This window comes from Cherax quadricarinatus, chromosome 30, assembly GCF_038502225.1.
Source record: "Cherax quadricarinatus isolate ZL_2023a chromosome 30, ASM3850222v1, whole genome shotgun sequence".
NCBI lineage: Eukaryota > Metazoa > Arthropoda > Malacostraca > Decapoda > Parastacidae > Cherax > Cherax quadricarinatus.
The window spans coordinates 122,330-194,418 of record NC_091321.1 but is presented as its reverse complement, the minus strand read 5'-3'; the positions used below and the strand labels follow the sequence as shown (position 1 = coordinate 194,418).

The 72,089-nt window shown below is 40.6% G+C and overlaps 3 protein-coding genes across 3 annotated transcripts in view; 2 read left to right on the top strand and 1 right to left on the bottom strand.

The window, feature by feature from the left end:
• Rpe (ribulose-phosphate 3-epimerase) overlaps window positions 1–5,854 on the bottom strand; it is a 22,806-nt gene extending 16,952 nt beyond the window's left edge. The window contains exons 1-3 of the mRNA XM_053781741.2: window positions 5,778–5,854; window positions 1,157–1,254; window positions 69–224 (exon numbers count right to left, since the gene is read on the bottom strand). Coding sequence (XP_053637716.1) covers window positions 69–224; window positions 1,157–1,246 — 246 coding nt within the window. The 5' untranslated portion in view covers window positions 1,247–1,254; window positions 5,778–5,854. The remainder of the gene's footprint in view (window positions 1–68; window positions 225–1,156; window positions 1,255–5,777) is intronic.
• A 6,839-nt stretch (window positions 5,855–12,693) lies between these two features.
• On the top strand, window positions 12,694–43,196 carry LOC128697161 (3-hydroxyacyl-CoA dehydrogenase type-2). The gene is made up of 6 exons (XM_070089821.1): window positions 12,694–12,829; window positions 24,251–24,415; window positions 25,213–25,377; window positions 36,125–36,362; window positions 38,031–38,251; window positions 43,078–43,196. The coding sequence occupies exons 1-5, from the start codon at window positions 12,821–12,823 to the stop codon at window positions 38,219–38,221; spliced, it is 768 nt and encodes a 255-aa protein (XP_069945922.1). The 5' UTR covers window positions 12,694–12,820; the 3' UTR covers window positions 38,222–38,251; window positions 43,078–43,196.
• Window positions 43,197–46,642: 3,446 nt separating this feature from the next.
• LOC128697141 (3-hydroxyacyl-CoA dehydrogenase type-2-like) lies at window positions 46,643–71,558 on the top strand. The gene is made up of 5 exons (XM_070089820.1): window positions 46,643–46,771; window positions 52,129–52,293; window positions 59,143–59,307; window positions 70,580–70,817; window positions 71,148–71,558. The coding sequence occupies exons 1-5, from the start codon at window positions 46,763–46,765 to the stop codon at window positions 71,336–71,338; spliced, it is 768 nt and encodes a 255-aa protein (XP_069945921.1). The 5' UTR covers window positions 46,643–46,762; the 3' UTR covers window positions 71,339–71,558.
• Window positions 71,559–72,089: the final 531 nt, after the last annotated feature.

Genomic DNA, 72,089 nt, shown 5'->3' with positions numbered 1-72,089 from the left:
GCCTCGATGGGAGATGGCCGCATGTTAAAAAAAAATATTGTGTAACTGACATTATTCAATCACTTTACCTTCTCAGGATTTGCCACCATCATATGCATATCAAAAAATGCCTTAGGAACTTTTGACCGTAGGCATTTAACCAAAGGATGGCCAAAGGTGAGGTTTGGGACAAAGTGTCCATCCATCACATCCAGATGAAGATAGTCAGCCCCAGAGTCCATCATCTGCCATTACAAAATATTTAATTATTCAACCTGTCTTCCTAAAGCCTAAGCTGATTTCTTACAAAACATTTTAAGAAAACTCCTTTATTTACATTATTTAAGTTAGGTTAGGCCATGAATAGTTAGGTTACATTGTCATCTAGTAACTAATTATAACATACCACAACAACAATAAATACAATAATACATAAGAGACAATAAAAACTTTTGAAGCAGGAACAGAAGGCAGGGGCCCACCAAGTGGACCCGACAACATAGTTAACTTAGTAATTTTTAAGTTTTGTGTAAAAGTCACACATCTGACTATCTTAGTCTCAGTGAGATACTGACTTTGATTAGGAGCTCATGGAACTGGAATGATTTATACTTGTGGAAAGTTAATCCTAAAAATAGCAAGGCAGTGATAGTTTTAGGACTGGCTTGCCATAAGAGTGAATGCAACCTGTTCCGAGAGTTATTTATGAATGCATAATTAAGATTTCACGAGTATCTAATTAAGTGGATGTTGAAGTATGTCACACATTAAAGGTAAGTGCTTTTCATAATCAAATATTCATTATAAAATTCATTATTCATTAGTGCATTTAAAAATTCATACTGAAATAAAAATCAATGTTTATAGCGATCTACAAAGAATCTGCTTTTGAAAAACCAAAAACACTCAGCAAAGAAGAAAGTACTATATCATAATTTATATACACTGTGTTAGGATCAAAAACATCATTCAGCCCTGTATATAATAAAAGATTCTATGCTCAACACCAGCCACTCACACAAACTGAAATGAACATCTTCATATACCCTGATATAAACTCTAACACAATAGATGCAATCACTATAAGTTAAAATATTCTGCCCAACCATTTCTCAGCAATCTGCCTGTTGTTTTTTATATATTTCTGCACTGATGTGTATGAATTCAGGTACCATACCTTAATACAGGCCTCATGTAAGTTTGACAGGTCAGCATTTAAGATTGAGGGGCCAATCTTACACTCCACGTGCTTCTGATCTCCAGCCATGGTTAAGTCTGGAAGTACACAAGACATACATAACCTTTACACAGAGGTGAGGTCACTCACTATAAATATAAGCAGGAAAGTTATGGTGACATAACTTATTGGTTACCAGTTCTAGTTTCATATCATGGCCTGAGGTCACACTTGTTTGATTCTATTGGGTGATTCTAGATTAATTTGTATATAAAGTATTCTGTAAGATCACTGTAAAAATTTATACTTACATACAAAACATAAATAAAAACTTACCAACACATGTAAGAAATAGGTCTATGAGATAATACTGATACTACTACTACCTAAGACAAAGTGTTTCCCTCCAGCTGGTTTGTAATAAATACATCCTAATTTTATTAAATCCAACTTATCATAATAAAAAAATCCATGTATAAAATTAATTACTCATAAGTGTATTTAAAAATTCATGTTGAAATAAAAGCTGGTTTGTAATAAATACACCCTAATTTTATAACCACTTAAAACACCACTCACCTAGATGAGTGCTTATATAACAACTGTGACACCAAATAAACCATTAGACAATAGTTTGTTTGTAGGCATTTATCTTTCACACCTGTCAAAACCAAATCAATCACTTCAAAACTGCCAAAAAATAAAATTCTAGTATAAAAAACCAAAGCTGATGCAAACTAAATCGCAGAATCCCAGCAAAATGAAGCTGTTTCAGTTCATAAACCAGTTACCATATGCAATGCCTAGAAAAAATATTCAAGGGGAGGTGGTATCAGTGTATACCCATGACCTGGTCCATGACCAGGCCTTGTAGTGGATCAGGGCCTGATCAACAAGACAGTTACTCCCAGCTTCACACAAACTGATGTATGAAATACACCCCGGCTGGTCAGGCACTAACTTTAGGTAAATGTCCAGCTCCTTCTTGAAGACAGCTAGGGGTCTATTGGTAATCCCCTTTATATATGCTAGGAGGAAGTTGAACAGTCTTGGGCCCATGACACTTAGTGTTTTAGTGTACTCATGACAACCTTCTTTACACTGGGGAGATGTTGCACTGCCTGCTAAGTCTTTTGCTTTTATAGGTAGTGATTCCCATGTGCAGATTTGGGGCTGGTCCCTCTAGGATTTTCCAAGTGTATATTATCATGTACATTTCTCAACTGTATTCCAAGGAATACAGGTCAAGGGGCTTCAACCATTCCCAGTAATTTAGGTGCTTTATTGTATTTATACATACAATGAAAGTTCTCTGCATATTCTCCAGGTCTGCAATATTGCCTGCCTTGAAAGGGTCCATTAGTGTACAGCAGTACTCCAGCCTCAAGACAGCAAGCAGTTTGAAAAGAATCATCATTGGCTTGGTATTCCTAGTTCTGAAGATTCTCATTATCCATTTTCCTAGCAGATGTGGTAAGACACATTGTTGTGATCTTTGAAAGTGAGATTCTATGACATTATCACTCTCATGTCCTTCACATTAGTTTTTCACTCTGTTGTGTGGTTGGAATTCGTTTTATACTCCAACCCAGTTTTCATTTCCACGAATTTTCCATAGTGAAGTAATTGAAACTTGTCCTCGTTGAACTTCATATTGTTTTCCGAGGCCCTTTGAAAGACTTGGTTAATGTCCGCTCGTAGTATCCTCAACGGATGACACTTTCATGCAAATTCTGATAGTGTCAGCAAAGGAGGACACAGTGCTGTGGCTTACATCTCTGTCTAGAATTATATGATTATGAAAGGACATACGTAGAGATTATTACAGACAGTAGTATAAATCAGTACAATGTTTCTTAAGCAAATTGATATTTTAGACATACAACAATGTACATTATGCAGAGTTCACCTAACACAACCCAATAAGGTCAATCAGTATGGCTTACTTCCATTGGGATCTTCTCTCACCTAACACCTACTGCCACTGCTACCTAACAGTAAATAAATACCTGGAAGTTAGTAAACTATTGCAGGTTGCATCCTGGGAAGGACCTAATACAGGTTGGCCATCACTAATCTGGCATCATTGGCACCTTTAGTATGCTGGATTAGTGAGTTTGCTGGATTACAGAGTGATTAGGTTAGAATACACTTAATTAACCTATCAGTAGAGACTTTCTGCTCCATCTTCCTCATTTTCATCACTGCTTTCTCCTCCACTGGCTTGCTGCTGTGGATTTACAACCATCTGCACAATTTCTGAGTCAGTACAATGACAAAATCTGAGTCAGTATAATGATAAAATATGAAATTATGCAGGATGAAATTAGTGCCGGATTACTGATGGAACTGGATAACCGATTGCTGGATTAGTGATGGCCGACCTGTACTAGGACTACAGAGGAAATAAACCACACTGATTGACTTCATTGAATTATCCTGTGCTACTATCCCTCAGGGAATAATAATTTGAATAAGACCGCAGGAGATGTAACATTCCCTCGATGAAAAGCAGGGGCGCCACGAGTACACTGGGAGACAACACAATAAGTGTCTGGGGCCCAAGACTGTTCAACTGCCTCCCAGCATACATAAGGGGAATTACCAATAGACCCCTGGCTGTCTTTAAGAAGGCATGGGACAGGCACCTAAAGTCGGTACCTGACCAACCGGGCTGTGGTTCGTGCATCAGCTTGCGTGTGGGCAGCAGTAACAGCTTGGTTGATCAGACCCTGATCCACCATGAGGCCTGGTCTCAGACTGAGCCACGGGGGCATTGACCCCCAAAACCCACTCCAGGTAAACTCCAGGTAAGGTGCTACATGACCCCTATGAATTAAGCATGTTTCCCATGATAATTTTAAGTGATAATTCCCATAATAATTTTAAATGATAATTTTAAGTGCTTTGACTACCAGTCATTGCTACTGGTCTTTGGTTAAAGTGATTACCATCAATCAAGAACTTTAATATCTAAAATGGTACCTAAAGTAAACCTCTAATGTACGTATATACTGTACAACAATAAAACTGGAATGGACTGCCTGCACATGTCAAAGCCTGTCATAGCAAAAACCAGTTAAAAGGTAACTAATGAATGAAGTTACAGAAAGGGATGAGAGTGATTTCTTGTACAGTTAATATACATGTACCTATTACTGTCACATTCATGTACCTATTACTGTGATCTCATCTCCTCTGAATAATGTTAATGTAAATAAACTCAATTTACCTTATTCTGTATATCCTTTTATTGTAACTGCTTTACACACAGTTGAGTTACTTTGCTGTTTTAACTTTTAAGGTTAAAATATTACAAATGCCCCAATGGAAATAAGCCACTCTGACTTATTTTTGGGTTAACCTGGGTAATCTAAACATATGCTGCCATGTATAATAATTTATGTAACTGTATTTATGTGTACCTGTACATGAATAAACTTAAACAAATTTTATTTCTTTACATAAATTACTTCCTTACTTATATACTGATTATTATTATAATCAAATAAAGCGCTATACGGTGTATAGATGAGTGAGGTTTAGTTTAGTTTAGTTTAGTAGCAGGTTTATTGTACACCTCCATGTTCATCCTATAAGAGGTAGTGCAAGTAACAGGATTACAGAAACCAAAATGGCAACTCTATCAACCTATTTTCCATAGTAAGTTTATTTAGGTACAGGTACACGTAAATATAGTCACATAAATTATCATACCTAGCATATGTGTATTATTATTATAAACACAGGGAAGCGCTAAACCCGTAGGATTATACAGCACCTAAAGTCAGTTCCTGATCAGCCGGGCTGTGGCTCGTACGTTGGTTTGCGTGCAGCCAGCAGCAACAGCCTGGTTGATCAGGCACTGATCCACCAGGAGGCCTGGTCACAGACCGGGCCGCGGGGGCGTTGACCCCCGAAACTCTCTCCAGGTAAACTCCAGGCATATGGGAGAAAGTATTCAGTCTCAATTCAGGGAACTGGAGCACACATCCAATTCCCTAGAGCAAGAGCCCCTCGCCAGCATCAAAGAACCTCCCTTGAGGGGAGCATCTGTGTAATACATAAATTATCATACATAATAGCGTATATGTGAATTACCTAGGATTACCCTAAAGAAAAGTCAGTGACTTATGTCCAATATGGTCCTTGATATAGATCAGTCCCCGGTGGGAAATAAAGCAAGTTTATTTAGGTACAGGTACAGATAAGTACAATTATCATACATAATTTAACATTTGTAATTTACCTACATTGACCCAAGAAATGTCAGTGACTTATTTCCATTGGGGTCACAGTGGATATTTGGTTACTCATTATAATCATGGGGGAGCGCTAAACCCATAGAATTATACAGCGCATGTGGGGGAGGGGATGGAAAGTATTCAGGCTCGATTCAGGGAACCGAGCACAGATCCAATACCCTAGATCAAAAGCCCCTCACCAGCGTCAATGAACCTCCCTTGAGGGGTTTTGGTTACTCAGGTTGTCTACATGTTATGTGCACGTGCACATAACATTATTCCCTCAAGACTGTTGTGAAAAATATAATCGTGTTGTGTACAAAGCCTTAAAAAATATATATATACATATATAATAATTCTGCAGTAGGATACACCACCTGTCAATAAGTTTGAGTGGTGTAGGTGAGTGGATGTTCAGTGTTGGGTTGACGGGCTACACCCAACCCACCAACCGCATGTTGTAAGTTCATTGTAAATCGGTCTTTTGGTGTTATAATACAAAGGTTTATTAGAATCTATAACTATTTTCCACCTTAATTGTTGCTCTCTGAAGCTTGTGGAAACTACGACCGCACACAGTGTAGTTGTAACAGACTCTTTTCCTCATTATTTGCTCTACATAGCTTGAGACCTGAATGTATGATGCTTTTGCATGAAGCTAAGCACATTATATCCACAAGGCCTTCAAACATGACAGAGTTGACGAATTAGCTAAATAAGCATTAAATAAAGAAAATGGTGATTAGTATAATTTTGGGCTTTCTAAATAAAGCTTATAGAGCCTTGTCAGAAAGGAACTTCGAAATGAGACTCAAGATTTTTTATATTATTTTTGAGATTGTATTACTTACTGTACTGTGTACAAAAACCATATAAAGTAATTCTATGTTTGAAATTACTAATGTTTCTTTCTAGTGAAGTAACCATGCTCAGTATGGTCTGTGACTGTAATCTGAGGAAAGTAAATCAGTACATAAGTAAATAAGTAAGTTTATTCAAGTGTAGGTACACGTAAATAGTTACATAAATTATCATACACAGCAACACATGTGTAGATTACCTAGGATAACCCAGAAAAGTCAAAATTACTTATTTCCATTGGAAACAAGGAACTAGAAGCACTAGAATATCCATTATAATGAAATGTGTCAAGTTAAACATATCTATGGATTTTTTTTTTTTTAGATTTTGCCACCGAAGTGGCTAGTTTATTGTGCACCCCATATCCATCCTGTGGACGGTAGCGCGAGAGCATATGGATACACAAAAGGCCTAAGAACTAGGCCCCAAAGGGTTAACAGGAATACATATGGATTTATATCTACATATCTATAGTTCACTTATCTGTTACAAGCAAATTTAGGAAATTTGCTTAGTATATCTGGTATCTTATTTTCATTAATAAGATATCTTGACATGTCACATAGGTTATTATACTGTATGTCTCTGTATTCCTCAATAAGTGGACAATTAAGCACATAGTGTTCAAGACAGTGACCATATGCCTGATCGCATAATTTACATTTAGTTTGATCATCATCTGTGTGTCTCCCAAACTGCCAGAAGTACTTGTAACCAAGCCTAAGCCTGGCCACTACAACATCAGTCAGTCTGTTCACATTGCAAGTTGCTCCATAAACATACTTATCTACGTTCATGTTATCATAGTGGGTTATAGATCTACTCAGGCTTCTAACTGCATTCCTATAACAATCATTTTCATTATTTTCTTCTCTCCTAATATTATTCCTAATGCTAGACACAGTTATACCAAAGTTATATTCTACATTCTCCTTCTCGATACTCTTCTTGGCTAACATATCAACTTTATCATGAAGGAGTAATCCAATGTGTGATGGGATCCATAGCAATTGTACATTAATTCCTTTGTCCCTAATTTTTGAGTATCTATACCTGGCTTCTCCAATGAGCATGTTGTTGGAGTCATTATATGAGCCAAGAGCCTTCAATGATGACATAGAATCAGTAATGATGATAGAGTCAAGCTCAGTGTCATAGGTTAGCTTTAGCGCCATTAGGATTGCAAACAATTCAGTTTGCAGTGTAGACGCCCAGTTGTTAATTCTTATGCCTAACTCAACAAATTTATTATCGTTCTTAACTAGGGAGGTGGCAACAAGAGCAGATGCAGCCCTGCCAGAAGACTCCTGTTTAGATCCATCAGTGTATATAACTTGTGATAACTTGTTACTACCAGCTAGGTGAGAAATTTCTTCTTGAGCAGTTGCTCTAACAAGAGATTTAAGGAAGGGATTACTAGCAATGAGCTTCTTGGGAGGAACTTGTAGGTATGTGATATTAAATGAACACATCTTCCATGGAGGGGTGAAATGCTCTTGTTGCCTACAGTGATACAGTTCATGCAGGTTATAAAACTTAATGCAATTGCACGTTTTCACAATCCATTTAGATCTGTGTGTATTTACCTCTAGACACTTAGTAAGATTCACTGTGACAGTGTCTGGTTCGTTTCTCAACATTCTAATACCGAGTACAGTGTTAATTTCAACAATCCTATCACTGATACTAGAAATACCAAGCTCCTTCCTCATGTTAAGAACTTTTGTAGATCTGGGACAGCCAAGAATAATCCTGAGAGCTTCATTTTGCATTAACTCCAAGGGTCGGAGAGAACTTTCTCTAGCTAATATCAACATGGGAGCAGCATAATCAATTAAGGACCTAACATAGGCTATGTACATCATTCTCACGATTCTCACATTTGCACCATAGTTGGGATTGTAGCCAGTAATAAAGACAGTAATAAAGTTAGTAGATTGCAAGATGTTGTTATTGCTAGACTAAAGCTAGTCTATAAGTATTTCTAGCATTACGGTTTGTATGGAGATGTCAGTGACATACAATGCAGTGTATGGACAGAGACAGGACCATACACTGGAGCAATATATCTTAGTGTCCAAGCATTCAACCTTTCAGAGATACATACACGATTATGACAACGGATGGAAAACATTAGGATGTGTTACTATAAGATACCTGCTGTCCCTGTTCACTCATCAGTAAAATGGGTACCTGGGTGTTAGTCGACAAGTGTTTACCGGGAGAGGATTTCGGGGGTCAACGCCCCCGCGACCCGGTCTGAAACCAAGTCTCATGGTGGATCAGGGTCTGATCAAATAGGCTGTTACTGCCGGCCGCACGCAAACTGGCGTACGAGCCACAGCCCGGTTGGTCAGGTACTGACCTTAGGTGCCTGTCCAGTGCCTTCTTGACGACAGCCAGGGGTCTATTGGTAATCCCCCTTATGTATGCTGGGAGGTAGTTGAACAGTCTTGGGCCCCGGACACTTATTGTGTTGTCTCTCAATGTACTCGTGGCACCTCTGCTTTTCATTGGGGGAATGTTGCATCTCCTGCCGAGTCTTTTGTTTTCATATGGAGTGATTTTCGTGTGCAGGTTTGATGCCAATCCCTCCAGGACCTTCTAAGTGTATGTTATCATGTATCTCTCTCGCCTGCGTTCTAGGGAATATAGATCAAGGACCTTCAACCGTTCCCAGTAATTTACCTGGAGCATCGTACTTATGTGTGCTGTGAAAGTTCTTTGTACACTCGCCAGGTCTGCAATGTCGCCAGCCTTGAAGGGGGCCGTTAGAGTACAGCAGTATTCCAGCCTAGAGAGAACAAGCGATTTGAAGAGTGTCATCTTGGGATTGGCGTCCCTAGTTTTGAAGGTTCTCATTATCCATTCTCTCATTTTTCCTAGCCGATGAGGTAGATACATTGTTGTGGTCTTTGAAGGCGAGATATTCTGATATTATCACTCCCAGGTCCTCCACATTTCTTTTTTCGCTTTATTGTATGGTTAGAATTTGTCATATGCATTTTTAATTTCCTCAAGTTTTCCATATCTGAGTAGTTGAAATTTCTCCTCGTTGAACTGCATATTGTTTTGAGTGGCCCATTCGAAGATTTGGTTGATGTCTGCTTGGAGACTTGCGGTGTCCTCGATGGAGGTCACTGCTATGGCAATCCGGGTGTCATCCACAAAGGAAGACACGGAGCTATGGCTTACATCTCTGTCTATGTCAGAAATGAGGATGAGGAACAGAATGGGAGCCAGTACTTTGCCCTGCGGAACAGAGCTTTTCACCGTGGCTACCTGGGGCTTTACTCTGTTTACTATTACTCTTTGTGTTCTATTTGTCAGGAAGTCATAGATCCATCTACCAACTTTTCCTGTTATTCCTTTATCACGCATCTTGTGTGCTATTACTCCATGGTCACACTTGTCGAAAGCTTTTGCAAAGTCTGTGTATATTACATCTGTATTTTGCTTTATCCTCAACTGCATCCAGGACCTTGTCATAGTGATCCAGGAGCTGGGACAGGCAGGAGCGACCTGCTCTAAACCCGTGTTGCCCTGGGTTGTGTAATTGATGGGTATCTAAGTGGTTGGCGATCTTGCTTCTTAGAACCCTCTCAAAGATTTTTTATGGTATGGGATATTAGTGCTATCGGTCCGTACTTCTTTGAACATAAGAACGATGGAACACTGCAGAAGGCCTACTGGCCCATGCGAGGCAGGTCCAAGTCTCCTACCGGCTTAAGCCAATGCACCCAACCTAGTCAGGTCAGGTCACATTGACTTAAGGGAGGAACACGGCAACCGACCTGGTAGCACAAGCTATCAGGTCTAACTCACACCCACCCACATCTACTCATGTATTTATCCAACCTATTTTTAAAGCTACACAACGTTCTGGCCTCTATAACGGTACTTGGGAGTTTGTTCCACTCATCCACAACTCTATTACCAAACCAGTACTTTCCTATATCCTTCCTGAATCTGATTTTTTCCAACTTAAAACCATTGCTGCGAGTCCTGTCTAGGCTAGATATTTTCAGCACACTATTTACATCCCCTTTATTTATTCCTGTCTTCCATTTATACACCTCAATCATATCCCCTCTAATTCTACGTCTTTCTAGAGAGTGCAGATTCAGGGCCCTCAGTCTATCCTCATAGGGAAGGTTTCTGATACATGGGATCAACTTTGTCATCCTCCTTTGTACATTTTCCAGAGAATTTACATCCATTCTGTAATACGGTGACCAAAACTGTGCAGCATAATCTAAATGAGGCCTAACCAAGGATGTATAGAGTTGAAGAACAACCTGAGGACTCCTATTAATTATGCTTCTTGATGGGTGTGGGTCGCATCCTGGGACAAAATTGACCTAATTTGTCCGAAATGCGATTCACCTGGCTTAACTAGGAATTTTAAGTTTCTGCTTCTATTTACAAAGGAAATTCCCGTTGCCTCTCCTTTCATTGCTCAGCTATGAGCAATACACCTTTCTCGTGTATCAGGAAGCAGTGCTCAGTACAGCGTAAAATATCAGTGGGTGGCACTTAATACCCCCCACCAAGTAGTACAACCTGTCGGTATTGTATACCATTTTGATGTTCAGTACGTTGGTAGGTAAGACACATAGGCAACAGTTAGGCAACTTTATTCCGAAACGTTTCGCCTACACATTAGGCTTCTTCAGTCGAATACACTGTCGCTTGATCTTCAGATAGTTCCTGACTATGGAACTGAACTTCTCCAGGTCGAGGGACTGACAACCTCAAATTCTACGACTTCAAGGGTGATGGACTGATTACATCGTTTTCACATCTCTACTGTTCCTGCCTACTTTCTGTATTCGACTGAAGAAGCCTACTGTGTAGGCGAAACGTTTCGGAATAAAGTTGCCTAACTGTTGCCTATGTGTCTTACCTACCAACCTGTCGGTATTGTATACCGTTTTGATGTTCATCAAGTAGTACGTTGCTTCACCAGCGACGTTGATGGTTCATACCTGCTTACTCAGGGAGTAACATGCATGGCTCTGACGGCATTTAGGCCTGAGACCACTTGATATAAGTTGGGAATATCGTGTTCCCGTTTCTATTTCCGGAGGAAACTTTGTTTCCTTTCTCTTTCCATCCCAGATTCAATACTGTAATAATAATAATATTCAACCCCCCTGGTCTCCCGGATCTTAGGGTTCAATAAAGCTTTAGCTTTATTATTATTAACCCCTCAAGGGAGGTTCCTTGACGCTGGTGAGCTGTATAGCCCTTGTGGCTTAGCGCTTCTTTTTTATTATAATAATAATTGACGCTGGTAAAGGGCTCTTGATCTAGGGAAGTGGATCTGTGCTCCAGTTCCCTGAATTAAGCCTGAATACCTTCCATCCCCCCACAGGCGCTGTATAATCCTACGGGTTAAGCGCTCCCCATGATTATAATAATTTATTAAAAAAAGAAGCGCTAAACCCACCAGGGTCATAGAGCGCTGCAGATTAGATTTTGCCACCGAAGTGGCTAGTTTATTGTGCACCCCATATCCATCCTGTGGACGGTAGCGCGAGAGCATATGGATACACAAAAGGCCTAGGAACTAGTCCCCAAAGGGTTAACAGGAATACATATGGATTTATATCTACATATCTACAGTTCACTTATCTGTTACAAGCAAATTTAGAAAATTTGCTTAGTATATATGGTATCTTATTTTCATTAATAAGATATCTTGACATGTCACATGGTTATTATGCTGTCTGTCTCTGTATTCCTCAATAAGTGGACAATTAAGCACATAGTGTTCAAGAGAGTGACCATATGCCTGATCACATAATTTACATTTAGTTTGATCATCATCTGTGTGTCTTCCAAACTGCCAGAAGTACTTGTAACCAAGCCTAAGCCTGGCCGCTACAACATCAGTCAGTCTGTTCACATTGCAAGTTGCTCCATAAACATACTTATCTATGTTCATGTTATCATAGTGGGTTATAGATCTACTCAGGCTTCTAACTGCATTCCTATAACAATATATTTCATTATTTACTTCTCTCCTAATATTATTCCTAATCCTAGACACAGTTATACCAAAGTTATATTCTACATTCTCCTTCTGGGTACTCTTCTTGGCTAACATATCAACTTTATCATGAAGGAGTAATCCAATGTGTGATGGGATCTATAGCAATTGTACATTAATTCCTTTGTTCCTGATTTTTGAGTATCTATACCTGGCTTCTCCAATGAGCATGTTGTTGGAGTCATTATATGAGCCAAGAGCCTTCAATGATGACATAGAATCAGTAATGATGATAGAGTCAAGCTCAGTGTCATAGGTTAGCTTTAGCGCCATTAGGATTGCAAACAGTTCAGTTTGCAGTGTAGACGCCCAGTTGTTAATTCTTATGCCTAACTCAACAAATGCAGGGCAAGTGGGGTGTTTTAGATTTAGATCATAGAGTAGCCAAGGTGGAGAGGATAAGTGACGTAGTTAGAGAGGGCTTTAGTAACCCTGAATAACCTCAACAACAAACCGGTTGGTGCTCACTTGGCTTTATCTCCACTGGTGAATCAATCTATTATCATGCTGAAAGTAAGTAACATGATCATTATTGCACCTAAAAAAACACAGAAATGACGTTGTTTATAGATGATCTCATAGTAAAACTAATATAGTGAGTTGGTTCGAACTACGGTAGGTATCTCCCAAAATATATTCATAGCTTAATTGTTGAAAAGATTGCTAATTGTCTACCAAAAATGCACATAACATTTTAATTATGTATTGAAAATCTGTAATATACATTATATGACAGGGAGGGAAACTAGGCCTCTTATTAAGTATTTAAGTTTTGTATGCCCTACATAACCTGGAGTTTACCTGTAGAGTGTTCCGGGGGTCAACGCCCCCGCGACCCGGTCTGTGACCAGGCCTCCTGGTGGATCAGAGCCTGATCAACCAGGCTGTTACTGTTGGCTGCATGCAAACCAACGTACGAGCCACAGCCCGGCTGGTCAGGAACCGACTTTAGGTGCTTGTCCAGTGCCAGCTTGAAGACTGCCAGGGGTCTGTTGGTAATCCCCCTTATGTATGCTGGGAGGCAGTTGAACAGTCTCGGGCCCCTGACACTTATTGTATGGTCTCTTAACGTGCTAGCGACACCCCTGCTTTTCATTGGGGGGATGTTGCATCGTCTGCCAAGTCTTTTGCTTTCGTAGTGAGTGATTTTCGTGTGCAAGTTCGGTACTAGTCCCTCTAGGATTTTCCAGGTGTATATAATCATGTATCTCTCCCTCCTGCATTCCAGGGAATACAGTTTTAGGAACCTCAAGCGCTCCCAGTAATTGAGGTGTTTTATCTCCGTTATGCACGCCGTGAAGGTTCTCTGTACATTTTCTAGGTCAGCAATTTCACCTGCCTTGAAAGGTGCTGTTAGTGTGCAGCAGTATTCCAGCCTAGATAGAACAAGTGACCTGAAGAGTATCATCATGGGCTTGGCATCCCTAGTTTTGAAGGTTCTCATTATCCATCCTGTCATTTTTCTAGCAGATGTGATTGATACAATGTTATGGTCCTTGAAGGTGAGATCCTCCGACATGATCACTCCCAGGTCTTTGATGTTGGTGTTTCGCTCTATTTTGTGGCCAGAATTTGTCTTGTACTCTGATGACGATTTAATTTCCTCGTGTTTGCCATATCTGAGTAATTGAAATTTCTCATCGTTAAACTTCATATTGTTTTCTGCAGCCCACTGAAAGATTTGGTTGATGTCCACCTGGAGCCTTGCAGTGTCTGCAATGGAAGACACTGTCATGCAGATTCGGGTGTCATCTGCAAAGGAAGACACGGTGCTGTGGCTGACATCCTTGTCTATGTCAGATATGAGGATGAGGAACAAGATGGGAGCGAGTACTGTGCCTTGTGGAACAGAGCTTTTCACCATAGCTGCCTCGGACTTTACTCTGTTGACTACTACTCTCTGTGTTCTCTTAGTGAGGAAATTATAGATCCATCGACCGACTTTTCCTGTTATTCCTTTAGCACGCATTTTGTGCGTTATTACGCCATGGTCACACTTGTCGAAGGCTTTTGCAAAGTCTGTATATATTACATCTGCATTCTTTTTGTCTTCTAGTGCATCTAGGACCTTGTCGTAGTGATCCAATAGTTGAGACAGACAGGAGCAACCTGTTCTAAACCCATGTTGCCCTGGGTTGTGTAATTGATGGGTTTCTAGATGGGTGGTGATCTTGCTTCTTAGGACCCTTTCAAAGATTTTTATGATATGGGATGTTAGTGCTATTGGTCTGTAGTTCTTTGCTGTTGCTTTACTGCCCCCTTTGTGGAGTGGGGCTATGTCTGTTGTTTTTAGTAACTGTGGGACGACCCCCGTGTCCATGCTCCCTCTCCATAAGATGGTAAAGGCTCGTGATAGGAGCTTCTTGCAGTTCTTGATGAACACGGAGTTCCATGAGTCTGGCCCTGGGGCAGAGTGCATAGGCATGTCATTTATCGCCTGTTCGAAGTCATTTGGCGTCAGGATAACATCAGATAGGCTTGTGTTAACCAAATTCTGTGGCTCTCTCATAAAAAATTCATTTTGATCTTCGACTCTCAGTCTGGTTAGCGGCTTGCTAAAAACTGAGTCATATTGGGACTTGAGTAGCTCACTCATTTCCTTGCTGTCATCTGTGTAGGACCCATCTTGTTTAAGTAGGGGCCCAATACTGGACGTTGTTCTCGACTTTGATTTGGCATAGGAGAAGAAATACTTTGGGTTTCTTTCGATTTCATTTATGGCTTTTAGTTCTTCCCGTGATTCCTGACTCCTATAAGATTCCTTTAGCTTAAGTTCGATGCTTGCTATTTCTCTGACCAGTGTCTCCCTACGCCTTTCAGATATATTGACCTCTTTTAGCCGCTCTGTTATTCTTTTCCGTCGCCTGTAAAGGGAGTGCCTGTCCCTTTCTATTTTACATCTACTCCTCCTTTTTCTTAGAGGAATAAGCCTTGTGCATACATCGAGCGCCACCGAGTTAATCTGTTCTAGGCATAAGTTGGGGTCTGTGTTGCTTAGTATATCTTCCCAGCTTATATCAGTTAGGATTTGGTTTACTTGGTCCCACTTTATGTTTTTGTTATTGAAGTTGAATTTGGTGAATGCTCCCTCGTGACTAATCTCATTATGTCGGTCTGGGGCTCCGCGCATACATGTCTGAACCTCAATTATGTTGTGATCTGAGTATATTGTTTTTGATATGGTGACATTTTGTATCAGATCATCATTGTTAGTGAAGATGAGGTCTAGTGTATTCTCCAGTCTAGTAGGCTCTATTATTTGCTGGTTTAAATTGAATTTTGTGCAGAGATTTAAAAGCTCGTGTGAGTGTGAGTTTTCATCAGAGCTGCCTCCTGGTGTTATTACTGCAACAGTATTATTTGCTATATTCCTCCATTTTAGGTGCCTTAAGTTGAAATCCCCCAGGAGCAAGATGTTGGGTGCAGGAGCTGGCAGATTTTCCAGACAGTGGTTAATTTTTAACAGCTGTTCCTGGAATTGCTGGGATGTTGCATCCGGAGGCTTGTAGACTACCACAATGACTAAGTTTTGGTTCTCGATCTTTACTGCTAGAACTTCCACTACATCATTTGAGGCATTCAGCAGTTCTGTGCAAACAAGTGACTCTGCAATGTACAGGCGAACCCCCCCCGTTTGCCTGTTCACTCTGTCGCATCTGTATAGGTTGTAACCTGGGATCCATATTTCGTTGTCCAAGTGATCCTTTAGGTGGGTCTCAGTGAAAGCCGCGAACATTACCTTTGCCTCTGCAAGCAGTCCACGGATGAAAGGTATTTTGTTGTTTGTTGCTGGCTTTAGACCCTGTATATTTGCAAAGAAGAATGTCATCGGACTGGTGGTATTGTTGGTACTGATTTTTTTTTTTTTCCGGCATTAGTATCTGTATCTGTTGGTTTTTAGTGGAGGCCATCGACTGTGGTTCCACTCCAGGAATGACTGGATTTGGTGTACGATTTCTGCCATTTCCTGCCAGTTTTTTTTCTTTCTGGCACTAAAAAACCTCTCCCTCTTGAGTGGCTGTGGCTACCCAGGTTTTCCTATGGCCTGGATGTTTTGTATCTTTTTGTCCCCTTTAGATGGTGTGCCTGGCAATTTAAGTTATAGCACAGTCTTTCCTGTACTGAAGAGGGACACATTTCAGGGTGAAAAAGCTTACAGGAAGGGAGTTTGCCTTTTCCTGTTGTCATATGGGCATGGAATTTTCTAGGGTGGTCATAGTTGCACGTCCCATCTGTTTTTCCAGATTTCCCATGCCTGCAGATACCAAGTGCATAGTATGTGCACAGGCTTGGTTTCCGTTTGCCTTGGGTTTCTGTGACTGTATTCCCTGTTCGTGCATGTTTGCCTTAGGTTTCTGTGACTGTATTCCCTGTTGGTGCATGTTTACCTGTCTTATTCCTATCCTCCCTAGCACCAACAAAGGAACTCCCACCAGTTGTTTTTGGTAATATATCCTCACTATTGCTAGTGGAGTCCTCTTGTTTGCTATTTCCAGTGGTATTTCTAGTTTGCAATATTGGTTTTATCTTATCTTTGACTACACTTGATTCCCCACTACGGCTCCTGTCTCCCATGAGGTCATTTATATGCATTCCATCCTGCGTACAATTCCCAACTACCTGGACAAAATCTCCAGCTTCACCATTGCTGTCTCCCAGGACAGCACCTCCAGCTTCACCATTACTGTCTACCAGGACAGCACTATCAGCCCCAGATTTACTGACAACCAGGACATCACCTCGTGCCTTACAGTTTCTGTCTACATGACCAGCATCAAGGGCAGTACCATCCAGCCCAGACTTTTTATGTTCCCATCTGTTGTAGAAAGCTTCCAGGTTGTCTATGAAAGCAGCTTTGATGTTATCCTCTTTTAATACCAATGTGATATTAGTCCACAGATTTATCTCATTTGGACATACCCAAAAACACTTCCCTGTTTTAATACTTCTTGTAGCTAGTTCTTGGATATTTGCACAAGGGGTGTGACACCAATTTCCACAAAAATGACAATGTGTCCATGTGGAAGCCCGTTTGTTTGATTGATTGCAGACTACACAGGGCTTCATAATGATTTGAATGGTTGAATTACTGTAATTCTACTAGCAACCTCTTGAATACTCTATTAATAACCTCCTTAAAGTGAAGCTCTAGCTATTTGTATTTCTATTTCTAACTGTACTTGTATGTTAGGACAGCTTACCGGAGTACGCTCCTGTTTTTTATTTTGGCAGTGGTCTTCAGCGTAAATGTTATTGGCACACGAAAGTATTTAATATAGATTTAACCTAGGTGACATCCTTATGGGAGGCAACGTTCTCTCCATACGCTGAGGGTCTGTGGTTCGATTCCCGGCAATGGGAAAAATAGGTGGGCGTGTTTCCTTACTCCTGTTGTCTCTGTTCACCCATCAGTAAAATGGGTACCTGGTGTGGGTCGCATCCTGGGACAGAATTGACTTAATTTACCCAAAATACTCTGCATAACAAGGGGCTTTCTATATAGCAGTATGTAATTGATGGTAGCTAGGCCTGTATACCTTGTACATACTTGTAGAAATAAAGATATAATTATTATTATTATTATTTTTTTTTTTTTTTTCAACAAGTTGGCCATCTCCCACCGAGTATATATTGTATTGTATTACAACCTAGGATTTCAAATGGCCTGTTATCCCAGGTGTAATGGGAGCAAATAAACACAGTAGAAAAAGTTTAGACTTATATTATCCTTCACCAATTATAACAGCAATATGTACACTATGTACAGTGATAAATATAGTGCACTCCACGGTAAGCAAGGCAGAAATAGAAGCCACAAGATAGCAGACCGTGCTTCAACCAGCTCTAGAATGGGAATGACAAGGGCAGACAGGAGAGCGGTATCCACATAACCTCTGCGATTGTCAATCCCACCTTCTTATTGGCTAGAACCTGGTCACTAGTTGAACGATGGGGCCCCATCATCAACTCTTAGCAACCTGGTTCGCTGGTTGGGGGAGATAGCCTGTAAATGAGGGTGTGTCCATGCGCCGAATAAAGGTTACGTACTCTTTGCATGCCACACCCCCACCCCCGAGAAGGCTCAGGATTAGGCTGCCACCTCCCAGTGGTAACCGTGCCGCCATGGCACCAAATAATGGGACCGCCTATCCTCTCCACCATCCAACTCTTAGATAGAGCTCAGCTTTCCTAGTGACCAAAAGCCAAACCCTAAACTCAGAGTGAGACAGCAGTCAGATAGGCCAACATAGGTCCAAGATACAAGCGGACGGTAGCCCGTATCCCCTCACTAAAAAAAAAACCCCCACATCAGGGGATAAAAAAAAGAGCTTGAAAGGGGGGTTACCACAAATACATCCTAACCTAAATAAAATATTAAACTAGACTCTTGACAAAGAGTCTGCCAACACATTTTCTTTGCCGGCAATATAATTTATTTTTAGGTTGTAGGGCTGCAGCCTGAGCGTCCAACGCATAAGCCTTGTGTTGTGATTCTTCATGGCTTGGAGATAGACTAACGGGTTGTGATCACTGTAGACTGTGACCACCTGCGATGTCTGGCCCACATAAACATCGAAATGTTCCAAAGCCATTACCAGCGCGAGGGCTTCTTTTTCAATGGTAGAGTAAGCTCTCTGATGTGGCTGGAACTTAGCTGAAAAGTATGCGATTGGCTGCAGCTCCTTGTTCCCGATTTGTAATAGTACCGCCCCAACCCCAGACTCACAAGCATCAACCTGTAATGAAAAAGGTTTGGAGAAGTCTGGAGACAGGAGAATGGGTGCAGAGCACAATAATCTTTTTGCTTTATTAAAAGCAGTGTTACAATCTGACGTCCAATTAAAGGGAACTTTATGACTGGTAAGAGAGGTAAGAGGGGCTACAATATCTGAGAAATTCTTACAGAATCTTCTGTAAAATCCTATCATGCCTAGGAAACGTTGAAGAGATTTCCTATCATGAGGAACTGGATAATCTTTAATCGAAAGAACTTTAGCAAGTTTAGGTGCAACATTACCACTACCTACTTCATGGCCTAGAAAAGTGACAGTGGCCTGGCCAAAGGAAGATTTAGATAAATTAACTGTTAATTGGGAATTCTTAAAGGTCTCAAACAGAGCTTTAAGTCTAAGTAGGTGTTGATCCCAAGTATCAGACACCACAACAATATCATCTAGGTATGCTGCCGTGCCTTCAAGTCCTTTAATAGCTTGATGGATGAGTTTCTGGAATGAAGAGGGGGAATTTTTCATTCCGAAGGGGGTAACTGTATACTGATAATGACCTCCTGGAATCACGAAGGCAGAGATTTCCTTCGCCTTATCTGTCAAAGGTACCTGATAGTAACCTTTAAGGAGATCTAATTTGGACACAAAAGTAGCCTTACCCACAAAGTCAATTACGTCATCCAGACGAGGAAGAGGGTAAGCATCTGTGATTGTGACCTCGTTCACTTTACGGTAGTCTGTGCACATACGAAACCCTCCATCAGCCTTTTTTACTAGGATGCACGGTGAAGCCCATGGACTAGATGACTCCTCCACTAAACCATGTTCTAACAAGAAGTCTACTTCCTGCTGAAGTAGCCTTTGCTTTTCAGGATTAGCTCTGTAGGGGGAGAGTTTAATTGGTTTAGATTTTCCCACATCTACATCATGGTAACCTAACGTACATTTTTTCGGCACATCCGAAAAAATATTAGGATATGACTGTAGAAGCTCAGTTAAATTGGTTGCTTGTATTTCAGATAATCCATCCATTAACGGGCTAGGATCCTTGAGGAGGACAGAATTTGAAAGTTTAGTATTAATTTCAGAGATAGAGTGCAAAGAGTCAGAGTCGTCCTCAGAGGTAGAGGACAGAGTCATTACTGGGACTTTATCTGGTGTATGAAAGGCCTTGATTTGATTAATGTGGTAAGTTTTTGTTTTTGAGGTCTTATCAATGGGAGCTACCACATAATTTAAATCAGATAATCTACTTACTATCTGCATAGGTCCCGTAAATCTAGCTTTCAAGGTGTGGCCAGGTATAGGTTCCTGCACCAACACCTTGTCTCCTGGATGGAAGGAGCGGAATTGTGCACTTTTGTCATACCTCTGTTTCATCTTGCTTTGAGCTATCTTTAGGTTAGCCGTGGCCAACTCACGTGCCACCTGCAACCTTGAAGACGGGTTGTAGAGTGCTGAGCTTACATCTTCTCCCATCCATCCTTCTTTGAGCACCCGAAGAGGACCTCGTACATTGTGCCCAAAGATCAGCTCAAACGGACTATACCCTGTAGACTCTTGCACCGTCTCCCGTACTGAGAACAGCAACAAAGGTAGAGATTCATCCCAATCTGTCGGAAAGTGCATGCAAAAACTTCTCATCATTGTTTTTAATGTCTGGTGGAATCTTTCCAAGGCGCCTTGGGACTGAGGATGATAGGCAGTGGATAAGTTGTGAATTATCCCTAACCTAGTTAATACTTCCCTAAATGCTTTGGCAGTGAAGTTAGTACCTTGATCACTTTGTATAGTTTTAGGAATGCCAAAACAAGAAATGAATTTTGTTAAAGCTTTGAGAATAGCTTTAGTATTGATACTACGCATTGGGATCGCTTCAGGATATCTGGTTACTTTATCCATAATTGTAAATAAATACTGATTTCCAGACTTTGACTTAGGTAGTGGACCTACACAATCTATAATTAAATTTGCAAAAGGTTCTCCATCAGCAGGTATAGGTTGGAGAGGTGCAGGTTTAATGGAATGTCGAGGTTTTCCAACTTGCTGACATTCTCGGCAACACCTAATATGATTCTTCACATCTTTCTTTAATTTTGGCCAATAAAATTCTTTTGTGATTCTATACAAGGTTTTTGTAATTCCTAAGTGACCTCCTGATGACGTATTATGAGCTATATTTAATATCTGAGGTCTATACTTGGTTGGAACCACTAACCTGTCGTATAATTGCCGGCCCTCTTTCTCCTTACCAGTCTCAGTGCAAACCAAATAATCATTTTTAACTTCATACTTGACTGGATGACCCCAAGAGGATTTACCCATGGCTGCCTGAAAAGCGAATTTTAAAGAAGGGTCCTTTCGTTGTTCCTCCCGGAAGGACAGTCCCTCGGGCATGGAAACAGAGACATCTGGCAATCCTGCAACCTGGGAATAGGAAGGCTTGATCGGGGTCTGTTCACTTGATCTACGAGGCTCTGGCCAGTTTTCCTCGTAAAACAATGTGGCTATTCCGAGATCGGAGTCGTCCAAGGATAGGTCAACATTCTCTCCAGACAACCCTTGGGAAGTTGCCCGAGTTATGGCCAACACCGGAGAAGCATTAATCATTATAGGTTCAGGACACGAAGTAACAGTAGTAATGTTATTACCCAGTAATAACATGGCATTTTTCATGGGAAATCCTTTTGAGATACCTACAGTCAAGTACCCAGTGTAATATTTGCACTGTACATAAATTTTATGCAAAGGAACTGAATATATAGCTCCTCCATAGGCTTCCAATAAAACTGAGGAATTCAAGGAAGTATTCTCTGAAAGGGGTAATATTCCTTCTCTGACAAGTGAGCAATATGCTCCAGTATCTCTAAAGGTATTTACTTTAGTTGGTTCTGAGTTTTCCTGAAGGGAAATAAGACTTTCGCAATAATAAGGGGCCATACCTTTTTCTACTTCTCTAGGGGACATGTTACTAGGGATATTAGAGATTTTCCCGATGGGTTGAGGTTTTTGGGGGCAGTTGGAACTGATGTGACCTACTTTATTGCACCTGAAGCAGACGACAGGCTTGCCCTTTACTCCCTGATGACGTTGCAAGTGGTGTCGTTCTGGCTGGTGCCTCTCTGGATATTGTTGTCGAGATGCTCCATAAGTAGTTTGCCTCTCCGCAGGGGGACCATATGTTGAGAAGCGTGGCTCACCAGGTGACTTGGGTGGATGTCGTAGACGCTCTCCCTCCGGCTGGCACTTCATTCTCCAATGTTGTCGATCTCTGCTCACGCCAGACTGTTGAAAAGAGAGACGGGACCGCTCGGACAAGGAGCGGTTCGTTTCGAAGGTATCAGCCAACCTGGCCGCCTCCAATGCAGTGGTTAAGTCACGATCCTGCAGAAAGACACGAACCTCTGGTCCCACAGACTCCAGCAGGTTATCAATCAGAATAAGCTGCACCAGCTCCTCAAAGTTAGAGACACCACTCGCTTTATACCAACTGGTAAAAGCTTTGGTTTGCTGTCTCACAAAGTCCACCAGGGATTGACCAAGCTGCCGCCTGTTCAATTTGAAGGTCTTACGATATTTAGCTGGGATACATGTATATGCTCCCAACACTGTGGTCTTCACTACTTGATAATCAGAGAATTCAGCGTCAGTTAATACCGACGTAAATTCCTGTGCCTTACCCAATAATGCTGTATGAACCAACGCTGCCCAGTGCTGTTCCGGCCACCTCAAGGCTCGAGCCTGATTTTCGAAGCTTTCGAAAAATTGCTCTGGTTCGGCCTCATTGAAGCGGGGAACAAGCTGTACTGCTTTTTGTAAACTGAAATCGTTTACAGAATGCGAAAACTGCCTCCTTTCTCTTTCCCTATCAAATTCTTCCCTTGCGAATGCTCTCTGTTCCCTAGTTTGCTCCAGCGTGATTTTTGCCAGCTCAAGTGCCAACGACGCTGATTCACCTTGAGACAACCCAGCTGCACCATACTGACCTTTTTGCTCCGTAGGTGTATCATCTTCCTCATGCGAGAACATAAGAGTTTTTTCCCTAGCTCCCGTAGAGGGAGGAGTTTGATGTGCCATCTCTTCTTCAATAAGTATGTCAGCAATAAGTGAACGCAGTTGCGCAGCTGTGAGAGTGCGTTTATAGGGAATGCCAATGGAACGAGCAATTTGCCAACAACGCTGTAGGGACAATTTAGGTAGGTTATGCAAAGTATATGCCGACACCAGGCGTCTGACTCGTCTAGGTGGCATAAGTTATTCGCTATGCACAGTACGAATACCCCAACGTAACACGTTAATTTGCAGAACACGCTTAGCTATGCACAGTACGATTGCAGAATACGCATACAAGCAAAGCCGACTGCACACAAGATTGACCGTAGCGAAGCGAGCACACTGAACAAGCTAGTAGCGAGCTGTTGAACGATCACACAATAGCAAGGCTGATCATAAGCAACTGACACGCAAAATTTGTAAAGCGAAGCGAAACAGCAAGCTACACAATGTTCCTGCTACAAGCTTCACCCTAAGCTCAACCGTTTCTCTAAGTCCAGCTCTCGGACAGGCTACCCATATTACAACCTAGGATTTCAAATGGCCTGTTATCCCAGGTGTAATGGGAGCAAATAAACACAGTAGAAAAAGTTTAGACTTATATTATCCTTCACCAATTATAACAGCAATATGTACACTATGTACAGTGATAAATATAGTGCACTCCACGGTAAGCAAGGCAGAAATAGAAGCCACAAGATAGCAGACCGTGCTTCAACCAGCTCTAGAATGGGAATGACAAGGGCAGACAGGAGAGCGGTATCCACATAACCTCTGCGATTGTCAATCCCACCTTCTTATTGGCTAGAACCTGGTCACTAGTTGAACGATGGGGCCCCATCATCAACTCTTAGCAACCTGGTTCGCTGGTTGGGGGAGATAGCCTGTAAATGAGGGTGTGTCCATGCGCCGAATAAAGGTTACGTACTCTTTGCATGCCACATATTGTAACTTTGTTCTTTTTAATTAATGGACTATTAAGCCTTAAGTACACATCTTCAATTATTATATGGGTATGTATGAGAAAATTGGTTACGAGTTCCACACAGTTGACTCATGAAAAATTTTCTGGAATGTATTAACAGTACAGCTTTTAAGTGGGGAACCTTCTGTTTTGCAATATAATTTTCACTATTTTTCTTCTTATACACAGGGTATAGTGTCCCTTGTCACAGGTGGAGCATCTGGCTTGGGGCGGGCCACTGTTGAGAGAATTGTTCGTGAAGGAGGCCGGGCTCTCATCTGCGACCTTCCAACATCAGAAGGAGCCAAGGTAGCAGAAGAAATTGGAAGCAATGTTATCTTTGTTCCAACTGATGTAAGTACCTGTAGTACTTGAAAATAAAAATGTTTATTTCCTTGCAAAGCTAACAATGTGTGGTTTACATATTCTAAAATATTAATTACAAAGAAGGCCACTAGCATGCCTAGGCATTTTGGGCATTATTTAAGCATAAAGGATGATTTGGAGTGTAAGTAGAGAGGAAACATACTTCACAAACTGTACAGAAACACATGACTGTAGAATGGCAGTGGTTTACAGTGGATGCTCCAAAACTCTGTATTCTGATCAGGTCAGGCAGGGTTCACTTTAGTGGAGTAATATTGGAACAAGTCACTGGTTGTTACCAGGACTGAACCAGCTTCTATTCTATTTGTGCATTGTTTTAAAAGCTGTTGCCCAGAAATGAAAGTCAAGAAACTTACTGAATTGTACAATATTCTTGACTGTCTATAATTGGTACGTATTTTCTTCATTAATAAAATTGTGAGAAATTTATATTTTGTTTGAAATTACTTAACCCAGTTTTTGTTTTGTCTTTAATTTACTGGTAAAAAACTTTTCTTTTTCAAAGCTTTTTAGAATTGAAAGTGAAAAAAAAAAGATTGGCAAATATGATATTTTTACATGAAGAACAGAGAAGAGCTGTCCATAACTCATTTGAATAAAAAACATATAAATAATTTCTGCCTCAGTGAATTTTTAAATAGATATGCTAATGGCAGGACAGAAAAATGTACTACATGCTGCACTAAAAGAAGAGTTTACTTGTGATATTTTAACTGCTGGGTAAAAACACATGCACATGTTACAGTATAGTTACTAACTTGCAGGTGTCATCTGGTCCTGATGTTGAGAATGCTCTATCAGAATGCAAGGACAAGTTTGGCCGTCTTGATGTGACTGTCAATTGTGCTGGAATAGGGATAGCAGCAAAAACATTCAACCACAACAAAAAAGTGTCACACTCTTTAGAAGATTTTATGAAAGTTCAGAAGGTATATAATATGCATTTTTATTAATCATTGAAATTATTTTTGCTAATTTTTTTGCATTTTAATTCTCTTCTACAGGTACCCCTTACACAGACATCTTGTCTAATATAATTTGAAGTTACTACTACATTAAGGATCAAACCCACATACCAACCTGCCATTCATTAACCCTTTAACTGTGGATTACCTGGAAATTAAAATTACTATATGTTTGTTTGTGTGAATATGACTGTATAAATGGTCCAAGACAGACCAAAACATTGCTGTAAGCTTCTCTCTTCTATGTGCAGGTCATTTGCATATTGTTCCAGTCTTGGTATTGTGCCTTTTTGTTCTTTATTCCACTTGCAACTTCTGATGCATTCCACAGACTCAATATGCCTGTCTGATTTGTCAAGCAAATGCATATTGTTGATGTAATCAGTGACTGCAAGTGGTTTCTCAATAGGTTTGTTCAGCTGTCCATTTACCTCTCCAGTTTGTTTTATTTCTTGCCTGTGTAGGTCTGTCAACAGTCTTACATTTCTTTTATCATGCCAGTATCATCACTTTCACTATCCCCATTTTTCATCTTCATTTTTTTTTTTTTCAACAAGTCGGCCGTCTCCCACCGAGGCAGGGTGACCCGAAAAAGAAAGAAAATTCCCAAAAAGAAAATACTTTCATCATCATTCAACACTTTCACCACACTCACACATTATCACTGTTTTTGCAGAGGTGCTCAGAATACAACAGCTTAGAAGCATATACGTATAAAGATACACAACATTTCCCTCCAAACTGCCAATATCCCAAACCTCTCCTTTAAAGTGCAGGCATTGTACTTCCCATTTCCAGGACTCAAGTCCGACTATATGAAAATAACCGGTTTCCCTGAATCCCTTCACTAAATATTACCCTGCTCTCACACTAACAGATCGTCAGGTCCCAAGTATCATTCGTCTCCATTCACTCCTATCTAACACGCTCATGCACGCTTGCTGGAAGTCCAAGCCCCTCGCCCATAAAACCTCCTTTACCCCCTCTTTCCAACCCTTTCGAGGACGACCCCTACCCCTCCTTCCTTCCCCTATAGATTTATATGCTTTCCATGTCATTCTACTTTGATCCATTCTCTCTAAATGACCAAACCACCTCAACAACCCCTCTTCTGCCCTCTGACTAATGCTTTTATTAACTCCACACCTTCTTCTAATTTCCACACTCCGAATTTTCTGCATAATATTTACACCACACATTGCCCTTAGACAGGACATCTCCACTGCCTCCAACTGTCTCCATAAAACAGAGTCACTGCTTATGAGACAGAACTGGACCTTGTATAATGCCACATTGGTTTTCATTTGATAGAAGATTGATTTTCTCTGTCACTTAATTTAGCACTTTACACCTTATACATAGTATATTCTTCTGTACTGTCCTCACTGATACTGCTTCAATCACTGTCATTTTAATGTGTAAATAACTATATTTTTTTTTGTGTACCAAGGTCTGAAGTGGACACCACTTACTACATTCCTATGTTACTATCACTGATTACCTTCAGAATCGGGAATATCTATTACCACTTTCCTCGCTGTCACTGATTATATCCCACAGAATCTGTTTTATTTAGCCAAGAGTCAAGAGGGTATGTTAGAGTGCCATTGTTACTGTGTTTACTGATTATAATATTATTATTCACAATGCCCTGTGACCACCCATGCAGCCTAGATTCTTTTTTTTAAAGATGACTGGTGGCCCAAATAACTCAGCTGGGCCTAAAATGATGGCACACAGCAAATTTGAGGTCTGCAAAATTATGCATATGTATACAGTACATCATCCACACTTAAAGGGTTAGTAATAAATCTGTCAACCCAGATTAACTGGTGTGTGTGCTCCCTGGGACAAATAGCTAAGCAAACTTAGGAAAATTGCAGCTAGGGCTAACACTGGTTTTGAAATAGTGTTGAAAGAAAAGACTTATGCTGAAAAAGAAATGAAAGAGACATAGTATAAGAAATTTATACAAGTAAGATGACAAAGTACTGTGCTTCGAGAATTTCATCATTCAAATCCATATATTATGATCACTAAGGTATTGAGGACTATATTTATATTCTACCTGTTTGGGGTAAAGATTCCTCTTATAACTGACCTGATCAGGTTCCAGGTGAATGACTAAACTATTTCAAGAATGGCCATCCTAGCTAGTACATATATGCATTGGATTGAATATAGAGATTAATCAGTGCTTCAAATACAGGAATCCTTCCAGTATATTGAATGAAGGGCTTCCACTGGCTCTGTCTACTCTCCTCATAGTTTGGATGTCTAGATGTTATTGGTTGACTGGGGAGGAGGAAGATCTTCAAGCAAAGACACACTTGTTAACCTCTTCAGGGTCCAAGGCCAAAATCTGAAGTGATGCTCCAGTGTCCAAGAAATTTTGAAAAAAAAAAAAAAGAAGTTATTTTTTCTTACAGAATTAAAGAGCATATTTTTGTGAAGGTAATAAGACAAAAAAAAATGTTCTGATCAGTACTTACCGAGATACAGTGCCAAGAAGTTTGTCCAAAATGATGTGGTGGCGGCAACATCGACGAATTCCACATACGCGCATCACTTTATTTAGCGGTTTTTGTAGTTTTTTCTTTTCTTTTCCAATTTTTTTCTTTTCCTACTAACATTTGGGGCCTGAGAGACCAATACTGTATATAATGTATATATATATAAACTCACTGTATTTAACACAATAACTGCACTAAAGTTATTATCATATTATTGTTTACCACTGTTGTTTATTGCAATAAACATTCACAAATCTTGTATAATACTAATGTTCTATCATATATTTACATATTTACAATCACTGGACATGGTTTTAGAACTGCTGGAGCTTGTGGAACTCCTTGAAACAAGGCACCATACACAGAGGCACCTTACATTCCTCACACATAAACCGAGTGTCTTTGCGTCTTTGTTGCTGTCGTTTTGTTTGTGCACAGACAACAAATCTCTTCTGAGCAAATTTCTTCTGAGTTGAAGGAAACTGTTTTGTGAAATGATCACCTTCCCTCCTCAAACGCTTGGGTATATCCTGAGGAATTCGAGGACCTTGTTGTATAGCAGGTGTTCTTACCTGGTACTTCATTATGAGTTGTCTGACAACAGACAAACAAAATTCACCATACGGTGGTCTGTTGCCAGTCTTTATTTGGTACATATTATATGCATTGAGCATTGAAATGTCCATGAGATGGAAGAAAAGTTTCATGTACCACTTGTAACTCTTACGAACACAATCAACAAAACCAATCTGCATGCCACATTTGTCAACCAAGCGCATAATCAAGTGTATAATCAATCACTGTCACTGGTTTTCGAATACGTTCATTAGTCACTCGATCAACTTTGCCACTGTCTTGCATTTCATTACGGTGAATGGTTGTCAACAATGTGACATCTCGTTTGTCATGCCACCGTAATGCCATGATGTCATTGGCAGTAAACACCTGCATGTCATCACCACGAGCACCTGCGTTGAGCCTGGACATATGTTTACGATTAGAAAGCACTGTGCCACACACATCTGTCTTGTTCACTTGCATGAAATCACTGAGTAATGGGCTTGTGTACCAGTTATCGGTATATAATGTATGCCCCTTACCAAGATAAGGTGCCATCATGTTTCTCACTACGTTACCTGAGATACCCAATAACATCTTGGTATCTTTCAATGTTTTACTTCCCATGTATACAACAATATCCAACACCAGGCCACTGTCACAGTCACAGAGTACAAACAGTTTTATACCAAAGCGTTTCCTCTTGCTCGGTATATACTGCTTGAATGACAGTCTACCTTTGAACAAAATCAAAGACTCGTCAATTACAAGATTCTTGAATGGATAAAAGTATATGCTGAACTTTTGTTTGAGATACATGAAAACATTTCTAATCTTGTATAACCTGTCACTTCTGTCAGGCCTGGTTTTGTCAGAGAAGTGCAACATACGTAACAGTAAGATAAACCTGTTCACTGGGATGATTTCACTGAAGACCGGGGTAGAAATTAGCCGAACTGTGGACCAGTATGCTTTTATATTATGCTTATAGACATGAGGTTTAAGCATTATTGTTGCAAAAAGCAAATACATTTCTGCAACAGTCGTCTCTTTCCACCTGTGTAGTCTTGACTGTGGTGATATGATTGTATTTGCCATGGTGTACTCAAAATACTTATTACTTTCCCTGACAATAGTTTCCATCAATGGCTGGTCAAAGAATAATTCAAAGAATTCCAGTTCATTGGCCGTGGTTCCAAGGGGACAAGTAGGTAGAATTCCACTTAGAGAGTCATCAAAGTGGTGGGGCTTGGGAACAAATTTGGGATTTTGCTGCCAATCCCAGATACGGTTTGCTGGTGGATACTGGACATCATAGGCTGGTTGTGCGGGTGGTTGTGGTTGTGGTAGGCTGGTGGCTGACGCTCCGCTTTGTCCTTGAACTGAGTCAGCAGCATGGGTCCCAGCCTGGGCTGGTGAGTCACGCATGGCGGTGCCACTACCATCACCACTACCACCATCTACTGATGCCTGTGGTCTATCCATGCCAAGTGTAGCCACATCATCCTCACTATCACTATCTAAACCTGGTGTAGGGCCACGGGATGTACTCCGGGATGTACTCCGTCCCCTGGGCACAGCATAGGGTACACTACCCAAGCGCATGCGGCGGCGTACATACCGACGCTTCACTGGTGAATATGATTCCTCACTATCACTACTCGAATGATTGTCAAGCGCAATAAAATCACAATCCACGTCACTATCATCATCATTACTGAAGTCAGAGGCCTGGCCATGCGAAAATATTAGTTTTCTCTTGCGTTGAGGTACAACCGACCGTGAGTCACGAGTGCCTACACCAAAGGTAGAAGGTTGAGGATCGTCAGGGTTTTCTGCACTATTATCGATATCCTGGTCATTCCTTTCGGTCACTAACTGATCAAAGCCATAGAATTCGTCTTCATTTCCACTTCCGTCAGTGTCAGAACTATCAGATAGGAAGAGGAGAGTCCCAATTTTCCGGGGAGTGAGAGCTGACTTGCGACGAGGCATGGTGAACAAGGGTAACTGAGCCGGCGTTCCGACAATGCTATGCGGGCGCCTAGATTTTTTGTTTATGGCGCACACCCACCACGCAGACCCGTTCTCTCACATGTAGGCCTATGAGCACTTTCGCGCTAAATTTGACAGCGCTAGAATTTTGGCATAGATCTACGGTTTGGACACTCAACGTGAAGCCGTAGATCTACGGGATGGACCCTGAAAGGGTTAAATTCTGAGAGTTAGCCTCCAACACACTCCTGGTGTTTGAAATAAGGATTGCCACCACCTTCTGTACCTCAACCAGATGACCCATGACTCAGTGATATCTAATCTGATAAGATACTCACCAAAAATATTGGCTATACAATTAATTATTAATTATATAATTTTTTCTGAATTGATTAAACTTAAATCACCCATTGAAGTGTTATTAATTACATTTTAAGTTACACTCAGGCCCCCTGAATTGAGAGCAGTATTTACATGTATAATATCTGAATTATTTACTAAATACTCTGAGAAAGATTTGAGGTTAAGTAGGTAAATTTTCTGGAAACATAAACACATATGCAGTTTAATATGATCCTTTAAACTGCATATGTGTTTATGTTTCCATTGTGTCGGTATTTTATACCATTTATTTTCATCAGGTAAATTTTCTAATACTTCCATATGTGTTTATGTTTCCATTGTGTCTGTATTTTATGCCATTTATTTCCATCAGGTAAATTTTCTAATACTTCCATATTCTTTCCCTCTCATCTCTGACTCTCTTCCCCCTTCCTAATCCTCTATCACTCCCCTTTCCTTTTTTCCCCCCTGTCGTCTTTGTGTATATATGGGGACAGCGTCATAGTGTGTTTTCCACCTAGGGTACTCCAAAGAAAGAGAACACGTACACCATCATTTATTCAACTGCTGTCTTGCCAGAAGTAGTTGGCTGTTATAATTCAGTTGACCCATTGAATAGCAATATCTCACCCTTCCTTCATTTATTTACTTATTTTTAAAAATGTCCCATACCTTTAATATCTTTATAGCTTGTAAGATAATGGGGAAGCCAGAGAATGAGGTCAATACAAGACTAATTTCTAAAAGTATTTCTTGAGATATGATTAGATGAAGAATAAGAGTATTAGGGGCTGAGATTCTCTTACTTGATTACATGGTGCTTGACATTTTCTTGATGTACTTTTCTGTGTTATAAAATTTATTTAGAAATAATTATACTGTATTGTATTATGTTTATTAGTATTACTCATTTTCATATGAAACCCTTGTGTAAATATTGAATTTTTGTTTATATATGGGATTAGAGGCAATAAGGTACAGGTTGGCCATCACAAATCCGCAGTCAGTCATCTGGTTCCATCAGTTATCTGGCACTAATTTCGGCTAGCATAATTTCAAATTTTCAGGGTCGCCACACCAACCTGCTGCTACTGTTTGGTGGTGCTACTTGCTGCACAAGTCATTCCAATTTCTTTTTCTCCATTTATTGTTATAACCTGCTTGCTTTTAGCCCTAACCATGGTTCCAATGAATAAAATAAATGCTTCTCATTGTATAAAACACATACACAGTACATTGTCCATAAAAGATAAGGTGGCTTTGAAGCCACTGTCGGTTGCCATGAGCTCAGTCTCGTGATGCAGGGGAATATACTTTGTTATTACGCTAATATCAACACTACAGCTTATTTACCTATCAAAATTGATCTGATATGACATAATAAACACTATAAATACAGTGGAACCTTGGTTTCCATGATTAATTCGTTCCAGAAAGTTTGACAAAAACTGAATTGTACGAAAACTGGGGCAGACGAAATAATGTAAATCCAATTAATATGTTCCAAACTCTCAAAAATATTAACAAAAAATACATTTTAGGGAGAAGAGCTATAGTTTTACATGCAGAAAACAATGAGAAATAAATATAAATGACTAAAATGAAATGAATAAATGAACATTTAACATCACTTTTACTGAAGACTTTTGTTAGCATATGGAAAATGGCGAGGAGGGGAGAGGGAGGAGAGGTTATTATTTGGAAAGGGAATCCCCTTCCATAAGGCCTTCAGGTATCAAGGCCCTATCTGGGGTTACTTCCCTTCTTTGTCTTTTACTGGCACTAGGACCAGCTTGAGAGTCACTGTACCTCTGTCGCACAAAAATCTGTCCAAAGAGGCCTGTTTCTGGTGTCTTTCTAAGATTTGCCTAAAATGGGACAAGGCATTGTCATTGAACGTGTTGCAGACATGGCTTGCAACAGCTTTGTTAGGGTGATATTTCTCCACAAAACTTTGCAACTCACTCCACTTTGCACACATGTCCTTAATCACTGAAGAAGGCACATTCTCCCCTCTCTCTTCCTCCTCCTCTGAAGCAATTTCGTAAGCTGCAATCTCTTGCTGTTCCAGTTGAAGGTGTTGCAGCTCTTCAGTGGTTAGCTCTTCCCTATGGTCATCCACCAACTCTTCCACATCCTGGCCCCTCCCATCCAACCCCATGGGCTTCCCCAAAGACACAGTAGATTCCACAGCAGGTGTAGGGTCATCAGGGTCAGCCTCAGCTTATCAACTGACTTGCCTTTTCGCAAATTATCAACTCCAAAACACTATCTCCCACGCGGGGTGATGCTCACTCAATGATAAACAAAGGCAGACTGAGTCACTTGGTGCTTCAGTGGCTGAATGATGCAGGTGGATGCATTCAGTATGAACCATTGTCAACTCTATGAAAACCGAGGTGATGTACGAAAACTGGGACAAATTTTCGATAGGAAAAGTCGTCGAGAACCGAATCCTACGAAAACTGGGGCATATGAAAACCGAGGTTCCACTGTAACATAAAAACATGGTAAATACAGTGGACCCCCGCATAACGATGGCATCGCATAGCGATTTTTCCGCATAACGATTACTTTTATCGCAAAATTTTTGCCCCGCATACCGATTAAAAACCCGCATACCGATTTTCGTCCGAGACGCGTCCAATGTGCCCTCACATGTGCCGGCCGTCCCATTGTTTACCAGCCAGCCTCCGCGGTAACATCCAAGCATACACTCGGAATATTTCGTATTATTACAGTGTTTTCGGTGGTGTTTCTGGAAAATAAGTGACCATGGGCCCCAAGAAAGCTTCTAGTGCCAACCCTGTGGTAAAAAGGGTGAGAATTAGTATGGAAATTAAGAAAGATTTTGAAGGGTTTGGGGCTAACCCTGAGAAGCCTATGCCAGTTGTGGAATCCATTGTGCCTACTTCAAAGATTAAGGAAATGTGTGCAGAGTGGTTTGAACTGCAAACCTTTATAGATGAAAATCACCCTGACACAGCTGTTGCAAGCCGTGCTTGTGACTATTTCAATGACAATGTTATGGCCCATTTTAGGAAAGTCTTGAAGAAACGGGAGGTACAGAGCTCTATGGACAGATTTGTTGTGCGACAGAGGTCCAGTGACTCTCAAGCTGGTCCTAGTGGCATTAAAAGAAGAAGGGAAGTAACCCCAGAAAAGGACTTGCTACCTCAAGTCCTAATGGAAGGGGATTCCCCTTCTAAACAGTAAGAAGATAATGCTCTCCCCTCCTCCCATCCCATCAATCATCACCAGATCTTCAATAAAAGTAAGTGTCATGTAATTGTGCATGCCTTTTTCAGTTTGTGTGTATTAAAATTAACATTTCATGTGGTAAAAAAATTTTTTTTTCATACTTTTGGGCGTCTTGCACGGATTAATTTTATTTCCATTATTTCTTATGGGGAAAATTAATTCGCATAACGATTATTTCGCATAACGATGAGCCCTCTTGCACGGATTAAAATCGTTAACCGGGGGTCCACTGTACTCCAGAATGAATAATATTTAGCATAATACTGAGCGGTTCAATGGAGGTACGAAGAGGATGTGGGATACAAGTACCATCCTTCTATCCCTGTCTTGGGGGCTTATATTAAAGAAAAGAGAGTGTAGCACAGGGCTAACTGTGATATACACTCATAATGCACCATAAAACTGAAACAAAAAAGCTATTTTCTTTACATAGGTTATCATACATAGCAGCATATGTGTAGAGAACCTAGGATAACCCAAAAAAGTCAGACAGAGTGACTTATTTCCAGTACCTGGCTTGGGCTTGCCATGTATGATTTTTGGTAAATATTTTTTTCTCAGTTGTTTGTTGGGCTATCTTATTGAAATTTGGGCAATGTATGATGGAAAGATGCCTCTTAACGTACACCAAAAATGAAATAAATCGGACAATAAATAACGGAGTTCACTTCTCAGCCATTGGCCACCCCTTAGCGGTACATTTTCGTATGGTTTTCATGGTTGTATTCTCGTTTTTCTAATCTCATTTGATAGAATGGAAGATATATTACAGAAATAGATATGATTTTGATTAGTTTCATGATAAAAAGTATCTTGAAACTGAGCTCAAAGTAGCGGAAATGTTCGATTCTTTGCCGATGTTCAAGAGTAAACAATGTCCAATACGTGTCTGACTGGCCAGTCTAATACGCAGTTACGAATGGGTTGACATTATTTATACAATTATTACAGTAATACAATAGTCTGTAGTCCATTTTGAATAAAAATTCAAAATGGAAAGCAAGAGTAATATATGAGGGGCCTGGAGATGTGACTAATGAACAGAGAAAATGTTATTTTAGTGCCAGGAATATCTGCATTGTTTATTCTGGACCCTATTTTGAAATTGGCATCTTTAGAAATTTGTGTGAAGTTGGCCAAGCTGCCAGTTTCTGACCCCTTTATTGGGTAGTTGAAACAGGTGAATGGGTGGTTTCTTGGACTCAGTCGGCAGAATAGAAGTAAATAAATAAGTTTATTCAGGTATACACAAATACAGTTCCATAGATTATCATACGTAGCAGCATGTGTAGAGAACCTAGAATAACCCAAAAAAGTTAGACAAAGTGACTTATTTCTACTGAGGTCCTTAAAGACCATCATGTAGTTGATGGGTTTTAACACATAATAAACCAGCTAGCCACTTTGTATAACAAACCAGAAACAAGAACAGATCTTGAAAGAACCCTTGCAAGATCTGTTCTTGCAAGAGATGCACTGAAGCGAAGGTTCAGTGCAATGTTTGTATAAACCTTACTGCATTTAAACAGCACTATAAAAGGAATACTAGTGAAATAGCTATGAGTTTGGTAGACTGGAACAATGGAATGGGCCAGAAATAGGGTGTAAATTGGGTAATCCGGCAAAGTTACTAATCCGGCACCCTACAGGTCCCGATGATGCCGGATTTGTGATGGCCTATCTGTACTGTACTGCCTTTTTAATCATTTTTAGAAAGTTTACTGGAGTTAAATGGTATAAAGATGCATGTGCAAAATATGAGTAATTTTGATTTAGGAAATGTTTTGCTCACCATCTATTGAAGAAGCCCTGGGCAGGCAAAATGTCTCCTATATAAATGTTTTCCATATATTGCAGGTGACTTTTTTTATATATTTGCTGGTACTAGTTATGTACCTTGTGTAATATGCCAGAGATAGCTCTGCTGTAAGGAAACGCTAGCAGTTACTGGCATATGAAAATTTTGCATTTTCAGCTGAGAATAATTAACAGTCACTTAAGAGTATATGTTATCCTTTTCTGTTCATGGTACCATTTTTCAGGTCAATTTAGGTGGCACCTTCAATGTGATCCGCCTTTCAGCAGCAGTAATAGCTGAAAATGAACCAGATGCAGATGGACAGCGAGGTGTTATAATTAATACTGCAAGTGTTGCTGCCTTTGATGGCCAGATTGGGCAGGCAGCATATGCAGCCAGCAAGGGAGGTATTGTGGGCATGACTCTCCCTATTGCCCGAGACCTGGCACCCATGGGCATCAGAGTTTGCACAATTGCACCAGGTACGTGAAATGCTGCCTTTTAAATACTGTATTTTGTGCTGTTTATATACAATGCAGTATGTATTTTCCAGTCTTTTAAATATAATATGTAAACTTGTTATAGGAAATTGTTTATTGGTTTACAATTCATGCTAGTGTACTTTTTGTTAAACAACAGCTTAACTTTTGCAATATTCACTTTATATTATGTAGTACATATTCTCACTCATCCTCATGCTCACTCACACACTCACTTATTCACACTCATTCACACCTACTCTCCTTTACCTTTGATGAGTTTCAAGAATTTCTCTAGTCCTGGAGCCTGGCCTTGGGCCAGGCTTATGTGGCAGCAGCAGCAGGTTGCTGCTGCTGCTGGCCAGCTGGCTCACATATCCATCACAGCCTGGTTGATCTGGCAACTGGTAAAGATATTTGTCCAGTTTCCTCTTGAATACCTTTATATCTGTCCCAGCAGTGTTTCTGATATCTTCTGGTAAGATGTTGAATAGTCTGGGGCCATGGATGTTGATAAAGTGTTCCCTTATTGCAACCATGGAGCCCATGCTTTCATTGGATTTATTTTGCCACATTTACACTCACTTTCATTCACACACACACAAGAGCTACAAAGAGAGGCTAAAGGAATTGAATCTAATGACCATGGAGGACAGAATGAACAAGGGAGACATGATAACATTATAGTTTTAAGAGTAGGTATGACAGGGCCCATGTGGCTAGGAGAGAGTAAATCTGGCAAGTTGAGAGGCAGGGCCAGGAGCTAAGACTTGACCCCCTGCAACCTCATATGTGTGTTTTCAAACCTTTTCTTTCAAATTACAGCTATGTAATTGCAACACATTTAGGTTTCTTCACCTCTGTATATGAGCTATACTATTTCTTTCTACAGATGCCTCAGCACACCAGCTACCTCTTTTCCCTATTATCTATTCCATGGTTCACCATAGAATATATGCATTAATTTAAAAATTTGTTATTTTTTGTTATCTCTGAATTACGTACAATACTTTTGCAAGTTTTGATTGCTTCTAGTCATGATATTAAACCACTAAACAACATATCTGGAGTCATCATACCTGGAGTCATCTGGTATTTGCATTATACATAGATAATCTGAGGACTTTAATGACCTCTTCAATTGTAAAAATACTTTAATGCAAATTTGTACTCTATTATTGAACCAAATGGAAATTTTTGAAGGTGGTCAAATCAGATATCTTTTTTCATATATAAATAAGGAACACTACATATAAATAAGGAACACCCTAATTTGTATTCTTTGTATATCTTGATCAAAGAAATTAGAGCTGCCTTCCTTTTCCTTAAATCAAGCCTGACTACTACTATTCTCCAGGAACTGAATGATAATTATGGGGATTTGCAATAATCATTTATTTTGTAAGTAGGCTTTGCTTTAATGTATGTTAGCCATCATTCACCTCTACATAGGCAACACATGACACAGTGATAATAATAGTCAGTGTTGTTAGGATTGAGGTTGGAGAAAACTGTCCATTGCAAAATACTACTCTTGTCTGTCCATAACAAATGCATATGTCTTTAGTCATATAAATCTAAATATATTGTATCTACAAGTTTTATAATCTGCATTACCAAAGATTTTAAGATTCACATCACAACACACATTATGCATTTCATATTTTCCAGGTTTGTTTAAGACTCCATTATTGATGAGCCTTCCAGAAAAAGTACAAAACTTCTTGGCCAAAACGATGCCATTTCCTCAGCGTCTGGGTAACCCTGATGAGTATGCCATGATGGTTCAGGCAATCATCACAAATCCAATGATGAATGGAGAGACTATTCGTGTAGATGGTGCCATTCGAATGCAACCCTGAGTTTCTGTGAATCTCCTTGTCATGTTACTGGTAATACTCTATACCTAAATATCATTTGTAAAATATTTTTGTAGAGAAGTTTGAGAATTTAGCCACTCAGACCTTTTCATTTTGACATGTTTTCTGCTTCACAATTAGTTGTTTATGCAAAAGTTATTTTTGACTTCTTGTACTTCTAATTTTAATAGTTCATAATGATTTATAACATTAATGTAAATTCTTATAATTTTTATTATTTTTTTTTATTAACACACTGGCCGATTCCCACCAAGGCAGGGTGGCCCGAAAAAGAAAAACTTTCACCATCATTCACTCCATCACTGTCTTGCCAGAAGGGTGCTTTACACTACAGTTCTTAAACTGCAACATTAACACCCCTCCTTCAGAGTGCAGGCACTGTACTTCCCATCTCCAGGACTCAAGTCCGGCCTGCCGATTTCCCTGAATCCCTTCATAAATGTTACTTTGCTCACACTCCAACAGCACGTCAAGTATTAAAAACCATTTGCCTCCATTCACTCCTATCAAACACGCTCATGCATGCCCGCTGGAAGTCCAAGCACACAAAACCTCCTTTACCCCCTCCCTCCAACCTTTCCTAGGCCGACCCCTACCCCGCCTTCCTTCCACTACAGATTGATACACTCTTGAAGTCATTCTGTTTCGCTCCATTCTCTCTACATGTCCGAACCACCTCAACAACCCTTCCTTAGCCCTCTGGACAACAGTTTTGGCAATCCTGCACCTCCTCCTAACTTCCAAACTACGAATTCTCTGCATTATATTCACACCACACATTGCCCTCAGACATGACATCTCCACTGCCTCCAGCCTTCTCCTCGCTGCAACATTCATCACCCATGCTTAACGCCCATACAGGAGCGTTGGTAAAACTATACTCTCATACATTCCCCTCTTTGCTTCCAAGGACAAAGTTCTTTGTCTCCACAGACTCCTAAGTGCACCGCTCACCCTTTTCCCCTTATCAATTCCATGATTCACCTCATCTTCCATAGACCCATCCGCTGACACGTCCACTCCCAAATATATGAATACATTCACCTCCTCCATACTCTCTCCCTCCAATCTTTCATCACCTAATCTTTTTGTTATCCTCATAACCTTCCTCTTTCCTGTATTCACTTTCAATTTTCTTCTTTTACATACCCTACTAAATTCATCCATTAACCTCTGCAACTTCTCTTCAGAATCACCCAAGAGCACAGTGTCATCAGCAAAGAGCAACTGTGACAACTCCCACTTTATGTGTGATTATTTATCTTTTAACTCCACACCTCTTGCCAAGACCCTCGCATTTACTTCTTTTACAACCCTATCTATAAATATATTGAACAACCATGGTGACCTAGGTAGTAGGTTGGTAGACAGCAACCGCCCAGGGAGGTACTACCGTCCTGCCAAGTGAGTGTAAAACGAAAGCCTGTAATTGTTTTACATGATGGTAGGATTGCTGGTACCCATTTTTCTGTCTCACAAACACGCAAGGTTTCAGGTACGTCTTGCTACTTCTGCTTACACTTAGGTCACACTTCATATACATGTACAAGTATATATATACACACCCCGCTGGGTTTTCTTCTATTTTCTTACTAGTTCTTGTTCTTGTTTATTTCCTCTTACCTCCATGGGGAAGTGGAACAGAATTTTTCCTCTGTAAGCCATGCATGTTGTAAGAGGTGACTAAAATGCCAGGAGCAAGGGGCTAGTAACCCCTTCTCCTGTATATATTACTAAATGTAAAAGGAGAAACTTTCGTTTCTCCTTTTGGGCCACCCTGCCTCGGTGGGATACGGCCGGTGTGTTAAAAGAAAAAAAAGAAACCACGGTGACATCACACATCCTTGTCTAAGGCCTACTTTTACTGGGAAATAATCTCCCTCTTTCCTACATACTCTAACTTGAGCCTCACTATCCTCGTAAAAACTCTTCACTGCTTTCAGTAACCTACCTCCTATACCATACATCTGCAAAATCTGCCACATTGCCCCCCTATCCACCCTGTCATATGCCTTTTCCAAATCCATAAATGCCACAAAAACCTCTTTAGCCTTATCTAAATACTGTTCACTTATATGTTTCACTGTAAACACCTGGTCCACACACCCCCTACCTTTCCTAAAGCCTCCTTGTTCATCTGTTATCCTATTCTCTGTCTTACTCTTAATTCTTTCAATAATAACTCTACCATACACTTTACCAGGTATACTCAACAGACTTCTCCCCCTATAATTTTTGCACTCTCTTTTGTCCCCTTTGCCTTTATACAAAGGAACTATGCATGCTCTCTGCCAGTCCATAGGTACCTTACCCTCTTCCATACATTTATTAAGTAATAGCACCAACCACTCCAAAACTATATTCCCACCTGCTTTTAACATTTCTATCTTTATCCCATCAATCCCAGCTGCCTTACCCCCTTTCATTTTACCTACTGCCTCATGAACTTTCCCACACTCACAACTGGCTCTTCCTCACTCCTACAAGATGTTATTCCTCCTTGCCCTATACACGAAATCACAGCTTCCCTATCTTCATCAAAATTCAGCAATTCCTCAAAATATTCCCTCCATCTTCCCAATACCTCTAACTCTCCATTTAATAACTCTCCTCTCCTATTTTTAACTGACAAATCCATTTGTTCAATAGGCTTCCTTAATTTGTTAATCTCACTCCAAAACTTTTTCTTATTTTCAACAAAATTTGTTGATAACATCTCACCCACTCTCTCATTTGCTTTTTTTTTTACATTGCTTCACCACTCTCTTAACCTCTTTTTTTCTCCATATACTCTTCCCTCCTTGCATCACTTCTATTTTGTAAACACTTCTCATATGCTAACTTTTTCTCCCTTAGTACTCTCTTTACATCATCATTCCACCAATCGCTCCTCTTCCCTCCCGCACCCACTTTCCTGTAACCACAAACTTCTGCTGAATACTCTAACACTACATTTTTAAACCTACCCCATACCTCTTTGACCCCATTGCCTATGCTCTCATTAGCCCATCTATCCTCCAATAGTTGTTTACATCTTACCCTAACTGTCTCCTCTTTTAGTTTATAAACCTTCACCTCTCTCTTACCTGATGCTTCTATTCTCCTTGTATCCCATCTACCTTTTACTCTCAGTGTAGCTACAACTAAAAAGTGATCTGATATATCTGTGGCCCCTCAATAAACATGTACATCCTCAAGTCTACTCAACAGTCTTTTATCTACCAATACATAATCCAACAAACTACTGTCATTTTGCCCTACATCATATCTTGTATACTTATTTATCCTCTTTTTCTTAAAATATGTATTACCTATAACTAAACCCCTTTTTATACAAAGTTCAATCAAAGGGCTCCTATTATCATTTACACCTGGCACCCCAAACTTATCTACCACACCCTCTCTAAAAGTTTCTCCTACTTTAGCATTCAGGTCCCCTACCACACTTACTCTCTCACTTGGTTCAAAGGTTTCTATACATTCACTTAACATTTCCCAAAATCTCTCTCTCTCCTCTACATTCCTCTCTTCTCCAGGTGCATACATGCTTATGACGACCCACTTTTCGCATCTGACCTTTACTTTAATCCACATAATCCTTGAATTTACACATTCATATTCTCTTTTCTCCTTCCATAACTGATCCTTCAACATTATTGCTACCCCTTCCTTAGCTCTAACTCTCTCAGATACTCCAGATTTAATCCCATTTATTTCTCCCCACCGAAACTCCCCTACCCCCTTCAGCTTTGTTTCGCTTAGGGCCAGGACATCCAACTTCTTTTCATTCATAACATCAGCAATCATCTGTTTCTTGTCATCCGCACTACATCCACGCACTTTCAAGCATCCCAGTTTTATAAAGTTTTTCTTCTTCTCTTTTTTAGTAAATGTTTACAGGAGAAGGGGTTACTAGCCCATTGCTCCCGGCATTTTAGTCGCTTCATACGACACGCATGGCTTACGGAGGAAAGATTCTTTTCCACTTCCCCATGGACAATAGAAGAAATAAAAAACAAGAGCTATTTAGAAAAAGGAGAAAAAACCTAGATGTATGTTTATATATATGCATGTGCGTGTCCGTGAAGTGTGACCAAACTGTAAGTAGGAGTAGCAAGATATCCCTGTTATCTAGTGTGTTTATGAGACAGAAAAAGACACCAGCAATCCTACCATCATGTAAAACAGTTACAAGTTTCTGTTTCACAGTCATTCTTATAATATTGTAATATATATTGGAATATAAAAATAAAGCTAAATCGTGATACAAAGAACTTATGGTGCACTTGTACTTTGACTGATTTTGAGGGATCTTTTATTCCTACAGCATGGCCTGAGGCCAGGTTTCCTTGTTGGTCACTTGCCTTAAGATAAAATCACAAAATGAGAATAAATAGCACAAACTAGAATCGGTGATACTATACTTATGAGTTTGGAATTAGGTAGGACTAATTGCAGTTAGTAAATTACAATGTTAAATTTTCATTTAACTAATTTGACACTTGGGTAATGGAAATGCATGATTGGTTACTTCTAATTTGTATTTTAACCCAGTATCTGAGGTAATGCATCATGTATTCATTTACTTAGGTAGGTTATAACAAGTGAAAAAAATTATATGAAGAAGCTGTTATTTCTCTTATAAGCATTAATGTTTTGTAACTACTGGCAGTGAATGAGTTCTTACAGATGTAATGTACCATCTTTTCAATAAGAATATATTTAGAAAATTGTATAAAGTAATATGAAGAATTGATTTTTATATCTTTTGTTTTATTGCTTCTGTCATCATTTTCTTAAGATTTATTTTTTTATATATAAAACTGAAATATTTTCAGGGCATAAATGTGATTCTGTATTATTATTAAAGTGGATACTCGTAAGAAACTTTTGCAAGAATTAACTTTGGACTCTTGATGCAAAGTGGCTAATAACTAACAATAAAGGTAACTAACACTACATTTTTTTAGAATCCTGTTATTCTGTATTTTTTGTATAGTTATGATACTGTGCAGCTTGAAGGTTGTGTAATATAAATATTTGTTACTAGTGTTTATGTAGAACTGAAAGCAGATTTTTTTCATCTTTATATGGGTAATAAATGCTAATAAATTTATGAAATCCCTGTAATAACAGTCTTTAACTATTGTTTTCCTTATTTCCTTTTATTTAGTTATTTTAAGATGCTAGAAGGATAATTTACTATTGATAAGCTAAAGTCAACTCCCTTAGAAAGCTTTTCAACTGAAAAGGTGCATCCAAAATTTAATAGCATTTGGAAAGGCTTTCATAGTACATCCTATTCAATTTCTGATACAATTTTTCAATTGTATTTATGAAAAATTATGCATCAAGAGCTTTATAAGAGCTGGCTGTATATGCAAAAATATTCAAGATGCTGAAATATTGTGCTAAGATATCAGTGGGTATGGAAACTAAATTATCACTGAAACAATTTTTCTAGGGCATTTTAAAAAATCAACATCTAAGAATTTAGAATAATTCACTATCATTTACTTGACAAAATTAACATTTCAACATTTTAATAATTCTAAATATCCATCTAATCTCAATGACATAATTTACAAAAAGTTTTTAACATTTTGCTGCTTGAAAAAATCTTGCTTTTTTTAATTTCCTAGATCAACATGAAGTCACTTGAACATTTCCAGAATAAAATTCTGTATTTAATTGACACAGTTACTTTTTGCTGATGATACTGTGCTTATGGGAGATAAAGAAAAATTGCAAAGGTTAGTGGATGAGTTTGGGAATGTGTGTAAAGGTAGAAAGTTGAAAGTGAACATAGAAAAGAGTAAGGTGATGAGAGTATCAAATGATTTAGATAAAGAAAAATTGGATATCAAATTGGGGAGGAGGAGTATGGAAGAAGTGAATGTTTTCAGATACTTGGGAGTTGACGTGTCGGTGGATGGATTTATGAAGGATGAGGTTAATCGTAGAATTGATGAGGGAAAAAAGGTGAGTGGTGCGTTGAGGTATATGTGGAGTCAAAAAACGTTATCTATGGAGGCAAAGAAGGGAATGTATGAAAGTATAGTAGTACCAACACTCTTATATGGGTGTGAAGCTTGGGTGGTAAATGCAGCAGCGAGGAGATGGTTGGAGGCAGTGGAGATGTCCTGTTTAAGGGCAATGTGTGGTGTAAATATTATGCAGAAAATTCGGAGTGTGGAAATTAGGAAAAGGTGTGGAGTTAATAAAAGTATTAGTCAGAGGGCAGAAGAGGGGTTGTTGAGGTGGTTTGGTCATTTAGAGAGAATGGATCAAAGTAGAATGACATGGAAAGCATATAAATCTATAGGGGAAGGAAGGCGGGGTAGGGGTCGTCCTCGAAAGGGTTGGAGAGAGGGGGTAAAGGAGGTTTTGTGGGCAAAGGGCTTGGACTTCCAGCAAGCGTGCGTGAGCATGTTAGATAGGAGTGAATGGAGACGAATGGTACTTGGGACCTGACGATCTGTTGGAGTGTGAGCAGGGTAATATTTAGTGAAGGGATTCAGGGAAACCAGTTATTTTCATATAGTCGGACTTGAGTCCTGGAAATGGGAAGTACAATGCCTGCACTTTAAAGGAGGGGTTTGGGATATTGGCAGTTTGGAGGGATATGTTGTGTATCTTTATATGAGTATGCTTCTAAACTGTATTCTGAGCACCTCTGCAAAAACAGTGATAATGTGTGAGTGTGGTGAAAGTGTTGAATGATGATGAAAGTATTTTCTTTTTGGGGATTTTCTTTCTTTTTTGGGTCACCCTGCCTCAGTGGGAGACGGCCGACTTGTTGAAAAAAAAAAAAAAATTTAATTATACTGATTATCTTGTTTTCCCAGATGCTGTACAACTCATACTGGTTTAGCTCTTCCTCTCAAATATAATAACAAAACCCTATATCATTCAGCTAATTATATGTACTTGCAAAAAGCAGCCAGACAAGTACAGAGTACTGAAATACGGTACTAAATCTTCTTCTTTCAACAAACCGGCCGTATCCCACCAAGGCAGGGTGGCCCAAAAGGAAAAACGAAAGTTTTTTTTTATTATTATTATCACACTGGCCGATTCCCACAGAGGCAGGGTGGCCCGAGAAAGAAAAACTTTCACCATCATTCACTCCATCACTGTCTTGCCAGAAGGGTGCTTTACACTACAGTTTTTAAACTGCAACATTAACACCCCTCCTTCAGAGTGCAGGCACTGTACTTCCCATCTCCAGGACTCAAGTCCGGCCTGCCGGTTTCCCTGAACCCCTTCATAAATGTTACTTTGCTCACACTCCAACAGCACGTCAAGTATTAAAAACCATTTGTCTCCATTCACTCCTATCAAACACGCTCACGCATGCCTGCTGGAAGTCCAAGCCCCTCGCACACAAAACCTCCTTTACCCCCTCCCTCCAACCTTTCCTAGGCCGACCCCTACCCCGCCTTCCTTCCACTACAGACTGATACACTCTTGAAGTCATTCTGTTTCGCTCCATTTTCTCTACATTTCCGAACCACCTCAACAACCCTTCCGAAAGTTTCTCCTTTTAAATTTAGTAATAGGAGAAGGGGTTACTAGCCCCTTGCTCCCAGCATTTTAGTCGCCTCTTACGACGCTCATGGCTTACAGAGGAAGAATTCTGTTCCACTTCCCCATGGAGGACGGTACTAAATATTCTTTTAAAATAAAGTAAGTATAATACACAAGATTTTTACATTTTGGTATATTATTGGAAAATTATTAATATAATATATTGTTGATGGACCTGTCTTTATGATTACTGTAGACCCTTGGGGGTTTAGTGCTTATGAATATGGAGGTTTTAGGAAGAGTAGGGTATGTATAGTCCAAGTGTTTACATTTTACACTGAAGCATATAAGTGAAGAATAGATTTTGAAAAGGCATAAGATAGGATGGATAGGGAAGCAATGTGACAGATACTGCAAGGGGTATGGAATAGGTGGTAGGTTACTGAAAGCAATTAAGGGTTTTTATGAGAACAGTGAGGCTCAGGTTAAGGGTATGTAAGAGAGAGGGAGATTATTTTCCAGTAAGAGTAAGCTTTAGACGGGGATGCATGATGCCACCATGGTTGTTTAACATATTTATAAATGGGGTTGAAAAAGAAGTATATATTGAGAAGAGGTGTGAGATTATAATAGGCATAAATTGAATACAAAATAGAAGCTGTCACTGTTGCTTTTTTGCTGATGACACTGCTTCTGGGAGATTTTGAAGAGAAGCTGCAAAGGCTGGTGGACAAATTTGGGAAGGTATATAAAGGAAGGAAATTAAAAATGAACATAGAGCAAGGTAATGAGGATAACAAACAAGTTAGGAGATGAAAGACTAGATATCAGATTGGAAGGAGTGAGTATGGAGGAAGTGAATGTGAAATATGATAGTGAGTTATCCTGCTATGATAACAGATAAGATAAACTGCACAGAGCCTCTTTCATAGTGTTGGGAAGCACCTCAGACAAAACACTGTTCATTCTGGGATACTTTAAATCTCTTCTATTATGTTAAAAGTAAGTTACAATTTTTTTTATGCATTATGTGGTTTGAATAACATTTGATAAAAAATGTGTCAGTATGTATTTTTGAAAAAGGGATGATTAAGACTACTGAAAAAAAAAAATGATTCAATATTTGTCAGGCATTTTAAATACAGTGGAACCTCTGGTCACGATCATAATTCGTTCCAAAACTCTGGTCACGACCCGATTTGGTCATCACCCGAACCTAATTTTCCCATTGGATTGTATGTAAATATGATTAATCCATTCCAAACCCCTATGAACTGTATGTAAATATTGTCTTTTTAAGATTTTTAAGCACAAAAATAGTTAATTATACCACAGAATGCATAGTGTAATACTAAATGTAAAATCCTTGAATAGCACTGAGAAAACCTTGAACAACAAAGAAAACTAACATCGCACGAGTCCATTGTAAACTCTTCAGCCTTCACGAATTCAGCGAAATCTTTTGCGAATGCTTCCGCAGCAGCAGCATCAGAACTAGCAACCTCTCCATCCCTTACCATGCTATGAATGTGATTTCTCTTATGAAATTTTACAAACCGTCTTCTACTGACTTTAAATTCATCACTTTCTGCATTGTAGATGGGTAATTCTGCCGCAAATCACTGTGTATCTTCCTGGCTTTCTCGCATATGATCTCGCTTATGCTATCACCTACAGGTTGCATCTCATTCAACCACACTAACAACAGTTTCTTCACCTCTTCCCCTCATGGGAGGTTCCTTGATGCTGGTGAGGGGCTCCTGATCTAAGGAATTGGCTCTGTGCTCCAGTTCCTTGAATTGAGCTTGAATGCCTTCCATCCCTTCCCCACATGCGCTGTATAATCCTATGCATTTAGTGTTCCCCAATGATTATAATAATAATCTTCACCTCTTCCAGCACTTAAGAACATAAGAAAGAAGGAACACTGCAACAGGCCTACTGACCCATACGGAACAGGTCCATGTCCCCCCCCAGATTAGTCCAATGACCCCCCCCTGGATTAGCCCAATGACCCACCCGGTCTAGTCACCTCCACTCAAGGAAGGAGCACAGCACCAGACCCAGCAGCACAAGCTAGTCAGGTCCAACTCACACCCACCCACACCCACTCATGTATTTATCTAACCTATTTTTAAAACTACACAACGTTTTAGCCTGAATAACTGTACTTGAGAGTTTGTTCCACTCATCCACAACTCTATTACCAAACCAGTGCTTTCCTATATCCTTCCTGAATCTGAATTTTTCCAACTTGAAACCATTGCTGCAAGTCCTGTCTTGGCTGGAAATTTTCAGCACACTATTTACATCCCCTTTATTTATTCCTGTTTTCCATTTATACACCTCGATCATATCCTCCCTAATTCTATGCCTTTTGAGAGAGTGCAGATTCAAGGTCCTCAGTCTATCCTCATAGGGAAGATTTCTGATACATGGGATCATCTTTGTCATCCTCCTCTGTACGTTTTCCAGAGCATTTAGTATATCCATTCTGTAATACGGTGACCAGAACTGAGCAGCATAGTCTAAATGAGGCCTAACCAAGGATATATAGAGTTGAAGAACAACCTGAGGACTTGAGGCCTCTGCTTGGTTAACATAGTACGTAACTCCCTTAGCAACATTAGCAGTTTTAATAGCCGCTCTCTGCTTCAGAATAGTCGACATCATAGACTTCGGCTTTTTGAACTCCGCAGTAAGAACGGTAACACGCATACCACGCTCATACTTTCCAATAATTTCCTTCACTTCTATTTCAATTTTCTTCAAACCTTTCTTTTTATCCACATTACCACTCTTCACTTGCTTAGGGGCCATGATTAATTGTAAAATGAATTAAAAAACTTACAAAATACAACACAAGGAGTTCACAGCGAATGAACGCACATCTGACTGAGACTGACTACGAGGCAAGGTGTACACAAACAACAGGAAGTGGGGAAAATTGGCCCGTGTAAAAAAAATGGCACAGAATGTGAAAATTAGCGCAGCTGTGTTTGTTTGGCACCCGATTATGTGTTCGTGACCAGATGCAAAAATTTGGCGAATTCTTTGGTCGTGAACCGATTTGTTCATGTTCAGAAGCGTTCGTGACCAGAGGTTCCACTGTACTGATCAGCTGTTTTGATTAATAGTGCAGTACTGGTAAGGGAAGGGTTGGGTGGATGGATGAGTAATCACCTCTCATTGACTAGTAGGTTGCCAGACTAGCTTATTGGGCAGACACAGACTGAGTTGTGTGTAGCATGTTCTCACTTATGGTGTTTACACTATTTTTTGTTTGTGTATGTATGTGATTGCATACATTTGTGCTCACATACTGTATGACCCTTGTGGGTTTAGTGCTTAATTCTGATTGATTGTGCTTGCCTATATGTACTCACAGAGGTCCAGTCTCAGCTCTTGGCTCTGCCTTTCTCGGGCCACTACTAAGTTCTCTTTCCTGGCTTTGAGAGCCTTACCATACCTCTTCTTAAAGATACATAAGGATCCTGGCTGTACCACTTCTTGACTATTCGTAAAGCTGAGCAAATACTTCCTAACATCACTATGGCCCATCCAAATTTTCAACTTCTAACTGTGACCATGCATTCCTGTTTTCCATTTCTCAAACAGATACCTCAACATGAAACCTACCTCATTCCTCCTTATCTATTCTATGATTCCTCTCGTCTTTCATAGGTTCATCTGCCAATACATCCACCACAAATATCTAAATACACATTCACTTCTTACATTTGCTTTCCCTCCAGTCTAATGCCCAGTCTTATGGCCTAGATATTTTGTTACTCTCAGGGGTCATCCCACAGTCACTAAAAATGACATAGCCCCACCACGAAGGTGGCATTAAAGCAATTGCAAAGAATTACAGACCAATAGCACTAATGTCCCACATCATGAAAACCTTTGAAAGGGTTAGTAAGTAAAGTGAGTGAATTTATTTAGGTACAGGTACACATAAATAGTTACATTAGTTATCATACATAGCAGCATATGTGTAATTGCCTAGGATAACCCAAAAAGAAGTTGGATAAAGTAACTTATTTCCAGTGGGGTCCTTGTAATACCTTATTATTGAAACCTTAAAAGTTAAAACAGGTAACTTAAATATGTGAAAAGCAGTTACAATAAAAGGAGATATAAGGGTTCTAAGAAGCAAGATTGCCAACCACTTGCATACTCGTCATTTACACATCCCAGAGCAGCATGGGTTTAGGGCAGGTCACCCCTGCCTATGCCAACTACTGGACCACTATGACATGGTCATAGATGCAATGGAGGATAAATCAAATGCAGATGTAATGTACACAGATTTTACAAAGGCCTTCGACATGGTGTTATAGCACACAAAATGCTTGATAAAGGAATAACAGGAAAAACTGGTATATGGATCTATAACTTCCTAACAAACAGAACAGAAAGAGTAATAGTAAACAGAGTCAAGTCAGAGGCGGCTACAGTGAAAACCTCTGCTCCACAAGATACAGTACTTGATCCCATCCTGTTCTTCATCCTCATATCTGATATAGACAGAGATGTAAGCCACAGCATCAAGTCTTCCTTTGTGGATGACACCCAAATCTGCATGACAGTGTCATCCATCGAAGACTGCAAGTCTCCTTGAGGACATCAACCAAACCTTTAAATGGGCCGTAGAAAACAATGTGAAGTTCAGTGAAGGCAAATTTCAATTACTCAAAAACTCAAGGAAATTGAAACTATATCGGAGTATAAAACAATTTTCAACTACACAACAGAGTGAAAAACTAATGTGAAGGACCTGGGAGTGATAATGTCAGTGGATCTCACTTTGAAAGATCACAACACTGTATCTACCACATCTGCTAGGAAAATGGCAGCATGGACAATGAGAACCTTCAAAACTAGGGATGCCAAGCCCTTGATTCTCTTCAAATAGCTTGCTCTCTTTAGGCGCTGGAATATTGCTGTACACTAACGGCCCCTTTCAAGGCAGGCGAAATTGCAGAGCTGGAGAATATACAGAGAACTTTCTTGGCACTTGTGAGTATGGCAAAGTCCCTTGATTTGTACTCCCTGGAGTGCAGGCAAGAAAGATGCATGACAATATACACTTGGAAAATCCTAGAGGGACTAGTCCCAAATCTGGACACGAAAATCACTCCCTACAAAAAGAAAAGACTTGGCAAGAGATACAACATTCCCCCCAATGAAAAGCAAGGGGCACCACGAGTACGCTAAGAGACAACAAAAGTGTCAGGGGGCCCAAGACTGTTCAACTTCCTCCCAGATTATATAAGGGGGATTACCAATAGACCCCTGGCTGTCTTCAAGGTGCTGGACAGGCACCTAAAATCAGTGCCTGGCCAGCTGGGCTGTGGCTCTTATGTAGGTCTGTGTGTGGCCAGCAGCAGTAAGAGCCTGGCAGATTAAGCCCTAATCCACCATGAGACCTGGTCATGAATGGGGCCTCATGACCTCTGAAACCCCTTCCAGGTATACCTTACTATTTTCTATAGTGAATTTTAATTTTCTTCCACATCCTCCCAAACTCCTCCAAAAACCTTTGCAACTTCTGATCAGAATCTCCCCAAAGTGCGCATAACAGAGATAAAACACCTCAGTTACTGGGAGCGCTTGAAGTTCCTGAACCTGTACTCCCTGGAATGCAGGCAGGAGAGATACATAATTATATACACCTGGAAAATCCTAGAGGGACTAGTACCGAACTTGCACACGAAAATCACTCACAACGAAAGTAAAAGACTCGGCAGACGATGCAACATCCCCCCAATGAAAATCAGGGGTGTCACTAGCACGTTAAGAGACAACACAATAAGTGTCAGGGGCCCGAGACTGTTCAACTGCCTCCCAGCATACATAAAGGGGATTATCAATAGACCCCTGGCTGTCTTCAAGCTGTCACTGGACAAGCACCTAAAGTCGGTACCTCACCAGCCGGGCTGTGGCTCGTACGTCGGATTGCGTGCAGCCAGCAGTAACAGCCTGGTTGATCAGGCTCTGATCCACCAGGAGGCCTGGTCACAGACCGGGCCGCGGGGGCGTTGACCCCCGGAACTCTCTCTAGGTAAACTCCAGTGTGTCATCAACTTTCTCTAACTTCCTTCTTACTACAACATTAAAATATTATGGCTCTCACCCATACAAAATTGATGGTCTATGTACTCTGGTAAATTCCTCTTATTTAATCCATTAATAAACATCTAATTTATACTTCATAGTTTTTACATTTAGATAAAAGATGAATAAACTTTATCGTTATATTTTTCAGAATTTATAATAAACTGTCTATATTTATTTCATTTACCATTTTGTTTTCATGTTAATTATTTTCTTATTTGGTGTGGCCTGTGCAGGGTGTGGTGTCAATGGTGGGTGGCGGAGCGTCTGGCCTAGGAAGAGCCACCGTGGAGAGGGTCATCAGGGAGGGAGGCCGAGCTGTCATCTGTGACCTCCCAACCTCACAAGGAGCTAAAGTTGCTTCTGAGCTTGGTGATCATGTCCTATTTGCTCCTACTGATGTTAGTAGCCTGATGTAAATATGGCATATGATTTTTGTTATAAAATATTGCTTGAAAACTGTAAAATGCATTTCTGTGTATGGACCCTGGAGCCCAATGGGAACACAACTCACACTTTTTGACACCAGATACTTACCTCTCTGGGCCCCAGCAGGATCCCTTAGATACTTTTAGACTCTGCATGTTATTATTATGTGTGCAATTCAGTGGGTGTACCTTAATAATACTGAAGGGCTCCAGACCTAAGGTATTGGAACTACTCTTCCTATCCTTGAATCATACTTGATTACTTCCCGTTCACCAGGCAATGTATGACCTCTGTAGGTTTAGCACTTCCCAATGAATGCAATAACACGTGGCAGCACCCATTAGCCACCCTAAGAACCTCACTAATACGAGGGGTCCTCTAATAGTCCTGAAGACAGCCTGTTGAGTCAATTATGTAAATCATGAAAGGTTAAGGGTCAGTTACACAAGGATTTATGAATCCCATGAGAGATAAACCTCGTAATTAAACTTCACCTTACCTCGGTGCAATGTAGGAGACACCATGTGTCCACAGTGACAGGAACAGATGTGTGATCTACAATAGCATCTCAATGATACAAGAAATCCTAACGGGTCCAGGTGCATCAAGAAGAGGACCTAGTTTCAAACCTTAGCCAAAGATGACCCGGTAACCCATTAACCTTCCAGCTCCTGCACCCAACATCTTGCTCCTGGGGGATTTCAACTTAAGGCACCTAAAATGGAGGAATAAAACAAATAATGTTGTTGCAGTGATAACACCAGGAGGCAGCTCTGACGAGAACTCATACACATGAGCTTTTAAATCTCTGCACAAAATTCAACTTAAACCAGTAAATAATAGAGCCTACTAGATTGGAGAATACACTGGACCTCATCTTTACTAACAATGATGATCTGATACAATATACTCGGATCACAACATAATCGAGGTTCAGACATGTATGCGCGGAGCCCCAGACCGACAAAATGGGATCAGTCACCAGGGAGCCTTTACCAAATTCAAATTCAATAACAAGAACATAAAGTGGGACCAAGTAAACCAAGTCCTAAATGATATAAGCTGGGAAGATAGACTAAGCAACAAAGCAACACATACCCCAACTTATGCCTAGAATAGATTAACTCTGTGGCACTCGATGTATGCTCAAGGCATATTCCTTTAAGAAAAAGGAGGAGTAGATGTAAAACAGAAAGAGACAGGCGCTCCCTTTACAGGCGACGGAAAAGAATAACAGAGCGGCTAAAAGAGGACAATATATCTGCAATGCGTAGGGAGACACTGGTCAGAGAAATAGCAAACATCGAACTTAAGCTAAAGGAATCTTATAAGAGTCAGGAATCACGGGAAGAACTAAAAGCCATAAATGAAATCGAAAGAAACCCAAAGTATTTCTTTTCTTGTGCCAAATCAAAGTCGAGAACAACATCCAGTATTGTGCCCCTACTTAAACAAGATGGGTTTTACACAGATGACAGCAAGGAAATGAGTGAGCTACTCAAGTCCCAATATGACTCAGTTTTTAGCAAGCCACTAACCAGACTGAGAGTCGAAGATCTAAATGAATTTTTTATGAGAGAGCCGCTGTATAGCCCTTGTGGCTTAGCGCTTCTTTTTTGATTATAATAATAATAATGAGAGAGCCACAGAATTTGGTAAACGCAAGCCTATCTGATGTTATCCTGACACCAAATGACTTCGAACAGGCGATAAATGACATGCCCGTGCACTCTGCCCCAGGCCCAGACTCATGGAACTCCGTGTTCATCAAGAACTGCAAGAAGATCCTATCACGTGCTTTTAACATCCTATGGAGAGGGAGCATGGACACAGGGGTCGTCCCACAGTTACTAAAAACAACAGACATAGCCCCATTCCACAAAGGGGGCAGTAAAGCAATAGCAAAGAACTACAGACCGATAGCGTTAACATCCCACATCATAAAAATATTTGAAAGGGTCCTAAGAAGCAAGATCGCCACCTATCTAGATACCCATCAATTGCACAACCCAGGACAACATGGGTTTAGAGCAGGTCGCTCCTGTCTGTCCCAACTACTGGACAACTACGACAAGGTCCTAGATACACTAGAAGACAAAAATAATGCAGATGTAATATACACAGACTTTGCAAAAGCCTTTGACAAGTGTGACCTTGGCGTAATAGCGCACGCAACGCGTGCTAAAGGAATAACAGGAAAAGTTGGTAGGTGGATCTATAACTTCCTCACAAATAAAACACAAAGAGTAGTAGTCAACAGAGTAAAGTCCGAGGCAGCTACGGTGAAAAGCTTTGTTCCACAATTCACAGTACTCACTCCCATCTTGTTTCTCACCCTCATATCTGACATAGACAAGGATGTCAGCCACAGCACCGTGTCTTCCTTTGCAGATGACACCCGAATCTGCATGACAGTGTCTTCCATTGCAGACACTGCAAGGCTCCAGGCGGACATCAACCAAATCTTTCATTGGGCTGCAGAAAACAATATGAAGTTCAACGATGAGAAATTTCAATTACAGTGGACCCCCGCTTAATGATCGCCTCCAAATGCGACCAATTATGTAAGTGTATTTATGTAAGTGCGTTTGTACGTGTATGTTTGGGGGTCTGAAATGGACTAATCTACTTCACAATATTCCTTATGGGAAAAAATTCGGTCAGTACTGGCACCTGAACATACTTCTGGAATGAAAAAAGTTTGTTAACCGGGGGTCCACTGTACTCCGATATGGTAAACATGAGGAAATTAAAACTTCATCAGAGTATAAAACAAATTCCAGCCACACAATAGAGCGAAAAACTAACGTCAAAGACCTGGGAGTGATCATGTCGGAGGATCTCACCTTCAAGAACCATAACATTGTATCAATCGCATCTGCTAGAAAAATGACAGGATGGATAATGAAAACTTTCAAAACTAGGGAGGCCAAGCCCATGATGACACTCTTCAGGTCACTTGTTCTATCTAGGCTGGAATATTGCTGCACACTAACAGCACCTTTCAAGGCAGGTGAAATTACTGACCTAGAAAATGTACAAAGAACCTTCACAGCATGCATAACGGTGATAAAACACCTCAATTACTGGGAGCGCTTGAAGTTCCTGAACCCGTACTCCCTGGAACGCAGGCGGGAGAGATACCTGAGTATATACACCTTGAAAATCCTAGAGGGACTAGTACCAAACTTGCACACGAAAATCACTCTCTCCGAAAGCAAAAGGCTCGACAGATGATGCAACATCCCCCCAATGAAAAGCAGGGGTGTCACTAGCACGCTAAGAGACAACACAATAAGTGTGAGGGGCCCAAGACTGTTTAACTGCCTCCCAGCATACATAAGGGGGATTACCAATAGACTCCTGGCTCTCTTCAAGCAGGCACTGGACAAGCACCTAAAGTCGGTACCTGACCAGCTGGGCTGTGGTTCGTATGTTGGATTGCGTGCAGCCAGCAGTAACAGCCTGGTTGATCAGGCCCAGTTCCACCATGAGGCCTGGTCACAGACTGGGCCGCGGGGGCGTTGACCCCCGGAACTCTCTCCAGGTAAACTCCAGGAAGGAGCCATACCGTTATACTGAACAGAGAAGGACTTGCCCATATGCAGATGACTGTCATTCAACAAGATTTAGCCATCAAGATCAAGGAACCGGAAACCAGTCTTGATGCTTAGAATTAGGCTCGCATGGTTATCACACGTGAAGAGCTGAAATCAGTAACTGACACCAGAATCACCCGTTTGCTGAGTCCTGGGACAGAGTTGTCTGATGGAGAAGGACCATGTCTCATGCCACGCCTCTTGCCTCCCCACCCCTTTCCTTTTTCGCAAGGCAGGGAACCAAGGCTGAATGGAAACAGTTAACATGCAATGAGTGCATAGTTGTATAATGCTGGATATCACCTTGAGCAAATACACTGGAGATAAGAGAGGCATGTATCTGAGCTCCTGCCAGAGTCATATCCATTGCAGCTGTTGACTGGCTTGGGAATGTCATGACAATGATAGTAAATATGCATCTGGTAAATTTGGCAGAGAAGTCCACATCCTAGCAGTGTGGTTTAACTCCAGTGGAGTCCTTTTTATGTGATCTCCCAGATGAGACCAACAACTATTAACTCCTGGTATCTAATTACTGCTAGGTAACGGGGACAGCAAGTGTTAGGAGACTTGCTCATTTGTCTCGCTTTGTACGAAATTTGACCTAGGATGTCAGTTGAGTGCGCTTAACATTGCATTGTGAGGTTCCTCCACAAAGAGAGAGATGCAAAACCTCGAACTAATAACGTGTGGGGTAAGCTTGACATGAGAAAAGAGAGAGAGCAGCCCAATGGAAAAACAACGAAGCACTTCAAATTATGATTCATGACCTATGATACATCCATATTATAATGTATTACATTCATGGATAGCGGTAAACTTGTAGGGGTTATAATGCCCCTAGGGAATGGGAAGCAATCAGATTCGATCCAAGTAAAGGAAAAAGATCAAGAGCCATAAAAGGTTCTTAATATGAGGAAGGAGCTTGGTATTTCTAGTATCAGTGATAGGATTGTTGAAATTAACACTGTACTCGGTATTAGAATGTTAAGAAATGAACCAGACACTGCCACAATGAATCTTACTAAGTGTCTCGATCTAAATACACACAGATCTAAATGGATTGTGAAAACGTGCAATTGCATTAAGTTTTATAACCTGCATGAACTGTATCACTGTAGACAACAAGAGCATTTCACCCCACCATGGAAGATGTGTTCATTTAATATCACATACCTGCAAGTCCCTCCCAAGAAACTCATTGCTAGTAATCCCTTCCTTAAATCACTTGTTAAAGCAACTGCTCAAGAAGAAATTTCTTACCTAGCTGGTAGTAATAAGTTATCACAAGTTATATACACTGATGGATCTAAACAGGAGTCTTCTGGCAGGGCTACATCTGCTCTTGTTGCCACCTCCCTAGTTAAGAACGATACTAAACTTGTTGAACTAGGCATAAAAATTAACAACTGGGCGTTTACATTGCAAATTGAACTGTTTGCAATCCTAATGGCGCTAAAGCTAACTTATGACACTGAGCTTGACTCTATCATCATTACTGATTCTATGTCATCACTGAATGCTCTTAACTCATATAATGACTCCAACAACATGCTCATTGGAGAAGCCAGGTATAGATACTAAAAAATCAGGGACAAAGGAATTAATGTACAATTGCTATGGATCCCATCATACATTGGATTACTCCTTCATGATAAAGTTGATATGTTAGCCAAGAAGAGTACCCAGAAGGAGAATGTAGAATATAACTCTGGTATATCTGTGTCTAGCATTAGGAATAATATTAAGAGAGAAGTAAATAATGAAAATGATTGTTATTGGAATGCAGTTAGAAGTCTTAGTAGATCTATAACCCACTATGATAACATGAACATAGATAAGTATGTTTATGGAGCAACTTGAAATGTGAACAGACTGACTGATGTTGTAGTGGCCAGGCTTAGGCTTTGTTACAAGTGCTTCTGGCAGTTTGGGAGACGCAGATGATGATCAAATTAAATGTAAATTATGTTATCAGGCATATGGTCACTGTCTTGAGCACTATGTGCTTAATTGTCCACTTATTGGGAATACAGAGATAGACAGTATAATAACCTATGTGACATGTCAAGATATCTTATTAATGAAAATAAGATACCAGATATACTAAGCAAATTTCCTAAATTTGCTTGTAACAGATAAGTGAACTATATATATGTAGATATAAATCTTTATGTATTCCTGTTAACCCTTTGAGGCCTAGTTCCTAGGCCTTTTGTGTATCCATATGCTCTTGCACTACCGTCCCTTCACCAGCATCAATGGAGACCCACCAGAACAACTAAGGAATCAAACTGTTGAAGACCTCATCGTCTTCCTTGCTGACCAACAGTGAGCAGACTGCCCTTTCACGGGCGGTGGACTAAACCCATTCTGTGATGGAGATCAACTATATGGAGACTCTACAAGAGAAATTCCAGTTGTCCACTGACCAATGAGCCAAGTGTCCAAGGGAAGTGGGCCTAGGCCAGAAGAAAGTTAAAAGGTACAAGGTTTACCTTGGGGTCAAGGAAGCAAAGGGAGGGGGTGCATGCCTACTTGACAAGCACCAGCTAGGCCCAATAACAGAGGTCATTTCAAATTCACAACATGTGAAAACTGAACCTGGACGTTTCCCCACACCAAACATTCGGCAGGACCCCGCGCTCTTGGACGAAGCAACTCGGCCAGACAAGAAGCAGAGAAAATAGGCCTTCCAGTGAACACCAAGCTTGTGTGCTGAGCAGAGCAAATGAAATATCCCTTTCTTGGATCCCAGAAGAGCAGAAAAAACTAGGGACGGAAAGACTTAAATGCCGGTTATAGAACTATCCATCAAGTGCGAGATAATGAGGTTGCCAACTGAAAATCAGATCTGCGAGGATTGCTAGAGGGCTCTGGCCACAACTGAGCAACGACATGGAAATGGAAGCAGGCCTTCCATTTGCACGGAAGCATTTTTTTGTGAGAATGTAAGTTTTGTTCAAAGAGGGCCCCAGGACACCACCACAGAAAGATTCATTTGATGGTAAACAGTGATAGCAACTGATGCATTATTTCAAATATATATATTTTACTGTATCTGTGCCTGTTGTAAATGTTTTTAAAAATTCTTATTGTAACGTTACCTATGATAGCCTAGTGGCGAGAGTAGCGGCAGTCATCAGACCGGCTGGGAATATTCGATCTCTGGCCAGAAAAAAATCTTTGAATCAGTAATTATCATGAATGTCCACACTTCAGGTAACATCTACAGCTGATGTGGAGGAGGCATTAGCCCTGTGCAAGGAAGAATTTGGTCGTTTAGACGTAGTTGTGAACTGTGCCGGGATAAGTATGGCTGCCAAGGTGTTCAACCATAACAAAAAATTATCTCATTCTCTCGACGATTTCAAGAGAATCCAAACGGTAGGATTATGTTGTTGCTCTTGATTTACTTATTATTGTTGTTCATTTCATCAAGTGTCTTTTGTTAATTAATTTACAAATCTATCAATAACACTTAACCTGTGGAAAATACTGTATATATTTTCCGGAAATACGGTAATTTATAGGTAAATAGATGCCCTATATTGTATTTTTAAAAGAAGTATGATATCGAAAATGGGAAACCTGCGGCTGGGGGAGTCAGTCGCCATTTTGTTTGAATTTGTATTAGAACGTTGGTGAAATGGGAAGAATTTTTAGTGCTTTAGAGGTTAAAATTGGGCTGACACCTCTCAAATAGGAGGCGAAATTGGTGGATATGCATTCCTGCATAACTTGAGATATCAGGCGACTGGACAAGACCTCTCCAGGAACCTCAGATAAGCTCTCTAGATTTGTGTGTAATTCTGGCCAGCATTATTTTCATAGATTTAGTTAGAGTGAGGTTTTCTGAGTATGATACACATTAATCTCCAGTCAAATTGGTGAGTGATATTAAGATATATTTTCCTTGTTATTATGCAAACTCCCTTCCTGTAAGCTTTTTCACCCTGAAATGTGTACCTCTTCAGTACAGGAAAGACTGTGCTATAACTTAAATTGCCAGGCACACCATCTAAAGGGAACAAAAAGATACAAAACATCCAGGCCATGGGAAAACCTGGGTAGCCGCAGCCACTCAAGAGGGAGAGGTTTTTTAGTGCCAGAAAGGAAAAAAAACTGGCAGGAAATGGCAGAAATCGTACACCAAATCCAGTCATTCCTGGAGTGGAACCACAGTCGATGGCCTCCACTCCCAACCAATAGATACAGATACTAATGCCGGAAAAAGAATCCCCCCCAGTACCAACAATACCACCAGTCCGATGACATTCTTCTTTGCAAATATACAGGGTCTAAAGCCAGCAACAAACAACAAAATACCTTTCATCCGTGGACTGCTTGCAGAGGCAAAGGCAATTTTCGTGGCTTTCACTGAGACCCACATAAAGGATCACTTGGACAACGAAATATGGATCCCAGGTTACAACCTATACAGATGTGACAGAGTGAACAGGCAAAAAGGGGGGGGGGGGTTGGCCTGTACATTGCAGAGTCACTTGTTTGTACAGAACTGCTTAATGCCTCAAATGATGTAGTGGAAGTTTTAGCAGTAAAGGTCGAGAACCAAAACCTAGTCATTGTGGTAATCTACAAGCCTCCGGATGCAACATATCAGCAATTCCAGGAACAGCTGTTAAAAATTGACCACTGTCTGGAAAATCTTCCAGCTCCTGCACCCAACATCTTGCTCCTGGGGGATTTCAACTTAAGGCACTTAAAATGGAGGAATATAGCAAATAATATTGTTGCAGTAATAACACCAGGAGGCAGCTCTGATGAAAACTCACACTCACACGAGCTTTTAAATCTCTGCACAAAATTCAATTTAAACCAGCAAATAATTACCTGGAGTTTACCTGGAGAGAGTTCCGGGGGTCAACGCCCCCGCGGCCTGGTCTGTGACCAGGCCTCCTGGTGAATCAGAGCCTGATCAACCAGGCTGTTGCTGCTGGCTGCACGCAAACCAACGTACGAGCCACAGCCCGGCTAATCAGGAACCGACTTTAGGTGCTTGTCCAGTGCCAGCTTGAAGACTGCCAGGGGTCTGTTGGTAATCCCCCTTATGTATGCTGGGAGGCAGTTGAACAGTCTCGGGCCCCTGACACTTATTGTATGGTCTCTTAACGTGCTAGTGACACCACTGCTTTTCATTGGGGGGATGTTGCATCGTCTGCCAAGTCTTTTGCTTTCGTAGTGAGTGATTTTCGTGTGCAAGTTTGGTACTAGTCCCTCTAGGATTTTCCAGGTGTATATAATCATGTATCTCTCCCGCCTGCGTTCCAGGGAATACAGGTTTAGGAACCTCAAGCGCTCCCAGTAATTGAGGTGTTTTATCTTCGTTATGCGCGCCGTGAAAGTTCTCTGTACATTTTCTAGGTCGGCAATTTCACCTGCCTTGAAAGGTGCTGTTAGTGTGCAGCAATATTCCAGGTTAGATAGAACAAGTGACCTGAAGAGTGTCATCATGGGCTTTGCCTCCCTAGTTTTGAAGGTTCTCATTATCCATCCTGTCATTTTTCTAGCAGATGCGATTGATACAATGTTATGGTCCTTGAAGGTGAGATCCTCCGACATGATCACTCCCAGGTCTTTGACGTTGGTGTTTCGCTCTATTTTGTGGCCAGAATTTGTTTTGTACTCTGATGAAGATTTAATTTCCTCGTGTTTACCATATCTGAGTAATTGAAATTTCTCATCGTTGAACTTCATATTGTTTTCTGCAGCCCACTGAAAGATTTGGTTGATGTCCGCCTGGAGCCTTGCAGTGTCTGCAATGGAAGACACTGTCATGCAGATTCGGGTGTCATCTGCAAAGGAAGACATGGTGCTGTGGCTTACATCCTTGTCTATTAAAATGGTATAAAATACCGACAGGTTGTTAGGTAAGACACATATGCAACAGTTAGGTGTCTTTATTATGATACCTAACTGTTGCATATGTGTCTTACCTAACATCCTTGTCTATGTCAGATATGAGGATGAGGAACAAGATGGGAGCGAGTACTGTGCCTTGTGGAACAGAGCTTTTCACCGTAGCTGCCTCGGACTTTACTCTGTTGACGACTACTCTCTGTGTTCTGTTAGTGAGGAAATTATAGATCCATCGACCGACTTTTCCTGTTATTCCTTTAGCACGCATTTTGTGCGCTATTACGCCATGGTCACTCTTGTCGAAGGCTTTTGCAAAGTCTGTATATATTACATCTGCATTCTTTTTGTCTTCTAGTGCATTTAGGACCTTGTCGTAGTGATCCAATAGTAGAGACAGACAGGAGCGACCTGTTCTAAACCCATGTTGCCCTGGGTTGTGTAACTGATGGGTTTTTAGATGGGTGGTGATCTTGCTTCTTAGGACCCTTTCAAAGATTTTTATGATATGGGATGTTAGTGCTATTGGTCTGTAGTTCTTTGCTGTTGCTTTACTGCCCCCTTTGTGGAGTGGGGCTATGTCTGTTGTTTTTAGTAACTGTGGGCGCGACCCCCATGTCCATGCTCCCTCTCCATTGAATGGAAAAGGCTCGTGATAGGGGCTTCTTGCAGTTCTTGATGAACACGGAGTTCCATGAGTCTGGCCCTGGGACAGAGTGCATGGGCATGTCATTTATCGCCTGTTCGAAGTCATTTGGCGTCAGGATAACATCGGATAGGCTTGTGTTAATCAAATTTTGTGGCTCTCTCATAAAAAATTCATTTTGATCTTCAACTCTCAGTCTGGTTAGCGGCTTGCTAAAAACTGAGTCATATTGGGACTTGAGTAGCTCACTCATTTCCTTGCTGTCATCTGTGTAGGACCCATCTTGTTTAAGTAGGGGCCCAATACTGGACGTTGTTCTCGACTTTGATTTGGCATAGGAGAAGAAATACTTTGGGTTTCTTTCGATTTCATTTATGGCTTTTAGTTCTTCCCGCGATTCCTGACTCCTATAAGATTCCTTTAGCTTAAGTTCGATGCTTGCTATTTCTCTGACCAGTGTCTCCCTACGCATTTTAGATATATTGACCTCTTTTAGCCGCTCTGTTATTCTTTTCCGTCGCCTGTGAAGGGAGCGCCTGTCTCTTTCTATTTTACATCTACTCCTCCTTTTTCTTAGAGGAATAAGCCTTGTGCATACATCGAGTGCCACCAAGTTAATCTGTTCTAGGCATAAGTTGGGGTCTGTGTTGTTTAGTATATCTTCCCAGCTTATATTGGTTAGGACTTGGTTTACTTGGCCTCACTTTATGTTTTTGTTATTGAAGTTGAATTTGGTGAATGCTCCCTCGTGACTAGTCTCATTATGTCGGTCTGGGGCTCCACGCATACATGTCTGAACCTCAATTATGTTGTGATCTGAGTATATTGTTTTTGATATGGTGACATTTCTTATCAGATCATCATTGTTAGTGAAGATGAGGTCTAGTGTATTCTCCAGTCTAGTAGGCTCTATTATTTGCTGGTTTAAATTGAATTTTGTGCAGAGATTTAAAAGCATGTGTGAGTGTGAGTTTTCATCAGAGCTGCCTCCTGGTGTTATTACTGCAACAATATTATTTGCTATATTCCTCCATTTTAGGTGCCTTAACTTGAAATCCCCCAGGAGCAAGATGTTGGGTGCAGGAGCTGGAAGATTTTCCAGACAGTGGTCAATTTTTAACAGCTGTTCCTGGAATTGCTGGGATGTTGCATCTGGAGGCTTGTAGACTACCACAATGACTAGGTTTTGGTTCTCGACCTTTACTGCTAAAACTTCCACTACATCATTTGAGGCATTAAGCAGTTCTGTGCAAACAAGTGACTCTGCAATGTAATAGAGCCTACTAGACTGGAGAATACACTAGACCTCATCTTCACTAACAATGATGATCTGATAAGAAATGTCACTAAATCAAAAACAATATACAGTGGACCCCCGCATAACGATGGCATCACATAGCGATTAATTCGCATACCGCTTGCTTTAATCGCAAAAATTTTGCCGCGCATACCGATTAAAAACCCGCTCAACGATTTTCGTCCGAGACGCGTCCAATGTGCGCCCTCAGCCAGCCTCACATGTGCCGCCCGTGCCATTGTTTACCAGCCAGCCTCCGCGGTAACATCCAAGCATACACTCGGAATATTTCGTATTATTACAGTGTTTTCGGTGCTGTTTCTGGAAAATAAGTGACCATGGGCCCCAAGAAAGCTTCTAGTGCCAACCGTACACCAATAAGGGTGAGAATTCCCATTGAAATGAAGAAAGAGATCATTGATAAGTATGAAAGTGGAGTGCGTATCGCCGACCTAGTCAAGTTGTACAAGAAACCCCAATCAACCATCACTACTATTGTGGGCACCAGAAAGACAATCAAGGAAGCTGTTCTTGCCAAAGGTTTAACTGTGTTTTCGAAACAAAGATCGCAAGTGATGGAAGATGTTGAGAGACTCTTATTGGTGTGGATAAATGAAAAACAGCTAGCAGGAGATAGCGTATCTCAAGCGATCATATGTGAAAAGGCTGGGAAGTTGCATGAGGATTTAATTAAAAAAATGCCTGCAACTAGTGATGATGTGAGTGAATTTAAGGCCAGCAAAGGTTGGTTTGAGAGATTTAAGAAGCGTAGTGGCATCCATAGTGTGATAAGGCATGGTGAGGCTGCCAGTTCGGACCACAAAGCGGCTGAAAAATATGTGCAGGAATTCAAGGAGTACATAGACAGTGAAGGACTGAAACCTGAACAAGTGTTTAATTGTGATGAAACAGGCCTGTTCTGGAAGAAAATGCCAAGCAGGACCTACATTACTCAGGAGGAAAAGGCACTCCCAGGACATAAGCCTATGAAAGACAGGCTTACTTTGTTGATGTGTGCCAATGCTAGTGGTGATTGCAAAGTTAAGCCTTTATTAGTGTATCACTCTGAAACTCCCAGAGCGTTCAGGCAAAAGAATGTCCTCAAGGATAATTTGTGTGTGCTGTGGAGGGCAAACAGTAAGGCATGGGTCACTAGGGACTTTTTCTATAACTGGTTACACCATGCATTTGCCCCCAATGTGAAAGATTACCTAACTGAAAAGAAATTAGACCTTAAGTGCCTCCTGGTGTTAGACAATGCCCCTGGTCATCCTACAGACGTGGCAGAGCGACTTTATGGGGACATGAGCTTCATTAAGGTGAAGTTTTTGCCTCCTAATACCACTCCTCTCCTGCAGCCCATGGACCAGCAGGTTATTTCCAACTTCAAAAAACTGTACACAAAAGCTCTGTTTGAAAGGTGCTTTGTAGTGACCTCAGAAACTCAACTGACTCTAAGAGAGTTTTGGAGAGAGCACTTTAATATCCTCAATTGTGTAAACCTTATAGGTAAGGCTTGGGAGGGAGTGACTAAGAAGACCTTGAACTCTGCTTGGAAGAAACTGTGGCCAGAATGTGTAGACAAAAGGGATTTTGAAGGGTTTGAGGCTAACCCTGAGAGGATTATTCCAGTTGAGGAATCCATTGTGGCATTGGGAAAGTCCTTGGGGTTGGAGGTTAGTGGGGAGGATGTGGAAGAGTTGGTGGAGGAGGACAATGAAGAACTAACCACTGATGAGCTGATAGATCAACTTCAAGAGCAAGAGGCCAGACCTGGGGAAACTGGTTCAGAGGAGGGGAGAGAGAAATTGAAGAAGTTGCCTACTACAAAGATAAAGGAAATCTGTGCAAAGTGGCTTGAAGTGCAAACCTTCATGGATGAAAATCACCCTCACACAGCTATTGCAAGCCGTGCTGGTGATTATTACACTGACAATGTTGTGAAACACTTTAGGCAAGTCATAAAGGAACGAGAGGTACACGCCACTATGGACAGATATCTTGTGCGAAAGAAGTCCAGTGACTCTGAAGCTGGCCCTAGTGGCATTAAAAGAAGAAGGGAAGTAACCCCAGAAAAGGACTTGCTACCTCAAGTCCTAATGGAAGGGGATTCCCCTTCTAAACACTAACACTCTCTCTCCCCTCCTCCCATCCCATCAATCATCACCAGATCTTCAATAAAAGTAAGTGTCATGTAATTGTGCATGCCTTTTTCAGTTTGTGTGTATTAAAATTAACATTTCATGTGGTAAAAAAATTTTTTTTCATACTTTTGGGTGTCTTGCACGGATTAATTTTATTTCCATTATTTCTTATGGGGAAAATTCATTCACATAACGATTATTTCGCATAACAATTACCCCTCTTGCACGGATTAAAATCGTTAACCGGGGGTCCACTGTACTCAGATCACAACATTATTGAGGTTCCAACATGTATGCATGGAGCCCCAGACCGACATAATGAGATTAGTCACGAGGGAGCATTCACCAAATTCAACTTCAATAACAAAAACATAAAGTGGGACCAAGTAAACCAAGTCCTAACCGATATAAGCTGGGAAGATATACTAAGCAACACAGACCCCAACTTATGCCTAGAACAGATTAACTTGGTGGCACTCGATGTATGCACAAGGCTTATTCCTCTAAGAAAAAGGAGGAGTAGATGTAAAATAGAAAGAGACAGGCGCTCCCTTCACAGGCGACGGAAAAGAATAACAGAGCGGCTAAAAGAGGTCAATATATCTGAAATGCGTAGGGAGACACTGGTCAGAGAAATAGCAAGCATCGAACTTAAGCTAAAGGAATCTTATAGGAGTCAGGAATCGCGGGAAGAACTAAAAGCCATAAATGAAATCGAAAGAAACCCAAAGTATTTCTTCTCCTATGCCAAATCAAAGTCAAGAACAACGTCCAGTATTGGGCCCCTACTTAAACAAGATGGGTCCTACACAGATGACAGCAAGGAAATGAGTGAGCTACTCAAGTCCCAGTATGACTCAGTTTTTAGCAAGCCGCTAACCAGACTGAGAGTTGAAGATCAAAATGAATTTTTTATGAGAGAGCCACAGAATTTGGTTATCACAAGCCTATCCGAAGTTATCCTGATGGTAAATGACTTCGAACAGGCGATAAATGACATGCCCATGCACTCTGCCCCAGGGCCAGACTCATGGAACTCCGTGTTCATCAAGAACTGCAAGAAGCCCCTATCACGAGCCTTTTCTATCCTATGGAGAGGGAGCATGGACACGGGGGTCGTCCCACAGTTACTAAAAACAACGGACATAGCCCCACTCCACAAAGGGGGCAGTAAAGCAACAGCAAAGAACTAGAGACCGATAGCACTAACATCCCATATCATAAAAATCTTTGAAAGGGTCCTAAGAAGCAAGATCACCACCCATCTAGAAACCCATCAGTTACACAACCCAGGGCAACATGGATTTTGAACAGGTCACTCCTGTCTGTCTCTACTATTGGATCACTACAACAAGGTCCTAGATGCACTAGAAGACAAAAAGAATGCAGATGTAATATATACAGACTTTGCAAAAGCCTTCGACAAGAGTGACCATGGCGTAATAGCGCACAAAATGCGTGCTAAAGGAATAACAGGAAAAGTCGGTCGATGGATCTATAATTTCCTCACTAAGAGAACACAGAGAGTAGTCGTCAACAGAGTAAAGTCCGAGGCAGCTACGGTGAAAAGCTCTCTTCCACAAGGCACAGTACTCGCTCCCATCTTGTTCCTCATCCTCATATCCGACATAGACAAGGATGTCAGCCACAGCACCGTGTCTTCCTTTGCAGATGACACCCGAATTTGCATGACAGTGTCTTCCATTGCAGACACTGCAAGGCTCCAGGCGGACATCAACCAAATCTTTCAGTGGGCTGCAGAAAACAATATGAAGTTCAACAATGAGAAATTTCAATTACTCAGATATGGTAAACACGAGGAAATTAAATCTTCATCAGAGTACAAAACAAATTCTGGCCACAAAATAGAGCGAAACACCAACGTCAAAGACCTGGGAGTGATCATGTCGGAGGATCTCACCTTCAAGGACCATAACATTGTATCAATCGCATCTGCTAGAAAAATGACAGGATGGATAATGAGAACCTTCAAAACTAGGGAGGCCAAGCCCATGATGACACTCTTCAGGTCACTTGTTCTATCTAACCTGGAATATTGCTGCACACTAACAGCACCTTTCAAGGCAGGTGAAATTGCTGACCTAGAAAATGTACAGAGAACCTTCACGGCGCGCATAACGGAGATAAAACACCTCAATTACTGGGAGCACTTGAGGTTCCTGAACCTGTATTCCCTGGAACGCAGGCGGGAGAGATACATGATTATATACACCTGGAAAATCCTAGAGGGACTAGTACCGAACTTGCACACGAAAATCACTCACTACGAAAGCAAAAGACTTGGCAGAAGATGCAACATCCCCCCAATGAAAAGCAGGGGTGTCACTAGCACGTTAAGAGACCATACGATAAGTGTCAGGGGCCCGAGACTGTTCAACTGCCTCCCAGCATACATAAGGGGGATTACCAACAGACCCCTGGCAGTCTTCAAGCTGGCACTGGACAAGCACCTAAAGTCGGTTCCTGACCAGCCGGGCTGTGGCTTGTACGTTGGTTTGCGTGCAGCCAGCAGTAACAGCCTGGTTGATCAGGCTCTGATCCACCAGGAGGCCTGGTCACAGACCAAGCCGCGGGGGCGTTGACCCCCGGAACTGTCTCCAGGTAAACTCCAGGTAATTGTGTATATATATAACCATTTATTATTTTTAATATACACTCCACAAATTTATATATTTACCAGAATTCCTGGTGATGCATCTTTTATTGGTAATTAATAGGTCCAGAGCAACTTGTGGATATGACAGTGGTAGGTATCGAAGGGGGACATTTTTTGCGACCTAGGTGTCCCAAATTCCTACTTGTCTAACAGATAAATAATAATTATCTATGTTCATTTACTGTTATGTATATAATGATACATTCAGATAAATGCAATTTTCCACATAACCCATCATTCATCACCAACTCATTAATCATCAACCCACCAATCCTCATTAACTCAACAATCATCACAATCCATCGGTCAATAACAAATCTATTAATCATTAACACTTCAGTTACTTCCAACCCATTAATCACCAACTCAGCACCATCAATCCCCACCAGCCCATCAATCCACACAATAGCCTCGTCAAGACGCGCTACTCCGGTGTGGAGTAGAGTGCCTTGAGAATTATAATTATCAACAATGGTTATACTCATAATCATTATTTTTAAAGGGGTGGACGAATAAGCCAGCGGAAGGCCTCAGTCAGATGACCAAAAGCTCCACCTGCATCAGGAAATTCTTGTCCTGTTCCTTGACAAGCCTTACTTAAGCTAACCTTGAGAATTATATATTTTTTTAAGACAGGGCCATAGCCAGACTGTATAATTAATTGCTAGGTGTAACCCATAAATATCACAAAACCTCCCTTTACACAGCTCTGTGGTACAAGAGTCAGTCACCACTTACGCCTCTGAAGCAACAGACTGGTTCAACAGAATTTTTTTTATTAGGCAAGCACCAGACATGCCTAGTCCAGGACTGTGCTCCGAGAATAGGAAAACTCTCGAAACTCATCAGAGGTACAACCCATCAATTTCCCCCAACCCGTCACTCGCCATATTGATTCTATAATGTACATGTTAGACACCTTACCTTAAATATGCCCTCCATTTCCGGTCTATAAATTACAAAAAAGACGAAGATATACTGGGGAGGGTACAGAGAAGAGCCACCAAGTTTGTACCATAATTCAAAAACAAACAAAGCATTTGAAGACAAACTCAAAGCGCACAATGTTTTCCCTTGAAGGAAACAGACTATAAGGAGATTTAAAGTTTTAATACATTAAATAAATATAATAAATAAATAATATCTTTATTTCTGCAAGTACATGTACAAGATATACAGTCCTAGCTGACATCAATGACATACTACTATATAGAAAGTCGCTTGTTATGCTGAGAATTTAGGGCAAATTAGGTAAATTTTGTCCCAGGATGTGATCCACACCAGTCGATTAACACCCAGGTACCCAGTTTGCTGATGGGTGAACATGGACAGCAGATGTTTTATGGAAACACGTCCTAATGCTCATCAGCCGTACCGGGGGATCAATCTCTGGACCTCAATGGGTGAGCTGAGTGCGCTAGCAAACGAGCTACGGGACAATTTGAAGCCATCGATATCCTGATGTTTATTCAGCAACTGTATCAATACAGTCAGTTGACAACGAGGCAACCAGTTAATAACACTAGAGGTAGAAATACGTGACTGATAGCCACAGCAGAACTGGTGGTAACCAAAGATAGACCCACTATTAAACCCAGGTCTGTAAATGACAGTGGTGTAACGCGTGAAGATGAAGAAAGCAGTAATTAAACAGAGTTAGTTTTGATTCATGTCTTCCATCCGCGTCCATATTTTCTATAAATGTCTGGCCATTTTTCAATGCGATATGGTATATTTTTTCTTTTACATATAAATAGTGGTTGGAGGATGGGAAGAGTCTTCTGCTTTTCTATTCTTGACTCATTTAGCTAGATAATACACGATAGTTCCTGATCTAGATAGAAATAGATATTCAATACAGCAACTTTCCAAGTTATCCGTTATCTGCCTTTCCTATGTACCATAAACCTATAGCTTACCACAAACCCATCAGTTCCCCAACAACTCATCAATCTGAAAAAACCCACCGATCTTCAAAAACCTATCAATCACTGACAACCAATCAATCACCGTGGCAGGTCAACATATGTGGCACTTTCAACGTAATTCGGCTCTCGGCGGCATTGTTGGCAGAGAACGAGCCTGATGCTGACGGTCAGAGGGGAGTCATAGTGAACACAGCGAGCATCGCCGCGTTTGATGGACGTATAGGGCAGGCAGCATATGCGGCTAGCAAGGCTGCCATTGTGGGCATGACACTACCAATAGCACGTGACCTGAGCATTTTGGGCATCCGTGTGTGTACCATTGCTCCAGGTACGATAGTGTTAACTAGATGGGTTGTGGTTTTCGTGTCTCATTTATCCACTCATTGTTTGGTATGAGATGTATTGAACTTATTGATGTATTGAAAATTTCTGATCAGATAATGCAGAGAGAATGAATGAATGAATGTAGTAGTGGGTGCAAAATGATACTAAAGAGTGAGTATAACAATATGCGTGGAAGAACAGAAGAGGGAGAAAAAATAAGGAATATTGTTACTTGATTAAGGCTGTTTGCATAAAAAAAAAATTCGCGAGAGAGTTTCTCTCAACGAATGCAATGGAACATTATCTAGTGACTGCTTTTAACGTCTCTCCTCAGGACTGTTCAACACCCCATTGATGATGAGTTTGCCGGAGAAGGTCCAGCATTTCCTCGGCAAAATGACGCCCTTTCCCGGGCGTTTAGGTCATCCTGATGAGTTTGCCATGTTGGTCCAGACCATCATCAACAACCCCATGATGAATGGCGAGACTATACGCCTTGATGGGGCCTTACGCATGATGCCATGAACAGAACAGCGTGTTAGTCTAGGCAACGCGATGTGAATGTGAGACAGTTCTTGCATGTGTTGCAAAACTTTGTATTAGGTTTTCCAGAGTGAGGTTTCGTGTTTCTTTTGTATAATTATTATTAATAAAGTCAATAATAATTAAGAAATTAATTTTTATAATAATAATAATAATAATAATAATTATAATAAAAATAATAATAATAAGGAAAAGAATAGCACCAATAATTTTTTATGACCTAGAAATAAATGATGTAATGTAACAGTACAAATAACAATATTGATTAGGACGCAACATAACAATAACATTATTGAAAACAAGATTACTGACGATATTAATAGCTATTTGGCCAGATTACATTAATTATATTGAAGTTTAAGAATCCCTAATCTATCCCAGTAGGATATTTATCAACATAATTTTATGCAATAATATAAAAATAATAAAAATGAAGGGATCTAGTGGAACCAGACTAAGAAAAATTTATAGATGAATTTGTCATTAATTATTACGTAAAAAAAATTACAGCTTACTTATATTAGTGGGAATGGGAAGGATAGGGTAGCTCTAATTGCCTGGATCAAGAGCTTGACATCTTCATCCCCTTGAAGGGAATGAAGATGTCACTACCAGTAACCATAATTCTCATTTGGTCAGTTGACTCTGTCTCCAGTATTTATCTGCTGCAAGAATATGGTTCAAATGCGAGTCAGTTGAGGCATGAATGATCGCTGATGATGTCCCTGAGCAG

Excerpts from the sequence above, each read along its gene's own strand:
- LOC128697161 (XM_070089821.1), top strand. Across the intron at positions 25,378-36,124 it reads ATTTTATGAAAGTTCAGAAG|GTCAATTTAGGTGGCACCTT; the intron begins GTATATAATATG and ends ACCATTTTTCAG. Across the intron at positions 36,363-38,030 it reads AGTTTGCACAATTGCACCAG|GTTTGTTTAAGACTCCATTA; the intron begins GTACGTGAAATG and ends CATATTTTCCAG.
- LOC128697141 (XM_070089820.1), top strand. Across the intron at positions 52,294-59,142 it reads TCCTATTTGCTCCTACTGAT|GTAACATCTACAGCTGATGT; the intron begins GTTAGTAGCCTG and ends TCCACACTTCAG. Across the intron at positions 70,818-71,147 it reads TGTGTGTACCATTGCTCCAG|GACTGTTCAACACCCCATTG; the intron begins GTACGATAGTGT and ends GTCTCTCCTCAG.